General features: G+C 39.3%; 4 protein-coding genes and 3 pseudogenes across 5 annotated transcripts; 1 reads left to right on the plus strand and 6 right to left on the minus strand.

Annotated features, from left to right (window-relative positions):
* Positions 1-7686: 7686 nt before the first annotated feature.
* On the minus strand, positions 7687-9070 carry LOC146476809 (uncharacterized; annotated as a pseudogene).
* A 174-nt stretch (positions 9071-9244) lies between these two features.
* Positions 9245-18444, minus strand: LOC146476810 (ATP-dependent DNA helicase PIF1-like; annotated as a pseudogene).
* A 2128-nt stretch (positions 18445-20572) lies between these two features.
* On the plus strand, positions 20573-26247 carry LOC146476811 (uncharacterized; annotated as a pseudogene). Its single transcript, XR_014865456.1, has 8 exons — positions 20573-20819; positions 21063-21815; positions 21892-21946; positions 23448-23779; positions 24318-24606; positions 24926-25154; positions 25270-25395; positions 25622-26247. The product of XR_014865456.1 is annotated as an uncharacterized LOC146476811 (transcript).
* Positions 26248-38731: 12484 nt separating this feature from the next.
* Positions 38732-39776, minus strand: LOC146476812 (uncharacterized; the record flags this gene model as incomplete). Its single annotated transcript, XM_085113874.1, has 2 exons — positions 38732-39474; positions 39544-39776. Coding segments are annotated over 2 exons (729 nt in total), but the record flags the coding sequence as incomplete, so codon positions are not given.
* Positions 39771-41462, minus strand: LOC146476813 (uncharacterized). The gene is made up of 2 exons (XM_085113833.1): positions 41372-41462; positions 39771-40516 (listed from the first exon to the last, which is right to left on the minus strand). Exon 2 carries the CDS (start codon positions 40315-40317, stop codon positions 39817-39819), a length of 501 nt encoding a protein of 166 aa, XP_084969959.1. The 5' UTR covers positions 40318-40516; positions 41372-41462; the 3' UTR covers positions 39771-39816.
* Positions 41463-56934: 15472 nt separating this feature from the next.
* LOC146476814 (uncharacterized) lies at positions 56935-57555 on the minus strand. The gene has a single exon (XM_085113876.1). It carries the CDS (start codon positions 57553-57555, stop codon positions 56935-56937), a length of 621 nt encoding a protein of 206 aa, XP_084970002.1.
* Positions 57556-60611: 3056 nt separating this feature from the next.
* On the minus strand, positions 60612-62411 carry LOC146476815 (uncharacterized). Its single transcript, XM_085113877.1, has 3 exons — positions 62270-62411; positions 61679-62036; positions 60612-61560 (listed from the first exon to the last, which is right to left on the minus strand). Exons 1-3 carry the CDS (start codon positions 62409-62411, stop codon positions 60612-60614), a joined length of 1449 nt encoding a protein of 482 aa, XP_084970003.1.
* Positions 62412-72089: the final 9678 nt, after the last annotated feature.

The raw sequence follows: 72089 nt of genomic DNA on the forward strand, positions 1-72089 counted from the left end.
ATTATTATTATTATTATTATTGCAATTGGAGCTCTTCTTAGCCACAGCAACCACCTTGTGGTTATAACTAGCACTGGTTGCTTTTGTTATGAACAATTTTTGAACTCACAAACCTTGTAATCTGGAAATGCTACCACTTCCCTTAATTTCAACCTTGCTGGACAGTTTGCTTTCTTGGATGGCTGTGCAAGGAATCTGTTTTTTTGGAAAACAAAATCTCCATCCTGAAAACAAGAAGAAATATATATATTTAGTGGTCATATAACTCTGCCCAGCATTTTGAAAGAAGCGAAAGGAATAAATGTTTATTGCAACATGGAGGTTAAAACAGTGTCTGGGCATCTTTTATGTCAGTAAATTAGGCATTCATTTCCATTGTTTTGACAATAAAAACAGTTTTGGTGGTAAAGTTGAGATGGTTTCTCTGTTCATGAGTTTTACTAATCCAGCAGTGAATAAAATACTGTGTATGTACACTCACCTCTTCTCTTTGCTGTTGCTTCTTCCTTTTGAGAGCAGCATTTCTATCCTTTCTATGCTGGCAGTCCAAGATGTAAAAGGGTACTCCAGTGAATTCTATTTTTTTACCATGGACCTCCTTTGGCTCCTCCCAATAAAGTCTGTGATTTCCTTTCCTGTAAGCTAGGCACAGTGTTATAGTTTGAAAATCAATCGACCACATTGCAAGCATTGATGTCTCTATATTGGTGCCTGTTTTTAGTTAAAAAAATTGTTTGAATTTTGGACATGATACCAAGACCAGAAAGGGCATGCATGTGATCATGAAAGACTACAAACTGCAATTTAATAGGAATTATGTCTCTGGTGTGTACCCAGCAACAAATAGCATCTATGGTGACATTTGCATTTACAACTATGCAATTGTTGTATCCAGACTTCTGAAATAATCCAACCACATTAACAATTTGAGTAAACCTAATCAGAAGTTTTCCTCTTTTTTTTGCAACCATTTGATCCTTTCATCAGCTTCTCCAGGGCATGGCAATGGGAAGGGGGGGAGGGGGCTGGGGTGGATTTGTTGTAAGGGGCATTCTCCTGGGATTGAATTTGTAAAGTCACCAAAGATTCTAATAACAAAAGAGCACTGTCCAGAGTGAAGTTCCTAATTTTCACTAACACTTTATTCATCTAATTGAAGTTTTGTGTATGTGAGGAACTCCATAGTTCAAAAAAAGGATCACAACATGTTAAGTTAAAGGAAGGATTGTGTTGTTATTGTTGTAAGAAGTGTCTCAGTGTCATCCTGTGGATTCTAAATCCATTGATTTTCTTTTTTAATTATTATTATTATTCCAAAGGTTAGATCCCCACATTTGCAGCAATTGACAGGACTCAGCAGAACTGTATTATGGGGGCAAAAGTTAACCAAAAATTAATAAATATTAACTCACCATGATTTCCAAAGTTACCAGTACCCTTGTAACAGGAAAACTTTACAGTATTTTTCGTTTCAAAACTTGAAATTAGCTTTGCGACCTGATCCATAGAAGAAACGTAGCAGGTTCTTTCGGGAATTTGTTCGCAAGGAGCACAGTCATCATAATTTTCTGCCATTATCAAGACGCGAGCTAGGCAAAGGTAAATTACAACTCAAATCTCCCGCCAGATTTTCCCGGGTTCCCGCTAATATAGGCAGTTCAGCGGAAGAAGGGAGTTAAAAATTAACAGCCAAAAGCAAGCCCAAGTAGGGGAAGGGATGGTGTTATTGCTACTCTTCCCAAATATCGGTCAAAGAACACAAAAAAGGCGCACACGTTGTGTTTGACATTATCCCGCTTTATTTGACCTGCAACGAAAAATCACTTGTTGTTTATGATTTATTTCTGCAAATGCCACTACACGTCACCCTCACCCTATTATGTAGTGCAAAAACAGTACAAAGAAGTAGTAAACAATATTTTCGTGAAAGATGTAAACAGTTTCATCAGGTGTTGAAAATTCATATAACAGCATATGTTCATGTATTCATCGAAAGAACTGCTTTTGAGTCAAATAATTAATGAGGAATACTTTTCCAAACGAAGGCTGGATCCAGTTGGGCTCGGGTCCTCCTCACCTTTATGTTATGTAGTGTCCTCTGCAACAGTACAAAGAAGTAACATCGAGTGAAGCGGTGGGCAAAGATAAAATGGTAAAGGCATGTAAACATTCATCCACTCCTCGTAAAAATCTGCTTTGTCAGTCCTTCAGTGTGTAAACTGAGGAATAGTTGTCCCAACAGAGCTGGCCGCCGGCAAATTTATCATACAATGCAAAGGATAATAAAACACTTCAGCGCCATATTTGTTTATTTCGTGAAAGCAGTCGGACGACGACGTCACAAGGACGATCGGAAAATTCCGATCAGTCGGGACCGCTTCACCCTATGTTACCTAATGCCGACCCTGCATTTCAGCAATTAGGGTTAAGTACTTGTGTAGTGATTAGGCCTAAGCACTTATTTTGAACGGTTAGCTTTCCTTTATGGTTGGGGACACTGTATGCATTTCAGCAATTAGGGTTAAGTACTTGTGTAGTGATTAGGCCTAAGCGCTTATTTTGAACGGTTAGCTTTCATTTATGGTTGGGGACACTGTATGCATTTCAGCAATTAGGGTTAAGTACTTGTGTACTGATTAGGCCTAAGCACTTATTTTGAACGGTTAGCTTTCATTTATGGTTTGGGACACTGTATGCATTTCAGCAATTAGGGTTAAGTACTTGTGTAGTGATTAGGCCTAAGCACTTATTTTGAACGGTTAGCTTTCATTCATGGTTGGCGACACTGTATGCATTTCAGCAATTAGGGTTAAGTACTTGTTTAGTGATTAGGCCTAAGCACTTATTTTGAACAGTTAGCTTTCATGTAAGGTTAGGGGCATTGTACTATTTAGGTTAAGCACTCAATTTTAACAGTGATTACTTCGAATGGTTATCGAAAGTTGTAAGGAATACTGAACACCTGAACTACCCCATGCTTTTTCACCCCAATCAAGAAACAACAGATACTCTCCCACACTGAAGCAGAAGTGCTTGCAGCTGTTAAATTGAATTTTTAATTCTGAAGGGAATGACATAATCTAAACAGCTTTTTTGCAAGTTGCAGAAAATGATACAGTGGAACCCTGTTAATACGACCATCTTCGAGCCGTGAAAATGTGGTCATAATAACGTGGTGGTCGGATTAACGAGGCTGTAAAACTAAGGAAATGACTGGACTTTAAATTCGTTCCGGGCACAAAAAAATGGTTGTAATAACAAGGTGGTCGTATTAATGAAGTGGTCGTAAAGCGGGGTTCTACTGTAGTTGTGTATCATAATGAAGTTCAATGTTCTGCAGCTGTTACATGCATTTTATTTTTAATTCTGGAAAGAACAAGATTATCCAAATAGCTTTTTTGCAAGCTGCAGAAAATGATAGTTTTGTATCATAATTAAATTCAATGTTTTTAGAGCTAGCTGTGCATGGATACAAACAGGTGGGCGAAATCAATGTGTTGATTCGACCAAACTTGGTAACAACACGTGCGTAGGTGTTTTCGATCGTTTCAATCTTTGCTAAAAGAAGATTGGAATGCAGTGGTGATGTCTTATCAACACAATCAATTTTCACAGACACTATGTCACCGACTTTGCACTTTTGATTTGGAGCTTCATTTTTTTTCTGTGTTTGCTGTACCATTTGCTTGTTGTACTTTTCCTGATTGTCCTGTACTTTTTGTCGTTTTTTTGGGCCTTTCCTCTTCACATTCTTCAGATTCTTTATCTATATCTGGGTCTGGATCTGGATGGATTACCTCTCTGTGGGCCTTTACGCCATAGACCACTTCATACGGCGTCATCTTTATGGCTCGGTGGTAGCTTATATTCCTTGTATAAGCGGCTTCTTCGGCTTTTTCACACCATTTTTCCAGAATTTTTGAACAGGTTCTCATTATTAGAGCTCTCATGTCGTCCTTCCATGAACGATTTGATCTTTCCACCAAACCTTGGGCCGTTGGGGTGCGTGGAGAACCATGTGCCACTTTAATCCCATTTTCTTTCCAGAATGCTTTCATTTTCTTGTTTGCAAATTCTCCATCATTGTCGGTTAGGATTTTTTTTGGAATGCCAGTACTGGTTGAATACTCTCATGACTTCATCCGCCGTTTTCTCTGTTAGTGGAGAAACATGAACATACCTTGTGTGGTGATCAATTAAGTTTATGGCACATGTGTGTTTCTTCACACACTCGCAAGGGCAGTTGCGGAAGCCCATTAGATCTATCTCTAGAAGAGATAGAAACTTTGGTACTTGAATTGGTTTGTTTACAAGTTTAACACGACTTGTGATAGATTGTTGTTCTGCATGCAGAAGGCAAAGCCAGACAAATGTCGCCACCACCTTCACATTTGACTTCCGAGTAGTTCTCGATGATCCACTCTGCAGTTATTTGATGACCATGATGAGCAGTGCGCCTGTGGGCTAGAGTTAGCACATCGTAAAGTTCTCTCTTGGGTACTACTTTCTTTTTCTTTCTGTTATTATTTATCCATTTGAATATGCCCACTTTTTCCGCATGATTGTCGATGTGTCCCACTTGGACAGCTTCACTTCTAAATCTTCTACTTGAATTCCGAGCTGTTTCTCAGTCTGGTATTTGAGGAAGGCTTTCGCTTTGTTGAAAAATGTGTCCTTGTTAAAAAGCGTTATCTGCAAGTCCTTTTTAACTTGTCTTTCAGGGCATCTAATTTCTCATAGAATATTTCTGTCGTTACACACGCTTCAGCGAGCGATTCAAGTGGGTTAGCCATGTTTCTAACTCGTTAGTCTTCATCTCATTTCAAAGTCATTTCAAAGTCTCCTTTCGGATCAAGTGCGCATGTATGCATAAATTAATAGTAATTCATCCATGCAGTTGGAAGTCTGGGGCCTTTAAGTTACAAGACTAACAAATATGCTGATTGCTTCAACGATTACTCTGATGGCGCAGTGGGTAAGGTGTTGGAACACAGTTGGAGATTGTCAATGGAGGTCGGTGGTTCGAGTCACGGTGAGTACAAAAAATAAAAAATAGTTCATGTTCATTTTCATGTTAGGGGGTGGTAAGAAAGGAAGTCAGATGAGTGGGGAGGGACTGAGATCTGGGGGGATATGAATGTTTTTTTTTTCACATTCTTTTTTTCCCATCTGATTCTTTTTAGAACCCCCCCCCCCCCCCTCAAAAAAAAGAAACACGCCCCTATTTTTTTAACCACACCCCCCGAAAATAAAATCCCTTTTTTAGCCAGTTGATGAAAAACCAAAAACGAAAATTAAACTGGTTTGAAAAAAATAAACTGGACTAATTAAAAATGAACTGGTTTTAAAAAAATTTAAACTACAACATACACGCACCAAACCTTTTGTGTTACAAGAGGAGACAGGCTGGACAGTACTGCAATTGTTGCACTTGATGAGACTTTTGCTTCTTTATGTGATGTCGCTGACCTGTTTTGCGCATTTGACACACGAGAGCCAAGTCTTGTAACTATCTGCTAAAAGAATTTTTGGTACAAGCAGAGAAAGCTTGTTCTGAAGGAGGGTCATAGGCATCTTCAGCAATGGTAAACTTGGTTTGTGGAGTTGACGTAAGGTATTTCCTGGAGTTGAAGACCTTTACATGGAGATTTGTGATGGTATAACACTTCAGGTTAACAACTTCGTCAATGGCATTTCCCCACAGCGTTAGGCGAGTCATTCCTGTGTGGTCAGAAATAGCGCAGCGCTCTAACATGGGAAGTAAGAAACCGTCCTTCATGGGCACGTGCTGGACACAGGTTGGAGAGCTAAAATTCCTTTCACAGTTGTCAGTTCATTTTCTTCTAATGAAGTGATATCTTGGATGTTGGTGAACTTTTGGCTCAGGCTCAGCATACTCGAATGGAATGTCGTTTGCTGCGTTCACCCGGGATCTTTTGTTGACTATAATGTAATCTTCTGCTAGATTATGTACACTTCTTTTCAGCGTCACATTGTGGAGAATGACAGGTTCCCTTGAGTGTTGGAAACTTTTCAGCGTTTTTTGCTTCAAAATATTGTAACAGACACCTTGTCGTTTTAATGATTGGTCTACTTGGAGAGCGAAGACAAAGTACGAAAATGATTTGACTCTACTCTTTAGTGGGGGATACATTGTGGATGTAACCCTTCAGCCGTGTTTGATTCATTTTGAGTGAAGGGCAAAATTGGTATGTGCAGAGATCTTAAAAGAGAAAAAGAAGGATCAAAATGGTCCAATCGACGGGCGTACAATTTATGTGGAGATGAGGTATCCAATAGAACGTCAATATTAATAGCCAAGGAAAAAAGGAGGGCTTGAGATAAACAAAGTCAAGTTGTATGTGTACAAAGTTGATATCAGAACCAGTTTATCAAGTTTTTACTTGTACATGGTTGTGATCAGAATTTGGTATCAAGGTTCTTATCACGTAAAGTTTTGCGTGTGTGGTACATAATATAGCTTTTGACAGGGTGGAACATGTTTTAAAATCTTAAGGCCGGGCCAAACGAGACCCGATAGTAGCCAATAGTTGAACTATCGGCCACTATCGGCAGACTGGTGCCAAATGAGACAAAACTATCGGCGACTATGGACAAAAATTTCACCATGTTCAAACTCTATGAGAGTGGCCGATAGTTAGGTGCCAAACAAGAGCGAGAGTCTCAACTATCGGCCCCTTTCGGCCACAATCATTTACTATCAGCTCTCGTTTGGCCCGGCCTTTACAACAATCGTGTGTAGGCAATGTTGAATGACAAGAGTTGTGTGCTGTTTTTTGCATGATGCAAGCAGGGCACGCTCTAGAAATTGCATGGGACAGTTTTAAGCTTAAGTTGTAACTTCTAAATCAGCCTTTGGAGTGCCCATGACGTCAGCATTTTTTCTTACTTTTTGATCTGAATGTATGGATCGGTCCAAAACGTTTCACGAAAAGAAAGATTGTGATGTCCTGAAAAGGAAAGTTTCAAATGGAATTTGAAAAGGGTATAGTTGGTTTCGTTTTAGTTGGCCACTAAGGTTACTCTTTGATCGGTTCTTCTGGGACATTAATGTGCAGGTGATTTCTATTGTCAGGGTTGCCAGTCATCAGATACCAAAAAATGCCCTGGCTATTTGCAGACTTTTCACTGACCTGTAAACAATTTTCAGTGTTTTGCATGAAACTTTGCTTAAACTTTCGTCTCAACAATGACAGCTGAAATGACTTGGTGTTGTTTCTGTTATTATTCAAGTGTGTTCTTGAAAGTTTTAGCATGTTAAAACACACACTAAGCGTGACATCGAGCACCCTTATTGAAACAAAAGGTTAAGCGTGCTAACTATTTCCAAACAAAAAGTAGTGCGTTCTAAAGTTTTGTGCAAATTAGTATGCGCATATCCGTGAAACTAGGCACATTAAGCGTGCTGTGTTAGCGTGTTTTGAGCGTGCTATCACCTTTGGCCCTGCTTTCCCGTGGATGGTCACATATGTTTTTCGTATTCGAACAGTTGGCAAAGGACATGCACAAACTGTTTGCTTTGGGATTCATGGGCCAGTTCGATGTTAGTAACATTAAACAATTTCAATTACAAACAATTAAATTATAAAGTGTAATAGTGGTACAAGGGTAATGCACTTTTCTCATAAAATGTAGAAATGCGGTTTCTAGACTTATATTTGCCTGCTAATCAGATTTTTCTTTTGGGCATTTGAAGGAAACGACCTTTGTTATCTTTGTTCTTTGGAGATTGTAAACCAAACAAACATCTTTTAGAGACATCAGATAGACTTCGATGTTGTCTGTTTTATCTTTTAAAGACAAGTGAGATCCAGCCAGCAGGGCTTCTAGTTGCTTGGTGAAAGGCAAGATCCAGATATCTTGGTTGGTGTTTCCTTCTGAGTCGGTAACGCAAATTTTTGCTGAAGCCTGAAGTTTGGTATCCTTTGACATCTGTCGTTTACCACAATTCTCACATTTCAGTGTGGTGCATGTGAATGATTCCGCATCGTTTAATCTTTTTTTGCATACTTTGCAGGAACAAAATATCTTCAGCTTTGATACCAAATTAAACTCTGTGGCGGTTATTTCTTTTTCTGGACTTTTAAGCATACCTGTTCCAGTCAGTGTTCCAACCGTTTGTGTTGTAGGAGTTGCTGTCGTGCTTGGTGATGTACTCAGATAGGTAGATCCTTGGAGAGTCGTCACTGTGAGGTTGGTGAAGGAGTATGAGTTACCAGTTGTTAAGGTATGGACAAGTGGTTCCCATATGTGAATCATGGATGAGCCAGTTTTGTCCTCTAACACACAATCTTCTTTTACATGGGTTGTTGCCCCAGTGGATCTGAGAACAACAGCCTTAAGATCTTCTTTTCCCATAGTGAGGGAACCACTAATATTTACTTTCTGGTTTGGGTGTAAATTTTTACTTCTGACACAGTAACTGACGTGGCAGCACTTGATTCTGCCGCGCTTTCAAGCTTTGGTTGGTTGATGTAACTAATTGGCACATCTGATAAGCCTGCCTCATGTAGTGCTGACTGTTGGTTAAAAATGCATTTGTTATTTTCTTTTACAACAATGTTCTTGAGCTGTACTGGGCTCTTTGTATCCTCAATATGTCTCAAGGAGTCGTGGGCATGAAGATTAAAGCCTACAAAACGTTTCACTTTAGTGGGTGAAGTTTGAAGCTGAAACTTGTACCATTGATGCTTTGTTTTAAGGGACTTCTTAATTGGACTGAGGTTGTGAATAAACCCGTGCTCAGTCGCTGCAAATAAATAATAAATATGGGTAGAATATCAGTGAGAGAATTACGTTGAATTGCTTTGATGATGATGATGATGATGATAAATAAGTTTGTGAGTTTGGATATTTTAAGGAAATTATACATTGCAGGTAAGGTTTGAATTATTAGGGAGTTGGCATAAGCACTCATTATTACAGAGGAAAAAAACAACAAAATGGCCTCTACCTTTTACAGATAGAAAAGTCAGGGGCCAAGGGGCTTGGGTTGCCAAATACAGGGACACCAGTTGTCCCTGTGAAGGTGGAGACTAGTTAGGTGCATGAATACAGTGTACTTATTAGATGAAATTGCAACACTTAAAATAATTCCTTTTGCTTGCCACTGTCTGCAACAAAGAATGTTTTATTAACAGAATGCGTAAACTCAAACAAAGAAAAAAAGGGCAACGCAATGAGTTGTATTTGGATGTTTGCTTTAGGTTTTGCAGAACATGTTTTACTGGATAAAGTCAAACTTATTTAAGATGTGCATTTTAGAAGTATTTTTAGATAAAGAATCAAGTTTATTTTCCTCTAACAATCTATATTTCAAAAATGTTGATTTTTTGGTAAGCTTGCAGCCTTTCAAATAGCATTGGCTCGATTATGAGATCTTAGAGTTTTTTACTCTACCAGGAGCAACGTATGTTATACCAGGTGAATTTTCTGAAGGGCCAAGATCTACCCATGCTTTTTTGACAGTTAGACCTTGGCTCTTGTGAATAGTCATCGCCCATGCTAGCTTTAAAGGAAGTTGTTGTCTTTCACATTTCTGACCTAGGTTTTGAGAAATCTGGGTTATTGGACAAATTGGAACGCATCTTGGAACACTTCCAGTCAGAGAAGGTCCAGTATAGTCTTCATCAAACTGAACTAGAACACAAATAGGTAGGACTGGAGGAGTTTGGCCATCAGCATAAACAAAATCTAATACAGTTCCTAGCGCACCACTGCAAAGACCAACTGTCGTCCAAATGTTCATAGTGAGCATGACTCTAGCACCTTTAGCTAAATATATGACAGGTTCTAATCCTCCCATTTCATCAGAGCTTAGCGTTTGAGCACCACCTGAGTGGCGGGCTTTAATTGTTGCTATTGGCTGGTTCAGATTTTTTAATTTAATCAAGTTCATTTCTGCAACTTTTGATTTCAGATAGGATAGCCTTACAATATTTGTTACATTTCCAGGAGTTCTAGATAATGTCTGCCAATCTGCTATAGTGAATTCTCCATTACATGCTCTATTTAGAAGATCTCTAAAGCAGGCTTACATTAGTCAAACAATAATTACGAAAGTGATCTCACACATTTGCCCCTTCATGCAAGTAATGTGTACAAATACTATCACTGCTAGTGTTTTTTTCCCAAGACTTTAGTAGCGTCTGAATTTATTTTCCCATTCACAATGTGTGCTTGTTTGTTTGAAATAGTGAAAGGATTGAAGCTACCATTAGATGGATAAGCTATTTGCCTTGACAAATATCTCCCCCTAAATCTAAGAAAGATGGTGCTGCAATTTCGGCACACATTCCTAATTTTAATAGATCATTGTGGGCAGTAAGATTGCGAAAGAGTAACAACATAAGCAATAGACACTGTGTCACTAGCAGAACTAGTGCAGATAACTTAAAAAAATTGAACCACTAGCAAATGGGGCTGCTAAAATTTCAAACTTCGAGTTTCAATATCTTCATTCCCCCCATCCCCTTCTTATATTAAATGAACTTTCCCTTAGGGTTATTTACTTCAACTCTGTTTTAAGGGTTTTTCATGTTAATTTTAGTGACAGCCACACTTAAACTTGTGGCCAGAAACATGTGAAAAACAGAAATGATGAATGCAATAGCTAAATATTTAAAGACAATGAATTATTTTGGTGACCATTACTGGAAATGTCAACCAAAATCTCTTATAAGCATAATAAGCTGGGTAAAGTTTGGCTCAAAATTATTTCCACCAAAAAGCAACTTAAGACTTTTTATGTCAAAGCCAGTGTTGTAAGCAGCCTAACCACTGCCCTGAAAAAAAGTTGCTTTCTTTCATGTATTATAATTTGTAAGTAACCGGAAAAATGATAACAATGCTAAGGAAAGAAAACCAGGTAAATGATTTTCGTAACTGAAAACACTTACTACATTTCAATGGGGTTACTTTCCGGCTCTGGCAGCCGCGTCAGAAGTGGCACTGCCATCTGCAGTTGCTGCATTTGCTGTGGACAGTACAGCAGCAGCTGAAACTGTCAACAAGCCACTAGGGCCAGCTTCTGTTGATGCAGTTGAGGTCGAAGTGATCGCCCTATTTATTGATCGACCAAATTCATTTCGTCGCCGAATGCGGGTGCATGGAGGGTATACACACTCCCTCCAAGGGCAATTTTGTCTATGGATGTGCGACACTCTGGTCAACACCCAATGATTTTTACAAACGTTACAAAAATGTGGGCCGGACATTGCAGCAAAATGACGGAGAAAAAGTATACAATGTAACAGTACTTCGCAATAATCGGTTGAAACAACGTCCCGCCTCATTGGTGCCGTCGTCGGCTGGCTCGCAAAATGTTTTCGCGCCAAAAATAGAGCCATACGCCGGCTGTCGTCTAGTAACCCCTTCAGCTCTTTTACATTCGAATTCAACATCACCAGGTGAAAGGATCTAATAAAGTTTTTAGTTTCATACCAATTCCCAGGTAACTGTTTGTCAACGAAAACTCCTGCTGCCCAAAAAAACAAAAACGCGGTTTCAGAATTGTGCATTGCGAACACAACCAATAGGAAATGCTGCGTATGGTTGATGACGAAAGCCTGACCAGCTAAATTTCTGGGGGAAATAGCAGAATAGGTTGAACATTGCATCTAAAAGAGAAAGACAATTTAAATTTCATGCTTCTGGGCACACCGAAGACACATTTTAGCTGCTCTCTCAACGATACCTAACGAAACCTCTGTGTTGAAGATGCACACTCGAGAGCTGGAGCGATTTACGGAAAAGTCCAGATACTAAAATAAGTACTTACATTCCCCAAATTTTGCTCCCTGAACAAACGACACGACACAACATCCTCTCTTCTGTAACCGTTTATTCCAATGCCATTTTCAACCAAATACAGTATTCTAACCCATCAAACTTCTCATCCGATTCGGCAGTTTACAGCATAACAGTCACAAATAAACTGCGATCGATTGAAAGCTCTTTTAGACAACGATAAGTCGGCTTTTATGGTTGGTTAACTATCACTCTGACATAGATGGCGAAAAAAAAATTATAATTTGATTGGCCAGTAATTATAGAATTGGTTTTCCTTTTGCTCGTGATTGGCTAGTTAAAGCAACTTTAATCGCTTTGAAATTCTTGTGAATTAGTTCCGTTCATGATTGGCTGAGGTATTTTTACTCGCGCTTGCGATTGGCTGTGTAATTACTTTGGTGTTGGTTTTACGACACTCAAGTTAAAACTGCTCTAATCATAATAGAAACCCAAGTCTGTTTTAATACTAATAGGTTTTAAATTTTTCTCTCTAAATTGTTTGTTGTATAATAGTGGTCAAGTGAATGAAGGAATTATTGGATAGTAAGCACAAGATGAAGAGGAGCAGAGAGAGAGAGAGAGAGACAGACAAAAATGGCAGGAACTAATGTTGATTTTTGTACAGACCATCTGCCATTTGCTCAGTTTGTTAGCTTATTGTTAGACAACTATTGGGTAATTATAGGTTTAATGTGCAAAGACTTCCTGGTGAGCTGTTCTTGAGATATACTTTTTTAAATAAATGTTCTTAATAATATTGTTATAAAGAAAATATACTAATTACCAGTGTTTCTGCCATTGTTTTGAGTTTGAAGCCATTACCGGCTGATAATTTCAGGAGAAATAGAACGAAAGTTAAACCGAATAAGTGCATTTAGACTAATATTTAGGCAATAAATGCAAGGAAACGGTGGTTTGTTTCAGTAATATTTCGATATAATTCTATTCAGTCTGACAATGATATAGAATTATATCGAAATATTACTGAAACAAACCACCGTTTCCTTGCATTTATTGCCTAAATATAAGTCTAAATGCACTTATTCGGTTTAACTTTCTTTCTGTTTTGAGTTTGCACTGCAATATCTGGAAAGGATTATAATAGTAATTGTCATTAAAAGAAAAGCAGTAAAATGTTGATTTTTCTGGACTACATTTGATATTAATTTTTCATATATTAGGTGTGCTTTGCTGTTATTTCTGCGTTTGTAAGGTAATATTTTGATCACCTGTAAGTGTGTTGATTTGTCTCTTGATTATTAAGGATTCTATAGAAGGTAAGCATGTAGATTACATTATAAAAAAGAAAAAGTGTTTTAAGTCAAGATGCTGGTTAATTCACAAAGGTGTTATGACATTAGTGGGGTATATTTCTTATTAAATGAAGAAAGCTGTAATTTTTCAAAATGGGCGTATTTTCTAACTCTCGTATTATAACTTAACTAATTCTAAAATCAAATTTCACAACATCTTGTTTTAATTGAATTTGATGAGCTAAATCGCATTAAACTGAAATGTGAAAAAAGGAAGTGTAACTGTAAATATTAGTCAGAATGCTGGAAATACCACATTTGAAAATACTTTGTTCTCAAGAGAACAAAAGGTAAATTAAATGTGAATAACGTCAATATTGATTGGCTTATTGTTCTGAGTATCATATGACAGTTTAACTTAATCCAATTCCAACAGGTTTTCCAGAATTTCGTCATCTGTTGTAATTGATGGGTTGATTTGGCAGATTTCCATAAGCTTGTCAAAGGGCTTTTTGAATACAGAGGACCTTATCTTGTTGTCTGGTTTGTTTGCTTCTTGCACATACAATTTCAAAGACCATTGGGGCCATTTTCATTGTCACATTGCAGGTACTGCATATTGCCAAGTTGCCATTAGTATTAATTTACTTAATTAGGAAAATGAACGATAAAACGTAACACAACGTTTCGACAAGTTCATGAGTATGTAGTGAGTATGTGTTGAACATCGATGTTTACCTCCGTAAAGAAGAGGGCCAACGAAGAATCCATGGTTTAAGTTATGACGTTGTTTCAAAATGCTTACACCTTTTATGAATAAACATCATCACGTATTTTTTGATAATTTCTTTCGTTCAGTTAAATTACTTAGACATTTGGAAGCCCAGAACACCTACGCTTGGGCAACAGTAAGAACAAATCAGAAAGAATTGCCCCCTTGCGCGCAACAAAAGCTATGCTCAGGCCAGAGAGTTGTTAGCCATAAGCAGAACATCGTTTTTACTAAGTGGCATGACAAGCGAGATGTAAGTTTAATTAGTACAAATGTAAACCCTTTGGATCAGATGTTGTGACCCAGCGCCGGGATAAGCAGATTTGGAAACCTCCTGTAGTGGTGCTGTACAATTCGAACATGGGCGGCATTGATCTTGCTGTTCGAAATGGGTAAGTATTACACCATAGGGCGTTCGTCTTATAAGTGGTATAGGTATTTGTTTTGGTTCTTGATTGATCTTTCTATTTGTAATGCTTTCGTCTTGTGCAATTTTTTCGGCAGGGACAAGGTAAAGGTAAGCTAAAGCAAGCCGCATTTCGCACAAGCCTCACAGCACAGTTTGTTGATGGCTTTTGCTCACGCACGAGCACCGCAAAGCGCCGTAAGATCGAGACGCTTTCACTTTCAGCTGAAAATGCTGGCAAACATTTTATTGAAAAAATCCAGGGTAGGAAGCGACAGTGTGTAAATTGTAAGAGAGCAGGAAAGAAAATGCCCAAAGGTCATCCGGTTGAAAGCTCTTTTAAATGTCTTCAGTGTGATGTCATGCTTAGCAAGGTAAGTTGCTTCCAAGAATATCTCAACGCCGATAGCTGAACGTCTTCCTTCGCACCTGAGTCCTCGAACATTCAAGGAAATCACTATTTCTGCAAAGTTAAAAACTTAGAATACACAATTAGTATGTAAAGCGACTTGATGATATTAATTTAGTTTACCTTTTACTTTGTAGTTGGCTTTGGTTTGGCTGCCAATTTTATGACCTTGAATTTCTATTTTCTAAAATGCCATGCCGTAGCTCGATAATTTCTGATTTGATTAAAATGTTTTGGTTTTTTGTTTTGGCACCGGGAATATAAGAGATAAGTATTCATAACACCGAACAGGTCCTTACGGTGTGTAGCCCCTGCGTACACCACGGGGAACTATTCGGAGAAATGGTCTAAAAGAGGAATTAGTTTAGATATCGGAGAAAATCTACCAAATGGGCACCTGGTGAGCGTGACTCACGTCGTAACGGAAGGGCCGATATGTGGCATCCGGATATACCGCAAAAAGGCGTTCAATTTCCATCTACCAAAAAGCCTGATTTGGGTGTCAGACATGCCTTTTGCTGCGGCCCATGAAGCCGTGCCTATGCGAAAGCTATGTGTTTTGTATCTGGTGAGATCTAAATCACAGAAACGGAGTGCATCCTTTAAGACGCGAGTGAAATAGGCCCTATGCACGGGAGTGTTATCAGGCCGACAGAATAATGGGCCAGCCGCAGTGCCTCGAATAGCTAAAAATTCGAGTAAGTGAAAGACGGGGCAGACAGGTTTATCGCGGTAAACAAGAATATCTGCGGGTCATGAGGGGTCACTGTGTTTGTATTTAACTAGTGATAATTTGATGGCCGTCAAGGTGTCATGGTGGTCCTTCATAAAAGAGATCTGATAAAAATGGATGACATTACGAAGTGCCTGACCCGGACGAATAGTAATTTCTCCAACACGTAAGGTGGCAAAAAAGGCCAATGAACACATAGCTTTGGCTAATTTCTGCTGAAAGTGCGAGGATTGCGTAACATCCAAAGCTTGTAAGGTGCGTTCTAACAGCGGTAATGTGATTGGTAACCGTGAATCGGTGTCTGCTGGTTTAAGGTTGGAGTAACCTCGTAACATTAATTTGACTTGTTCTGATTTTGAAGGGTCTGGCAAGTTGGCCAGACGATGGACGTAACCGATGGCTGACAGATATGTCAGAACCGTGGATGGGGAATAATTAAGCTCATACAGATGAGCGGTAAAAAGAACTAATATGTCGGATTGTATGGGAAGGCTTAACTGGTGATTATTAAATTGAGTTCGCTCAAATTCTTTAAACAGTGTCCATGGATGCCGGTACGTGCGCACTGATGATGGACTCAAGCTAGCCTCGAACAACTTGGTTAGTGTAGGACCCAATTTGCCGGCTGTAGCTCGGGTGGTATCGGTGTGGGAGCCTGATCCACGCCGTGAGAAAGGCGTGTGAATTTGTCCACCTGCAACCGAGAGAGACTATCAGCCAATATATTCTTGCTGCCGGCGAGGTGTCTGGCTTTGAATAAGATATTATATCTAAGGCAAGTTAATACCAGTTGGGGGAGCAATGAGAGCAACTCTTTATCTTGAGCGGTTTGTTTGTTGATGACGTGAACGACGCTTTCGTTATCGGACACAAAGATCACGTGTTGGTTCTTAAGGTGATCACACCACATTCTTAGACCGAACACGATAGGAAACAATTCTAGAAAGGAAATATCTTTAGTTTTCCAATAAGCCGGCCACTTGCCAATGCCCAACTGGTTCCAAAAATTATGCCGTAACCCTGTGACTTTGCGGCATTGAAATAAAAATGAAGAGCGGGTGACATATGCCAGGCTTCCTCGAGAAAAAATAATTGACAATTAAACCCTGCAAGAAACTGATGCCATATACACAAATCTTTCTTAACTTCCTGAGTCAACCGTATGTAATGTGACGATCGTTTAATACCTAAGGTGAGGTTAATTAAGCGACGACGAAATACTCTTCCTGGTACAACGACGGAACACGCAAAGTTCAGTAAACCAATCAGGGATTGAAGTTCACGCAATGTGACTTTTCTTTTCGTCAGAAAGCCCTGAATTGTGGTCACGCATTTTTCCACTTTTTCCCAGGGAAGCCTAGCTTCATGCCTGTTGCAATCTAGTTCTATTCCCGTAAACGCAAGAACTTGTGAGGGGCCTTCTGTTTTTTCTGACGCCATTGGAACCCCTATATCTGCACATGTGTCCAGAGAGCGTTGAAGATGAGTGCCACAAGCGGCCATGGACTTATCAATTATCAGAAAAATCATCTAAAATATGTATTATATGTGGGATGCCCAATTTGTGCTTGGCAATCCATTCAAGCGCAGAACTTAGAAATTCAAAATTCCGGCACAAGGAGGCGGCTTCCATAGGAACAGCCTTGTCGAAATACCACTGCCCATTCCACTGGAGGCCTAATAAGTGATAGTCCGAGGAGTGAATTGGTAGAATGCGAAAGGCGCTTCGGACAACTGTTTTTGCCATGGCACATCCTTTTCCTAACTGTTTAATGATATTGATTGCATCATCCACTGTGGCATATTTGACGGAAGAGAATTCAACCGGGATGAAATTGTTAACCAAGCTAGCGGGAGGAAAGGAGAGGTGGTGGATCATTTGGTTTCCCCCGGGAGTTTTCTTAGGAATAACGCCTAAAGGCGAGACAAAGAACGTGGAGAATGGGGGGTTTGTAAAGGGGCCCATGATGCGACCAAATTCCCTTTCCTTGGCTAGCTTACTGTCCACAATGGTGGGATGTGCATAGGCAGATAACAAATTTCCATGATGTAACTGCAACGCTGTGACCATGATAATGTAATCGGAAGCCAAATGAAGACCCTGTGATCAATCCATGAAGTAATTTCTTGTTGTAGCCTTGGAGATAGAACGCTAATTTAGGGACCTTAACTGGAGTGGGAAATGGCATTGGCGGCTTGAGTGGATTGCTTTGCGGTGACGGGACGTTCCCCGGCTTGTTTGGAACTATCATGTTTTGGGTTTTGCTGGCAGCGGGAGACTGGATGATTGTTGCGGCATTGATAACATTGGTGCTTAAAGGAACATCCTTACATTTTTGCCCGTTGTGGAATCTCCAGCAAAACCCTTTGGGAAAGGGCGGCCTGTTTGTTTTACTGGGCACCCGGGGACCTGAGCCAACCTTACTTTTGTTGAGATGTGCTCATAAATATAGCTCGCTATGAATTTGGTCCCAGGGGAGGCACTCTGTCTCAACTGGCAGAAATTATCATCATAAAACTTCCAATTAGCGGACTGAAAGGCCAATTTCCTAGCGATGAAACAATATTTCATTAGACTGGGCGCTTCGTTCGGATACTTTTGAGTATATCTGGCCACGAAGGTGTTAAATACCATGGTCCATTGCTCAATGTTCTGAATGTTTTGCGCCTGACATTCGGGACCATGGACACGGCCGTATTGCCCTCATTATTCTGAAATTTTAGTAGGTATTGCCCTTCAGTATCTTGGGGAGAACACAGGGTAGAGAAATCCACAAACTCGCCTGCCCATATTTTATTGCATATTTTTTCGGTCACCCTATGGGTTAAGGGTACGCTGGCTGAGATAAATGGGTTCTTACTAGTGACAGGGCGTTCTTCTGTCTGTACTCTGCCATTTGTTAAGGACTGAATGACTTCTGAGGTTGAGGCCTGCACTAACTCCTGGACATCGCTTTGAGCAGATGTGGATGGGTGCCCCGGTGGTGCCGGGGGATCCGGAATGAACTGTACTGGAGAGCTTGAGGAGGCTCGTTTGGTTTTCCATGGTCTGCAGTTCATTGTTCACCGCTGTAGCGACACTTTGGCTTATTGTCTCTATAAGGTCTGGTGTTAGGCGAGCTGTATAAGAAGGTCCGGGAGCGGCTGGGCGATCTTCCCGCCTGCGCTTCGGCACTTAGCCTGTTGGTCCCTGGGTTGGGACAGGTCGTTTACGTGGCGGCATTCTGTATTAGTAAAATTAGGTAGTCTACATGAAGTAATTTATACTTACTGGGTTTTAATGGAGAAGCGCTCGCACCCCAAGATCTTACGCCGTGAGGGAAAATGCGCTTCAGGTTACTGGTTGCATACTAACAAGGTTGTGTGACATATGTCTGCTCCCTGAATGAGATTAATACATGGGTGTGGCAACTAATGTGCAAACAGGCTCAAAACAAAACTACTGCCCCAAATAGAGACAGCAGGTGTACAAAGTACACAGCGGTATTATACATGAATGGCATGGAGATATATCTCTAGCCGCAAGGATCATAATAGTAGTATACCGCGGAGCGTTTAACATAAAAGGTTGTCGAAAGAAACAGGTGAGCCCTGTTCCATACAACTAGTGCCTAATATACAAGGCAAATAACGACTGTAAACATACAGAAGTGCCATCCCAAACGTATAGGGAGTAACAATGGGCAATCGCCTCTCTTGTAGTCGTAAAATCTCTAAGTGACTTTTGTCTTTAAGAAGGGAAGCTAATCCCAAAATGGCCAGTTTGGAGTTGCAGATAAACAAAAACCATAGTGTCCGCAACAATCATTTCTCGGATTAGAAAATTGTATAAAATGAAAGGTATTTCCGGGGTGTGAAATGTGGGCGAGCGCATGTTCCCTCATGATGCGTCAACAACATTCCCATTGATGGGGCAACTGACATAGTACAAAGGACAAAAGCGATAATGAATTACTTTCTCTACATATGTTAGCTAGTAAAGCAAGTCATTGGCCTCGCAAGGCCGCCAGGATTGCCCCCCGGTAACTGCGATAAAGGGCTTTGTTCCCGGAATCATGTAAATGTATCCCATCAGAAAGATAAATGTTGATAGCAGGATGGTAAAGCCCGCGGTGACGCTAAACTCCCGCAAATGGGACGTTGGCGAGAGCCTTCACTAAATAGCGGTTTAAGCTATCCACTTTGTCGTTGTAATAGGGAAAGGGTTGATTTGGTCGCAGAATTACTTTACACACCATGATGTAACGAACACTACATTGGTGGTACGATATTTCCACAAACGCCTCTATTGCTAGTCCCATGGTCTCAGCATCGCTTGTTGTATCACACAAGTCATTCGAACCAAGCTCGAGAATAACTATATCTGGAGCCATATCCGGAATAGTGAGGAGGTCCAGTCAGACCAATTTGACCACCAATACCCAGCATACAAACTGTACACACATCGGACACTTTGAAATCCAGGGCGAAGTCAGTGTTCTGATAAGCCTGTATGGCAATAAACTGCTTATGTCTTCGTACAAATGAATGGCCTAGAATGAGCACCCTTGGTGTAAGCGATGTGACATTAGAGAAGGCCATGTCCTCAAGTGGGGATGTTAAAAACGTCTAAAAATACTTAACTGAAGTGACGAGTTTCCCTTGGATATGCGCCTTAGTTCACTGTTGTATGATCTAGGCCAAAGAGGACAAATGATGGTCTAACCGAGCCTTATGTAGGGTAATTAGGTAGAGTATCTCCTTACTACCACCCGAACAGAAGCCACAGAACAGATGCACTGAGAAGGCGCATAAAATCATTTATTTGTTAAATAAATATCCTTTTTGATTAACAAAGATAATATAGAATGTTAAGAAGTAAGCAGATTTAAAGTTAGCCTGCAGAGCAGGCACTTTTGGGTGTATTCGAACGCGCGTTAGAAGGCCGCCATTTTGGATGCATAGAGAATTGGGACTAGTGGAGGAGGGGCGGGTGAGGGGCGTGGCAGTGAGGGAAAAAAACGCCTGCCAGCAAAGCCTGTAAAATCGGTGAACACCCCCTAATTAGTCGCGCTGGACAGCTTTACCGTAAGTGTATAAACAGCCAATAAAAAGCAAGTTTATTTTTATTGGAAGTGAGAAGTTTTACTTTCGACAAAAACATGTGGATTTGAGAAGCTGTTGTGGCGCTCAAGATGCGAAAAAAGTTATGTCGGGAGGTCGCTGTGAGCGCTACAGGATTTGTAAAAGTTCTTTTAAAGTGAAGTTTGGGAACCTCTCCGGTAAACAGTTTTACTCATCCTCTCAAAATCTGTTTAAACAGTCACAGCGGAAAGATTCCTTTGGAATTGTGCTTGTGGACGTTTGCCGTCAAGTTGGATTGGTTTTCTTGGAGGATCCTGAAGTATATTCGGATTGTGTTTGCAACCACTGTGGCCGCAAAATTCTAAATCTTGGTCATTTGTTCGAGTAGATGAAAGCTGGAACCTGCCCCACACTAAGTAATACATCTATAAAAATTACTAAATGTACGCTATCAACTCCGGAGAAAGCGAGTCCTTCATGGAGAAAAGGGAAGCTTGTGCGGGTTAATTCGCCAGCAGCCAGTAAACCTACGTAAATGAAATCGCCTAACAAATCGCGGAAGTCTCTCTCATTTACCGGAGCAAATTGTACTACGTCAATTCCATCACAAAAAGAAGATGAAGTATTGAGAAGACTAAACGTGAATTACTTACCACCAACAGGACTTCAGGTAAAAGTTGTGTACGTGAACCGTTCGGGAAATGTGACGGTGAGAATCCCGCGAGACGACCAAACCAAAACATTGGTGAAAAACCTTGTATGCAAAAACTGGCGTGAAGTGTCCAATGCTGTCTTGAAGCACGAAGAACTAGCACCTGAAGTAAACAGTAGCATCCGCAAAGTTTTATCCAAAGAATTTAGAGATTATCTGAAGTCGGAAGCAATGCTTTGCGCGAGAAATCCAGATGAATTGGCGGGTTTCTCCAACAAATTGTTTATGGAGGAGGTGAGAATTTACTGCCCTTTGTGGTTTAATTGTGTATTCGGAGCAAGTGGTCTCTTTCAGGAGGAAATATAGGTTGCTGGAAGAAACCTGAATTCACTTGCTCTTGCCACTGCAGCACTGGCCCGTTTTCGAAATCTTCATGCATCAGCAGTCCACTACAGGATTTCGACCATACTATTTCACAGTGGTGTCAAACATGACGACCTCAATCGTCTGAATCGTTTGGGAGTGTGCATGTCTCCAGATTCCATTGTTCGCCTTCAAAGCAAAATGATCGAGCAATTGGAAGGCAAATTGAAGATATGGAAGGCTTCAATTGAAGAGAATTGCAGTGCCATCAAGTTGGTCCAAGAGGTGTTCCGGAAACAAGCGGCCCAGTCACAACTGGATGTAAGTCAGACGTGCCTCGAAACTTACAAATTCTAAGGGACACAAGTATTTAAAAAAGCTCTTGGATGAGGAGAAAGCTAAAGCAAGCCTTGAAGCACACACTGCAGGTTGTATGGAAACTGTCATCAGGAGATTGGAGAGTACTAAACTTCCCTTGTACAAGTGAGTATTTCTTTATACCACATCAACTGATTCAAATTTAGTTTTACTTATTCTCATTATTTTTGCGACTTAATGATTTCCTTTTAGATAGTCAATAAGATATTTTTGTGAATTCATCATTTATTGCTTTTTCTGTTTCCCGTAGTTTCAATGTTTTTAGTAATTATGCTAGCATGACAACTTCACGTCGATTTAAGTGTGTACCCACGTTTTGTGGGTCGTTAAGTATTCATATATTCATGCTATTGTTTAGACTCATTGCCGATTCATCGGTGTTCACGTCGGATGTCACTCGGGAATGTAAGACAACTATAGAAATCGGAAGGCCCTTTGAGGAAATGTGTGACAATTTCCTTTTGTGAGAACGAACAATAGCTCAGTTCGATTCACAAAAAAAAAGTTTTTTAAAGCTGTCGGACTGCAACTTTTCTTTGATAATCTCTAAACTTTTAAAGTTTATTTTATGCTTATGATCAAGCACGCGCTTATCGGAACGATCTCGAATATCAAACGTAAACACGGCTGTTAATATCAAGAACTCAGGATGCTCAGCGCGTGCAGTAATATAAAAAATCCAGGCCTCGTTTATTTAAAGAAGAAAGTGAAATTCACCAAAGAACTTTTTTGCTTTGTAGGGAATAACTTCAATAACTCAAAATCAAAACGAGAAGGAGCAGTCAGCAGCGGAACTGTCAGACGGCGCGTCGTTGAGAAATCTCGACCACAGAAACTCATTCAGACCACATTTTACAGCCGTCAAATTGACCTTCTCGTTAAAAAAAAATACAATAAAAAAGAAACGTTTTCGGGATGAAATTTCGTTCAGGACTCTCTGCAATAATACATGTACCTCCGGGAATTCACACACGCTTCGGACGGAGACGGCTTCGCATAAATTAACTTTGCAGTTTGAACTGCCGATCAACAAACAAACATCGAACTTCGGCCTACATTGACCAAAAAGCCTCGTTCAAGATCTCTTTTTGAAGCTCTCAAAATGCTCTATTTTCATAAATACAAATCGAACTTGGAAATGTTTTGCGAAAAAAACTAAATGCATGTAAAGCCCCAAGTCATTCTATGCAGTTTATTCACACATCAAGAACAAAAGGATACGATAATAAACTCTGCCGCTCGTGGTCGCATAATTGCGCTATTGTTCCATTCCTTTGAAGTCGCTTTAGGTCCTCATCCAAAAGATCTCACCTTTTTCCAAACGAATAAAACCGAACTTATTCAACACGTTTTCGGTGGCTCCGAAGTGAATGCCCAAAGGACTAAAAACGAGCCTTCAAGCTACAAAATCCAGCGGTTTTTCCCATTTCTGAATGACACACTTAAATCGGCGTGAAGTTGTAATGAGGTTTTTTAGGCTATGGGAGCTCTATATGACATCAAATAATTTGGAGAATTCAGGATAATCAAGGACTGTACGAACCCATTTTTTAATTATTAAAATTCTAATTAGGCAATGAATAATTGTGCACTTTCTAAAAAACAGGTTGGTGGGAGACAACATTGATTACGAAATTCATGCCAGAGTCCAGTCCCAAAAGTATCTCAACCGCTCCATTCACTGGGCACATCAGTTTGCAGTGCTAGATCGAGTTCAAGATCCTCAACAGCCATAGTAGCAAGAAAACAGTCAGCGACATTCAGTTTGTAGAACTGCTGCCAGATAAGGATGTCATGGAAAACCTTGCCAGAAATTGGGCTGTTATTGTCAGCCGGGTGGTAACAAAGTATCTGCCTGCATTTCAATCATTTAGAGATGTAGTTGTCATACACATACCACATGAGTACTCTAAGGAGATGTCTCAGAAATCCAACTCGGTACTTGTAGAAACTTTACAACTTTATTTGCATTTCAAATGATTATACACTTAATGTATGGTCCCAAGGGAAACAGTTTTGTTTTCCCGATAGTCCTAATGTTCCCTAGACGAAGTTGAGGGAAACATTAGGACTCGAGGGAAAAAAAAACTAACTAGTTTCCCCTAGACCTTCCCTTCAAGAATCACAGTAAAACAAACAAGCAAACAACTGAGAGGGCAACAACTGAAATTGTGTCCCGATTTGTATTTGATCAGGGGCACGTGACCAAGGATCAACCAATCACAGTGCTCGTTTTGTTGAGTGAAAGTCTAGGTTTATAACAATACTTATTTATTACATCACCCTAATCAAAATTAATTTAGATAACTTTTTAGACACTTTTATTTTAAAAACACTTCCCTGATTGATTGCATAGCTTTTTTGATGTGTTTTGGATTGTGGTGATAGCTAGTATAATTATTTTAATTATCTGTCACTTGGCCAATCCAAGAACAGTATCTTAAACTATTGGTGAATATACATTTCTGTTTTTAAGTGCTTCCTAAGTATGCAATTCCTCAATCCCAATGTTTCTGGGGAGATGGCTCAACTCCTTCAGCACAACCAAGAAAATTATGTGACCTGCTTAAATAAAGGAACAACCAAGACCATTGAGCAAGTATCTCTCCACGGGGACCAGCTTTTTGAAGAACGTGCACAAAATGTCATCTGGACCTACCGAGATGGAGTGAATGATTACGAGAGGCTTCAAGGCATTGACACAGAGTTTGCAGACTGGCATGCTAAATACGCTTTATGCAAGGTAATTAGAGACTGGGCAGTCTGTAACTGAGGCATTATTTACACTCACACAAATCACATTGTTCAGTTACAGACTATCATTAGACCAACATTAGGGGTTGTAGCTTAGTACTTTTTTGGGGCTACAGAAAATATCCACACCCATATGGAAGGTCACTACAATGCCTGGTGGAAATATGGTCAATCAATCTTAGGATTAAGTACTGAGTACTGACTGCCCGGAATAACCTTTTGGACTAGCGGAGATAAAACAAACAAACAAACAGAAGTTAAATTTCACTGCACAGTATATATGTTAAAAGAAATTCAGGAAACTCAAAAAGGTTAATCTTTTCTTTGCAGATAAGCCAGGGATAGCCATGCCTTATGAATGTGTGTCCAAGCAGACAAGAGCCACATGGTTGTTGGAAGTTTGCAAAGAAAATGTCCTGAAATTTGTGTTCAACAAAGATGAGTTGGCATCATTGGTTGAAGAGACCACGGAGCTGGAGGCAGTAAACCAACAATCTCGGTGGAAATGTCGTGCAGTTGACTGTGAAATGAGTTATAAATATCACTCTGGACGAGTAAGGTACATGTTCATGTATACTGTTTTTCACTGGCTCATGAAATGTCCTGTGTCTGGATGTATCAAAACAAGCAATTATCAACATAAACAGATGCAAACTTTGCTTTTAAAATCATAGGCATGAAGTTAAGGCACACAAGTTATCATTGGACAGTGGCCATGACATCAGAGACCCTTATGGTTACTTCTACTGTAGGGTGTATTGTGAACTGGTTTTCAAGACCAAGCCTACGAAAAAACAGGTGTGGTTCTTTTGATAGTTAGCATTGTGCCCCTGTCTTCACTCCTAAAAATAACCTGTTTATCTACCTGGTGGTCAGTATTGATACATGGACATCAGCAATCATTTGCAATTTAGAAATGCTTGTACATGTATTTATCAAGTCCACTGCCACCCCTCTAATGTACCCCTCCCTACCATATAGGCCTAAAAAACACTTAATATCATATAACGTCTTATGCCTCAACAGTCATGAAAAACAAATCCACGGAGAAACACTTCCAGCGGACAGCACCCTGCAAGAAGAAATTCAAGAAGACTACAAATTCAACTATCACAGTGCCAAGCTAACATTTGGACTTGTATTGCTTAAATTCAAGGATGCAGTGAAAGAAGGTGATGGTGGTAGGCTATTTGATATTGTACAAACTAGCTTTACTACTCTACAAGACCCACGGTCACTACAAGTATGCATATGCTGTCCTTTTATATTTTGTCAAGTGCATTATAATCCTTCCACCATCACAGGCACTCAGGTTAAAGTGTAAATCTTGATGAACATAATGCCAAAAGAACTGCTGGAACATTGGAATCAAGGCAACTTGTTTGCCAAGGCAACTTGTTTGCAAGTCTGTTGACCGAGACTACGATCTGAAGGAACAACATTTCTCCAGGGGCAACCCCAGAGAGGAAGAGGCTGTTTTCCAAATCATCACTGACCTACTGAGCAACGAAGTTTTTACTAAGGCGCCAGGCCATGAGGGGTATGCTTCATTCCCGAAGTTTAAAAGGGACCTTCTGCATGGCCTTGACTACAGAGATTTACACAAATGGTTATGAGAGCATGTTGATTTTTGGGGATCCATATACCAATAAGCACGATAGAAATGGTCATTGGTGTGGCATACAAGCTTGCTTACACGGCAAAGTTATTACATTGTAAACAAATCTGTTGTATGTTTAACACTTGAAGTATTTAAAATTTACAAATTCTGAATGTACAAAGTTCTTAAAACATAGAAGTCAGACCATGACTAGAAGAGATGAATGTTTGGGACATTTTAGTCTTTTGTTTTGGTTAATATTGGAGTTAGTAAATTCTATTTCTTAGGCATTTTAAAACTGTGTATACTGTTCCTACATTAACATTAACAAAATTTCACTTTCACAGCAAAATAAGCATTTGAAAGCCATACATTGATATGACTAAAAACCAATGTTCATAAAGGAGATGACAAAATAGTTATGTGACAAATACAGTCAACAGAAAATGACACTTTAAAAGTTCTAAAAGTTCATGATCACTGTCACTGTCATTATCCAACTCAAGATGATTAAAATCAAACCACTCACTGACACTTGATTTCCGATGTAAAGTGAAATGGGAGTTGTACGCAGTTGATGTTTCCTCAATGTTTGGTATGTCCGTGAACACTTCTTGGACAACTTCCAACACTCTCAGTGCGTTTGATATGGAAAAGACAGGAAAATTGGTCATCAAGTATGCGACAGTAAAAATGTTTTGACGATTTTTGACGATATCCTCCATCAGCTCTGTTGAGAATCCATGACTAGAACTTTGATCCAATGATAGCCCTTCACTCTGGATGTCAGCCAGAACCTCATAGAGTCCTTCCTTCAGTGTGTTACTATCATCCCCTGTTACATCTCTTTGTTTCACAAAAGTAAGATCTGAAGCACTGTCATCCTTTCCTTGGCAAAACATCTGCATTGCAATTGGTACCACCACACATGACAATCTTTGTACAATATGAACAACAGTCATGTAAAGGTTCCACAGGTTTAATTGTTGCATCTAACGAGTTGTATGCTGAACACGAAGACAGCCTTTAGCATTAACAAAGTCCTTAACGTCTTGCTGACAATGTCCAGCTTGTTGGCCATGGAATAGCATTATGATATGTGACTTCTCTCCATCTCTCCCAGCCCTTTCGGCCTCCTGGTGTAGGTCAAGAATAGACCTTGCTGGTCCCCAGTTAATAACAAATCTGACATCAGGGAAATTAACTCCCATGGAAAGGGCAGTTCTTGCAATGAGGACTCGTTTTACTCCTTGCGTTGCCTTAAACTCTTTCAACACTCTATCCTTGCTGCTTTGCCAGGAATTCGAATGGTAAATTTCGATTAAGCAACTATGTTGCTTTTCTGAACAATCCGGCAAGAAAACATCCTTTCCTAGCTCACACATTAAATAGTTTACAACAAGAGCTATGTCGTTCATAGTGTTACGAAACACTATTGTCTTTGGACAATTCATCTTTTGCTCTCGAATCACATCTACCAGCCATTTCAGTTCTGTTAGCTAAACATCTTCACCTTTTTGACGCAAAATCTCAAGTTAAATCAGTTTGGTCTCACATATATTTTGGTGGCATCAGACCTCAGGCAGAGCACTTTCTTGATTGTTTCCTGTGTTGTCACATCAGCAGTGCCAGTTAGAGCTCCAACAGGTGTGCCTTGGAGTGAAAATAGAAGTCGTCAATTTATCTTTTTTTTTAGGAACAGTATCAATAAGGGGTGGACCATTAGAAAAAAAAAAGAGGGGTGACAATTTTTCAGTGCATGAATTTTATTGAAGTGTCCGTCTATTAATAATAATCAACTACAAACATCACTAAATCTTCAAAATTTCTTATTTCTCTTAATTTTACCAATCTTTCAGAGAAAAACTACTCCTCCCAAATAAACTTAAAAATCACCCAAAAATTCACAAAATACCCCACAATACAGATTCACAATATGCTAATAGGGTTTTTGGATTGCTTGAAACGTGAACGAGATACTTTCATTAAGGCAAGTGGCAGAAAAATGGCGTTCAGGGTGTAATGCCCCCTTAAAACGCCAGTGCAGCACTCTAACCATGTGAGCTATGAGATACACACTGGGTGATGTCAATTCTGAGTATTTAAAATGGCAATCACGAAACATTCCAACATCCCAAATTTAAGAGAATTTCCCCCCACCCCATCTATGGAATTTTTTTTCGTGGAGTCAAGCTTCTCAGTCTAACTTAGAAAAGCTTCTTCTCCTACAAAAACAGGCTCTACGTTTGATGAACTTTTCTACAACAAGTGAACACGTTATTCCTTACTTTGTTAACCTTAACATCCTACCTGTTCATTTTCTCTATATTGAATCTGTTCCCTGTTTAATGTATGATATCCAAAACAAATTAGCACCTGTTCATATTCAAAATTTATTTAAACATGTCTCAGATATACATTCCTACAACACCAGGTCAGCAACTGCTGACAAATTTTACATCATGTCTTCACGTCTTGATCAACTAAAAAATCCATTTTCTCGATTTGGCGCACGGCTATAAAATTCTTTACCGGATAATACTAGAAAGTCTGACAACAGAAAATGATTCAAAAAACAAATACATGAAATACTAATCAAGATTTTAAAAACAGAAAATGCTTACCTTTCAGTAGAAACAAAATAAATCTGAATGTTGAACAACTTCACCTTCAAAAGGAAGAAGGTCAATATGGTTTTCTTGTGATCTAAAATGGCACAGGCAGTCGACATGTCATTCTTTAGGTGAGTTTACAAATGGGCATTACTGTAAAACGTCAATTAAAACTTACTTCTAGTGTTTCTTTTTTCTTCATTACACTTTGGCTGATCTGCAGTAGAAACAAAATAAATCTGAATGTTAAACATCTTCCATTCAACACCACCTAACTTCACCTTCAAAAGGAAGAAAGCCAATACGGTTTTCTTGTGATCTTAAATGGGCATTACTGTAAAACATCAATTAAGTCTAAACTTACTACTGATGTTTCTTTTTTCTTTATTACACCTTGGCTGATCCGCAGTGAAAACAAAATAAATCTGAATGTTGAACAACTTCACCTTCAATAGGAAGAAGGCCAATATGGTTGTCTTGTGATCTTAAATGGCACAGGCGGTCGACATGTCATTCTTTTGGTGAGTTTACAAATGGGCGTTCCTGTAAAACATCAATTAAAACTGAACTTACTGCTGGTGTTTCATTTTTCTTCATTACACTTAGGCTGATCTGCAGTAGAAACAAAATAAATCTGAATGTTAAACATCTTCGATTCAACACCACTTAACTTCACCTTCAAAAGGAAGACGGCCAATACGGTTTTCTTGTGATCTTAAATGGCACAGGCAGTCGACATGTCATCCTTTAGGTGAGTTCACAAATGGGCATTACTGTAGAACATCAATTAAAACTGAACTTACTGCTGGTGTTTCTTTTTTCTTCATTACACTTTGGCTGATCTGCAGTAGAAACAAAATAAATCTGAATGTTAAACAACTTCGATTCAACACCACCTAACTTCACCTTCAAAAGGAAGAACGCCATTATGGTTTTCTTGTAATCTTAAATGGCACAGGCAGTCGACATGTCATTCTTTAGCTGAGTTCACAAATGGACATTACTGTAAAACATCAATTAAAACTGAACTTACTGCTGGTGTTTCTTTTTCTTCATTACACTTTGGCTGATCTGCAGTAGAAACAAAATAAATCTGAATGTTGAACACTACCTAACTTCACTATCAAAAAGTAAGTTTTGGTTGCTTTGTTTAAATCTTCAAGATCTAGTTATATTTTTTGTTAAATTTCCTTTAGTTTGAATGAAATGAAATCTAGATTTCTTTTTTTTTTTTTAATTAGGGTGGCTTAATTAAAATGAATTAAACCTGGTTTCTTTTCTGGTGGAGTTTAAATATGTATTGTAATGTTTCTGCTATCAGTGAATAGATGAATAAATTAACATTTTACATTAGATGTTTTTTGACACACACACACACCTTGCAACTTAACATGAAAACAAAATCATGTTTTCCCAAGCTGGAATTAGTCTAATAAAATGCCAGTTGGATGTGAAATACTTAATCAGCTGTGACTGGTAAAATAAAGATGTTTGGGTGTTTGTTGGTGAATAACTTAATAATTAGGATAAATGTATTTTTAAGTATGAATGATGACATTTATCTGAATGTACCTGTGAATGAAAAAATACATACCTGTCGGAGATTGTCCAGTTCCATTGTTTGCTTTTGATGTGCTTTTTTGAGAGCCCTAGGAGAAGATTACAAGATAGATAGATAGTTTATTCGGATCAAAATCACAGCTAGAGGCTGAATAAGGTTAATCGTTACAATAACTCTAATAAAAAATCTACTAAAAGGTAAAAAAAATATGAGAAAAATGTACACTACATGTATACATATAACTAGAAAGTTTATCACAATTACTGTATATAACTGTGTTCATAAGTCTCTCCGTCGTAGCCAGAGGGACATTAAAATTCCTCTTTCATCTTAAATTGAATTCACAAATGTTACGAGGTGGCAAGAGCTCATGCAATTTATGCTCTGGGTTACAAGTAATGGAATAAAAAAACTTAGTTGTGATGGACTGTCTGCGTCGAGAGAGCGACTCCAAATTGGGTTGATGTTATGTGTCGCTATATGGAACAAACGGAAAATTAATTTGCAAGGCGCGCTTCTGTAGCTGTTCTAGCTCAATGGATAAATATGTGGGAAGCGCGTTGTGAAACACACTGGGCGTGCATATTCTGTTACTAGGCGGATGCAGGTCAAGTAAAAGATTAGCAGATCTTTAACGGGGATATTCGCTCTCTTCAGTTGTTTAAGAAAATATAACCGGCTCGTTCCTTTTTTTACATATTTCAGCAACATGACAGTTCCACCGGAGGTCAGATGATATATTTAGACCTAACAACTTAACGGTGGACACTACCTCTATTGCTTTCCCGTTGATGACAATGGGAGCAAAGTCCACGGCTGATTTAGCAAACGAAATCCGTAGTTCCTTACACTTCGACTCGTTTAGCTGGAACTTGTTTTGATTAGACATAGCGATCAGTTACTCCACATCAGATTGGATATGGCTATCTTCCTTCTTGTCAACACACTCTGCAATAGTTGTGTTGTCTACATATTTCCACAGTTCCGTGTTACTGGTGTTGATGTCATCAATCATGGCACCCCTGTCGGAACATTCTTCATTTCAGACAAGCAGTCTTCTCCCAACTTTACTCTCTGCGTGTGCTCTGTAAGAAAATCAATGATCCAAAACGATACGCCAACCGACATGTCCAGGGCCAGCAGTGTCCTGGTGAGAAACGCGTGGTCTATGAAATCGAAAGCCTGCTGGTAATCGAATAAGACGACCCTGATGGTGGATCCTGCACCATCTGTATGTTTGGTCCAGGAGTGCACCATACTGATTAGCGCATGCGTTGTTGAGGAAATCTGGGATAGCCCCAAATTGGTTGTCTCAGATTTTCTTGAGAATTGATGGTCGCAAGTGTTCCGCAACAACAAACTCCTCCGCCACCTTGGAGAGGACGGGCATTAACGAGATAAGACGCAGGTGTTTATTTATGTCTTTGATTGGTTTTTGCTTTGGGATCTGCACGGTATCAGCAGATTTCCAAGAAGGTGGTAAGCCTCTTTCTGCAAAAGAGCTGTTAATAATGTCTGTTACCGCGTCAGAGAGGAGATCCGCATTTTCCTTTAACAACCAATATATACCGTCTGGTCTGGAAGCTTTCATAGGGTTGATTGAAGCTAGCTGAAGGTAAACAGCTTGCACAATAATGGCAAATGGCTGCTCGGTGGAAAGGGCTTGCGGCTGCTGGAAGGTTTCTTCAGACAACGGTGTAAACTCTTGCATTGGGGAGAGAAAAGTAGCATTGATCAGATTGGCCAGATCCGAGGCATAGAGAGACTCGTCACTTATGTGCTGTAATGATCTGATTAGCTCGTCTGAGTCCCTGACGGCAGATGACATGCGGCTCAGTTTCTTAACTTCTTTGCACCAAGCAGACGGTTTGCAATCCTTAAGCTGGCTAACTTTGGAGTCGTAGTACCGCTGCCTGCAGATCTTACGCTCACGGTTCACTCGGTTCCGCAGGAATCGAAACATTGGCTGATTGTTTTCCGCGAGTGCTTTTTGCCGCCATCTGATGAGAACTTTCAAGGCTGGATTAACCCAGGGCGGGTCACTAGAGTGGATCGATTTAGATGGCAGTGGTGTACTGCCCAGACCATACCGGATTATGGACTGAAAGATAAGCACTTTCTCCATGCCGCTGTGTGCGTCGCTAACGAGGGTGTGTGCGTCAACCTCTTTGAGGTAGGTGCGCATAGCCAAGCATTGCTTTGTTTCAAGTCCCTTGTTTTGATTGTTAATTGCAAGTTGGAAAGATGAGATCTATCCTTTGCCTGTACCTCTACGGATATGTGATCTGATAGACCGTGAGGAGGACGTTGGATGGGGTCCTTGTAATACTCTTTCAGATCCGTTAAGACAAGGTCTAGGTTCAATCGCCTCGTGTGGGGAAATTAACAATCTCTTTGAGATCAAAACTGGTCTGAAGACGCTTGGTGTTAAGCTGATTGAAGTCTCCAACAATGAGTAAACTGCAGTTGCGAAAAAGCGATTCAATGGACGACAAACTCTGCCACAAATAATCTAAAATTGCAGGGTTGTTGTCGTTTGTTTGATAAGTTTATATGCAAGTCATCTTTCACTGCCTTTTTTATTTGTGAAGCTAAAGTACGCGATAGTTTATAAGCAAGTCCTCTTTTGCTGCAATGTTCAGTTATTAGGCGAAAGTGCACCACTGTTTATATGCAAGTCATCTTTCGGTGTCATTTTTTTTATTAAGCAAAAGTGTGCAACAGTTTATACGCAAGTCATATTTCACTGCAATGTTCGTTTATTAAGCGAAAGTGTGCCATAGTTTATATGCAAGTCATATTTCGCTGCAACGTTCGTTTATTAAGCGAAAGTGTGCGACAGTTTATACGCAAGTCATATTTTGCTGCAATGTTCGTTTATTAAACAAAAGTGCGCAACAGTTTATACGCAAGTCATATTTCGCTGCAATGTTCGTTTATTAAGCGAAAGTGCATGACACATTATACGCAAGTCATCTTTCTCTGCAATATGGCGTTCCATTGCGGACAAAATCATATCTACAGTAAATACATATTAAAAAACATAATGTGTAAGTCGAGAATTTTACATTACATCGAAGGTAACAAAAATATAAGTCGAGATTTGCTAAATATCAGTTGAGAAGAAACACGAGTCGAGATTTGGAAATTCAAGTCGACCAAAAAAAATATATATGAGTCGAGATTTGTAAAAAAATATATGAGTCGAGAACGAGAGAAGGCTGAGCAGTTGTCTTGTGAATCTGTGGCTTCATTTCCATACAGACGAGACTGAATTTTGGAACCAAAATGGCGGCGCTTTGGCGACCCAATATTAAAGATATTTTTTCCCTTGCAAGAGACCCGGCCGATCTAGGCTTGCAATAAGTCGAGACCAATAGAAGACATGAATTGAGGATGCCAGTAGAAGGGAGAGAGTTTTCTTAACTGACAGATACCCAGCTAGATGATTTAACAAGGCAGGCATCACAAGTTACTCCAGCTTCAGGACTGAGGATGGTACAAGGGTATCTAAGACAGCGTGGCCTCGCTGTTCAAAGAATTCGCATTCTTCACTCTCTACAAAGGGTGCATCCAGTAACTTCCACACTAAGAAATGCTCAGAGACTTATTAGAAGAGTTTACAATGTTCCCTCTTGCAATGCATTGTGGTAAGTGTTATGCCCAACTAATTGATTATTATGCCCACAACTGTGGCAGGAGGAGGTCATGCAGGCAGTGCTCAGGATCCTGGGGATGGAGGCAGAAACCTCCTCCCCCGATCGGAGCAGACCAAAAAGCCAGGTCTGAATATTGTTAATATCATCTGACTTTCTATTTGATAGGATCTTCTACCAACAGTGACACAGTGCCACGGTGTTTTGTAAAATTCTACAGGTAGCCCATCATTTCCAGGAACTTTATTTAAAGGAAAGGAGCTTAGCACCTTGGTGCATTCTTCCAGACTAATTATACCTTCACCAAGTTGCCTAGATTTATTTGAAAGCGTTGGTATTTGCAAGATTTTATAGCAAAAGGAAGGTCCGTTTTGTTGTTCACTCTGCTTATGTCTGTGTCTTTTCTGCTTCCAAAATTTCAAATGGATCAGTTATAATAGCACCCTCATACCTTATATGTTTCTTGGTATGATTTCGTTTCTCTAGATTGAAGAAGTACTTGGAATTCTTTTCCCTATGTTCATGCCATTGTGCACGGGATCTTACTATTATACCTTCAACTTTTTTCTAATATAATTTATCTATACGTTCCTTCAATGAGTTTAAATTTACTAAATTTTCTTGAGAAGGATTGTTTTAAAAAATTTAATGTGCGTCGTAAAGCGCTTTGTTTACTAACTCCTCTTCCGCCTTACTTTGTTTGCTTTTATTCATAGCATATTTCCTAGAGTATTTCTTTTTATTATATTTTACCCATTCCCACTGAGCGCAGATCAGTAAGGTCTTCCCTTCCTTCCTGAAGCCATATAGGTATCATGTGATTTATTTCATCAACATATAGTTTGTCACTCAGCAAGGTGCAGTTTAGTCTCCAGATCCTAGGACACTTTACTTCTGCATCAACATCTTGAAGTTCTAATATTATGCATGAGTGATCAGTTTTAATTGATGGTATTCGCAGGAGTTTTTATTTTAGGGTTGCATATCAATGAAATCAGTGGTAAAGGAAATTACAAATTACTACAACTGCAATACTGGAACATTTGCAGTGGCTGATGGATTGTAAGTGTGTCGACCCATGAACAATGCATGGCTCTTGGGACAATTCAAACTATTTTTTTACGTTTTCAATCATTTCTGTTCCATAACTTCTGTAAGATATAATTTCAACTTTTTGTCCTTGTTAAAATTATAGTAAGTTGTATTGTTGTAATATAACTTACAAAATCTGGTTCCCCTTTTCCAGCAGCTTTTAGTCTCAACACACAATGAAATTCACCAAAGACAAATTACTAATTAAGCAGTAACTGGAATTCAAAAATGAGATGAAGGGAATTAAGTTGCTACGTTAGCAACATAGCAGTCGAAGTAAGTAAATTACCTTGTCTGCGATGTTAGGAATTGTGTCTTCTGCCTTCAAATCCTGAAACGTTTGTTACCAAAAATTAGTGTGCTATTACATTCCAACCCGTGATAAACCAATTCCCAATTATTTAATCATGATGCAAGGAGTAAATAAATTTACAAAAAAAGGAGTTCACCTTCTTGGTCCTCACCGGTAATCTGTATACTAAATGAACTTATTTTTTCCCCGTATGTGTCTTTTTAAAATAAATAATGATCCCAAAAAGGTCATATGAAACTTAAAAAATGAGTTCATTTTATGTCAGATATAAGTTCTTGTTTAGCATACATAATTACATTACAATGGCACACTTACTTCTGTCAATCTTTTGGCTTCCTCTTTCAGGAATTTAATTAGTCTCTCATCTTCTCCATGTTGCTGTTTAGGAATAACATAGAGCATGTAATTAAACAAAAGTAACCCAGAGAGAGTTTAAAAAATAAGTTCTGGTCACCTTTTCCAAGAAGTCGCATTTCCTTTTTAAACTTGACATGGTCTGCTGGGCCTCAACTAGTTTCTATGTTTTAGATATGGGATAGAAGTTATTAGTCAATACATTTTGTACATTTTCTATGAGCTTTTCACAAAAATGGAACTTAACCAACCTTATCCAAGAGACTGATCTCTTTAGCCTTTCTTGCAAGTAAATTTTTCTCTTCCTCTAGTTCCTAGGCAAGAATTAATGCATCATTCAGCCCCTTTTTAGCATGCTGCAAGTTTTATTGACATTTGGCAGTTAGCTGACATCATGACTGTCAAATCATTCAATTATGCTATTAGCGCTAAATTCTATTTTTTGCAGATATATAAAAACAATTATTTGCAATAACTCAGGGTCACCCAATAGTATATCTCAATAAAATATGTTTGAAATGTAAGGTCCCCTTGATAGTCAACTTGAGGTCGGTGTATCACATTTGCAGCCTGCAGACTGTAAATTGTTTTCACCAGTTGTAATTTGCGTACAAGGCACCTAGACTCACAACAGCCTCCTAAGCTAAATTGCGTATATGATTAGTACGGGGACCGGAGTTTATCTATAAAACATCAAAACTGGCTAAAAAGTGACGCTTTTTTACATGCCTTTCTGAGGTATGTATATTAAATGGCAGTTTACGTGAATTTTCAACGTTTTATGAATCTTACAATTAATTCCCATAGAAATCCTTATTTTGAGAAGGCTTTTGTGACTGTGGGGACCCTGTGGCACCCTTATTCCCAGGCTTCTAAGAAAGTTAAAGAAAACATTGTGATGGTATGGCTCATTTCTCATTTTTCTCATCGGGAACCCGAGCTATTGTTTTCTAAAGGAAGCATACTAAGCAAGGAAAAGACATTCCTAGTTTTGAGAAAAAAAAAAAGAAGAAGAAGAAGAAGCAGTACTGGAGGAAATGAGTAAAAATCTTCACATTCACGTATTGATTGGTAAGAGCACACAGTACATTTTAGGCTGTAGAAAGCAGCTCAATTGAACGATATAAAGCCTATTGTTAAGACGTTGTATCTTAATGTTTTGCAACATGAAAGGGTAATGGGTTTGTTTACAGACTGGTAAGACAGGTGTAGATTACTTTATGTCATGGCTCGGCAAGCTGCTGCTAGCACTTTTTTTTAGTTGTACAGGTCAAATTGTCCTGCGTATCCAAGTCACAGGAATTTTAAGCTGATTTGATGTTCCAAGGAATGTAAACTTGAAATGTATCAGTTAACATAAACTTTTTATTCATTAAATGACAAGGAATTGAAAGGTTAGATCTTCAATAACAGGAACGTAACCATTATATATCATTCCAAACTTTGGCATGCTGGGGAGGGGTAATCCCATAAATTTCGAATGGGTGTGCGCCGCCCAGGGTCTTAACCTTGACACTATTAAATATGAGACGAGCATAGATTGATAACCTATTAAGGATCAAACCCAAAAAATTAAAAACTAAATAGTAACAATGGGTAAAAATGTAACCCGATTTGAGCATAAACCATTCCCTACCACGGGGCACACGACCTATGTATGGGAGTACCTCCCAGACTAGGTGCAAGCTTATTGGAATCCTTTGAACACAAATTCTTTGCTTACATTCACTTTGTCCAGAGGTGGGAAAAGCTCATGAAGTGAAATCCATCGTCCTCTGTCCTTGTGTTTAAAATATTAAAACTGCACATGTCATTGTCATAAAAAATGTTTGTTAAGTGGTAACACAATGTTAATGTCCTTTCGGTCTAAGATAATGGTCATGTTCAAAGACTGCTTTAAAAAATTCTTGTGGACATCGAGCATCCTTTGGCGATCTTCAGAATTGATGCTTACATGAAGCAATGCTTCGAAATCGCCATTTTTTGCCCGGAGACAAACGGGATTTACGTGGTAGTGGGGGGCCTCTGGTTTGTTCGTAATTTTTGTTCTTCCTGATGACTTGTCATACCAAGAACGATACTCTTTAGTTGACACTACCACGTCAATGGAGGAGGGGGCACACTAGAATCAGAAGGTCGAAGTTTCCCCCCGCAGCCATAGCATACTCTAGCGGTTGTCTTGTCTAGCCATTTAAGGTGGTATCGCTGCTCATTTTCGACACTTGCAGTCTCCACGTAGGGATGCATATCTGTGTAGCTGTCATCATTTCTTGATGATGCGATGGCCCCGGTTCGCCGAATGCGAGACTTTTGCCAGGCTTTTCCCCCGCATTCTTGGGTGCGGCCGTAGACGCTGCTGCAGTGATGTTTGGACCACCGCGAGAATGAAACCAGGAAAGGTACTCGTGCAGTTTGGCAACGTGATCTGCAACAGCAAGTGAATGAGAACAAAGAGAGGCAGTTTTAAAACCTTTACACTGACAAATGCAGACTCTCTTTTTCTTTACCGCCACAAAATACCGAGTTGCCCCGGTATCACTTGCAACAAGAAAACCTTTACGATCTCCCGGAGCTTCCACGATGTTAGTGCTGCCAAGAAGCAAGCACGCAGCTTTGTTGTATGATGGTAAGAAAACTGAGGATGAGCCAGTTTCACAAAAAGGAATGGAGAGTGAATGTGCTGTTGAAGTCTCCTCATGCCTTTCCCTTGTTTTTTCAGGAGGACCTTCCCCACCTTCAGGGTCTTGCTGACCTCCTTCCCCACTATCTTCAAGTCCCAGTTAATTTTGCTGGCCATAAATGCCTCCTCTTGGTACCGTGGTTTTTTTTTCTTTTTTTTTTAATTTTTTTTCTTTGCCTTGCAGACATATATTAAATGTTTACAGTACTAAACACTACTGATACTAAATACTACTAACAATATTCACTATACTTGCACTATTTACAATATTAGCTATACTATCAATACCATCCATTCAATGCTCGTACTACTAATAATTACAATGCTGGTACCGTGGTTACAACTGGAAGGGCGTCATGGAAGTCCCTTAAATGCTTTTGTATTTTCTCTTCTGACCAATCATATGTCCAAGGGTGTTCATCAACCTTAAAATGTTTGAACCCTGGAGCTATTTCAAAGGGTCCGTTACCAATAATGGCATCTCCGACATAACAGAGATTGGCGTTCTTTTCCTTTCAAATGTTTTCAACAACTGTTGGCATTTCAGTGGCCATGTAGTTTTGCTCTGCCTTAATATTGCGATGCACTGATTCGGGGTCATTATTGTAGTAGAAATCGTATCCCAAACCCATATCTCGCCTAATTGGATAGAGAAGCATCTCTTTCATGTCTTTGGCTTGGTAACGTACAAACCATGAATGGAATTCTGGTCTACTGGTTTGTCTGGTGGCCTTTTCAGGCTCGTTCCATACTTGCTCCAATTCTGCCAGGTCTTTTTCAGAGTCAGCCTCGGTGGCTCGGTCAATCAAACCCCTCTCTCGCATCACTTCAGAGCCAAAGATATCAGCAACAATTTCCTTCCTCTCATTACCATTCACACCAAGATCTGTAAGCTTCCGTTGAATATCATCCTCAAAGTGCTTTTTACAAGCCAGGAAAACGGCACAAGGAAAATGGGGTGTCAGTCCGTTTTTGATCGCTTTGTCTCTGTCACAACCGACACCTAAAATTCACGCTAGTGATGGCTTAAGTCTTGTCATGGAACTTGCGAGAAAACTGAAGGCTTCCTGATCTCAATGCTTGTGAATAAGTGTAGGCCCAAGTAATAGTGGGTGCTTGCCTGTTCTCTTCGACAAGAGCAGCTGATGCCGGTATGTGGTTGGTGTTATGTAGAACTCCCCACAGTTGTAAGTAGTGTCGACGCTCAATATTCCAGGCTTGGATGGATTCGTACAAAATTGTTCCAAGTCTAGTAGCTGACGGTCATCGGAAAGAAACAGAAGTGGCTGAGGCGCTCTTGGACAAATCGGAGAAATCTATTTGGATGTGCGCTGTCGTCAATACATTTCAGAATCATGCAATAAAGTTCGTCTTTTTGACCGGGTCTTGCAGTGTAGGTACTGCTTTGGTGGTGAATTGCCGTTCCTTAATTTTTTGAACCTGATTGACCGAACACGGTCTAGCAGAAACCTTACAAGCTGAAAGGCCACCGGCCACCTCTCGAGTTTCCACGTAGACATCTTGTGAGCTTTTACCTGACTTCAACTTCTTCTTGATCGCTTTCAGTGTAGATGGCTGCATGCGGGCTTTCTTGCATGGGGACACTTGGTGCTCTGATTCCTCAAATTGATAACAGAAGAGGATGTACTGGTATGGGGTACCATCTGATTTACAAAGACTGTAGATCCTACGCTTAAAGTCTTTATACTTAGCATGCACAAAGTAGGTACATTGAAGAACATATCTTTTATTCCTCAAGGTGACCTTTGACATTTTCGTGCCGCTATTTCTCCAAGAGAAGTCGTCAGACTTGAGGTCCTCACTTGCAGGTATTTCTCGATCAAAAAGAAACATAGCGTTCTTTTGGCAAACTGCTGGTCTGTCTTTACAAATTGCAAAACTGGGAGGATTTAACAGATACCGTGCAAGCTCCTCAGAAGTAAAGTTGTCTTGAATTGCAAGATATGGTAAGCTTGTTTGCCCTCTAAAATAATTGACGTCTTCTCTCTTGACATCTTCCAATAAGAATGACAGCCCTTCTGACTCGGAAGAGCTTTAGGAATGAAAATAGGCAACTTCAATAGCCTGTACATTCATAACTATGAAACAGTAAAACAATTCGATCTTTAAAAATTGCTTCGACTCTCCTTCTATCTTCCTATGTGTAATCGAAAAATGGAAAATGGTAGGAAACAATAAAATTGTAATTAAGCACGTAATTTACATTCATATGTAGATCGCAAAGAAGTTATGTACTTAAAAGAATCATTACATTTTGGGAACGTTCTACTCAATATCATCAGTGTCAGTTTTCAACAGAAGAAATTTAGGAGGCATGAACATATTTATCGCATGAATGTGCTGTGACAATGGCTGAGATGTACTTATTGATTACTTTTTTCCCTTTTTTTTCTTTTCCATTTTGGTATTTCAACATCAATGCAGTAAGGTGTATTACAGCCAACCTTCTTAAAGCGGCACTGTAAGACAGAGACCTTGGATGACAATTTCTTGTCCGATTTCCTCTGATTGCCGGCAAAGAAGTTCTCTATAAGGGATACAGATACAGCTTGTCCGGAGGGTGTCTGGCATCGACTGAGTTCTCATGTAAAAAAAAAAAAAAAACAACACAACACAACTGGGCAGATGTTGATGTCCTAAATAAGGCACCTATAACCCCCCCCCCCCCCCCCCTCACAGACACACACACATACAAACTCAAAAATCGAAAACATTAAGCAAAAAACATAACATGACGTACAACTGTCTTCACTGGAGCTAGGACCTGATACTTAAATGAATTTACTTTGGTTGAGTTAAAGGACAGACTTACTGTCACTGCAGTGTTAAGTAAACAGCATTAAACCTTCACAAAGCTGATAATTATGAGAGACAGGTGATCTCTTACCTTTCCTGGGAGCTCTCATCCTTGTAACAGGTAATTTTACAATCTGAATAACTAACGAAAAAGAGCAAAATACATAGCTGAGACAGATGACTTATCCACACCCCTCACTCTAATACTAGGGTTTACCATTAAGGTCTACAAATAACAAGCCACGGTTTTGCATTATTTTCAGAAAGCTGATAATTATGAGAGACAGGCGATCTCTTACCTTTCCTGGGATCTCTCATCCTTGTAACATACTTTCTTACAATTTGAATTTCTAACGAAAAAGAGCAAAATAGAGAGTTGTGACAGATGACTTAACCACACCCCTGACCCTAATACAAGGGTTCACCATTTAGGTCTACAAATAAGCAAGCCACGGTTTTGGAACAAGAAAACATTGGCACTGTCTTTAACTTTGATCTTTCCCAAATAGGCTTCCCCTCTCCCCATTCCTCCTGGATATAATGTGACCCACTTCAGTATAACGTGAATAAATTCCCAGGTTATCACACAGATATCCACACAAATACCCGCCCCCATTTATACCCTTAAATCATAAAGGTACAAGGTACCTGCCCCTATCAACTAGATTTGAAGCCTGCTTGACACATATTCTCAATAACAGGTTTATATTTCGAGTGAACATCACTCTCTAGCAATTCAGGACCCACACCCTGTCCTAAACAAAGTTTTATACAGAGAGGCTCCGCAGGGGTCAAACCAACCATCCTTTAATACACCATTTTTTAACAAATGGTACCCCTTTCTTAAACCTCTTATTGACAAATGGTATCACTTCCACGTTCTACTTTGAAACCCTACACCCCTTTTAACTGCTGTCAAAATTGCATTTAAATGTAAATAACTCACTAAGTCAGGACGTTTTTTGGCCTTTTTCAAAGCCATAAAATGCGCCTTTTTGCCCTTTTAGAGCCTTTCACTTACTGCAATGACAGATTTCCCTACGCTTTCATGTACCTCAACTAGTGAAACTCACACTCTTTCATATACATTAAGTCTGAAAAATTTTGGGCAGGGCCCTTATACTGATTACCCCCTCCCCCCGGAAATCCTTAACTTGGTACGACGTAAAGCCTCGAGTTAACAAGAAATTCAAGTCAAGAACTGGTCAATCGCTCACCCAGTTGAAAAGATTTGATTTACCCGTTTGATTTACCGAACAAGCACCAAAAGTATTTTCTTCCTGTAATTTTTTGTCGCTGCTCAGTAACATGCTCTTCATGGTATTCCAGTTATTTGTGGACAAGGTGAATGATATTTCCGCCGGCTTGATTTGCAACACATCAATTCTGGTTGAGTCTAGTGGAGATCAAATTTCTACATTCTGCACCCAAACAAAAAGCCTGTTCACAGGCCATTTAAAATAAATAAGTGCTCTTTTAGGTAACAAACTTACTTGTTACCTGTTAAACATTCTTAACTTTTTGGTTACAACGGGAAAAAAAATTATGAACTGTATTTGTAAGGCAAATAGGAGTTTATCAGGAGCGAACATGACACTATATTTAGAAACATGTTGAGAGAATTTGCGATGTCATGATAAATTGGTCGCATTCCCAGACTACAAAATTGGCCAAGATTCCCCTGAAAAGGGAGCGAAAATGAAACATTTTCTAACCTACCATATCTCAATATACCAGATTTCTCTGTGGTAAGTGTATACATAACACTCTATACTTTCGAAAATTCTCAGACCACCGCAATAATTTAATTAGGGGGGCATATTATAAGCTTAATAAATCTCTAAGATTTTGGTTCTCACACTGAATACGCGCATTACTCATTAAATAAGCAGCATCACCTTAAGAATTATACTAAAACTACCCACAAGAGCCCTTACATGATGTTATTTCCTTCGCGAAAAAACATTGGTTCGGTGCGTATTAACACGAAATGGTTCTGCGAGCGGTGTTCATATTATTAATTAAAGATCGAGCGTATATAGTCTATTACACATGGTTTCTCATTCACATTATTTAGATTCCTACCACATCACAAATACGGCCGACGATTTATTTCCGGTATTCCAGGGTTTAGTTCATTTCTGGTACATTCTAACATTCCACAGACAAATTGCTCAAACAAATTGGATGTTTATGTTTCAATATTCGCTTCCCGAGCGCCGTACAAACAACAGGTTAGACAATGTTCTTGTGCAATATCCCACTGCATTCCAAACTTTCTTTGCTGAAGAATTACTTAATAGACAAGTTTTAATCGGCTACTTGTTATTATCATACAACGATAACCTATCAAGAAAAAAAAGAAAGAATCGTACCTTGAATCCGTCGAAGCCATTTCTTTTGAACCTTTACAGCCAAAGACAACTTGGGAACGAGGCTGTTGTAACTTTACTCGGGAAAAACCAACCTCGTACCCAGGGCCCCAGGCCAAGGCTGATTTCCAATTTTTTTTGGACGTTGCTTTATTGATGATGATGTCACATTTATTCTTATGTTTCAATGTGTATTATTTTACAATTAACAGTCTGTAGTCTGCAAATGTCATACACCGACTTGAGGTGGCCTTTTTAGGTCTTTTAGGTCTTTTTAGGAATCCATTTAAGATACTGATGAGTATTTGTAATAGATTTAGTTGTTGGGTGCACCAGTTAACTTTTAACAACCTAGTAAATGAGAAAGGTAAAAACTTACACTTTTAACTCGCTCCAGTTCTTGTTTGATATTTTTGCTCCCTTTACCCTGTTGAGCCAGAGGCTTTTAAAAATTCACGATTAACTTGAAACCTAACTTTTATTTATTTGCACAGAAATGGCCAGTTCCTGAGAAACTACCCTCAATCCCAAAAGGGTTGCCAGACCCATGTCATTTTCCTATTAAACTTACATCTGAGGCATAAGGAAACAGAGCACCAAAATGTCTCGCACACTAAATAAAAATTCATAAAATTGATTTGGACTTCCTCTTGCTAAATTAAAGCACTCAAAAATATGAAATAAAATAATTTGTAAGTAATGGTAGCAAATTACCTATTAAATGCAGTTGTAATGGTAACCATTCTATTTTGAAAAGGGCTATTTTTAGTAGTGAAATAATATTTTTTTTAAAAGCTACATTATCAAGTCCCTAGATGGGGTACTATAGAGGAGGTCACCAAGCATAAGTACTCGTAAACCACTGAGGAAGCATCAATAAATGCTCAGGTTTGTTGTGTATAATCTAATCTGCAATTTAAATTAAACTCTAAACCGATAGCAAACATTTACTTTGGCAAGACCTCGCTGAATAACAAAATTTCCTCTGGAATTTAACTTCTTTATCAGGCCTTGCCCTATGAATTAACTATAAAAAGTTTCACTGAATTGCACGTTAAGAAACCAAGATTTTACCAAAGTGCCACTATTAACCTTGTCTTTATAGTAGCCCCTACAACAAACAATTGCAGTTTGTTATCCACACTTGTGGACTTAATATCTATTACGTATGTTGGCTTGACAAAGCATACTGTACATCACCATTAGATTGTTGTTGTATGTAAATAAATGCTTCCCAATTTGTAATACCTTTGGATCCGGCCAGCCAGGCCTGACCAAAGAATCTAACCATTGTCTTAGCAACTTCTCTATCTGAGGAAGATCCTCTTTCTTCAGAGGATTCAAACCTCTCAGGAAGTTAAATGAGGACGAGGTCACTTCCCTCCTGAACCGTTGATTGGATTGATCTGCGGGGAGCAACTCTCCATTGTCATACTGCTGTATAAGTTCTACTGCTAAATTGTAGAGTTGAGATGGTAACGTGGCAATTTTAAAGTAATTGGTCAGAACAGACGTTCCTCCATCCTGCAAAAAAAGTATGAACATTCTAATCAAGGCAAACAAATGATCGTATGTATATCAGGAAACGAATCACGGCAAGAAATCATAAGCAAACAAGAAGAAAACGTTAAAAACAAGAAATCAACGCGAACTAGAAAGGAGTACACTGAAAAGGTTGTCGATTATTTTTAACACTATCGGTTTGCAAGGTCCCGAAGTACAGGAAGACTAAAAGTAAGATTTGCATGTGTAAGACTCCATTTTGAAAGTTGAATCTCAGCTCCCTCTCAGAATGCTGGGATGATGACGCATTGCTGTTGGTGGCGTTAACTAAAAAACGACATGTGGCGCAAAATTCAAAATATGAAATACAGGAAATCTCTCGTCAATCAAATGCGATTAAAAAAAATTCACGGGAAACTTGCATGATGTGAGTCATTACATCCCAAAGGGTTAAAAAAAGTTTCATCATCGACGTTTTTCCCCGGCCCGTTAATCTTTAATTTAGATCGGCTTTAACATCGGATATGACACCATCAGTATAGATTTTATTAATCGATTAAACTGCAAGGACTCTCCAAGCACTGTCGTAACAGCAGTGTGAACGGGTGCTCAGACTCTTGGTAAGCGCATGGGCTTAAGTGTAGATAATGAGCTTTGAAGCAATATGTGCACTCGGAATTTCCTTAGAAACCACCATAAAAAAAATGATTGGCTAAGTGTTCACAACAAAGTAATATTAATAACGTGGAGTTGACTATTAAATTGACATAGTCGATGGCTACAACATCCTTTTTTGTAAGTAAGAATTTTGTATCCGAACAGTCAGACCAAAAAAGTTCCACCAAGACCTTACCCATACCCGCAATTGCAATCGACATCATATTACTTGCATTGACTTGACTTTTAAAGCTATTTCCCCACTAGCTACGCATGCACAAGTACAAGCCGGCACAAGGATATGAGCTTAATTTATGTTAAGTGAAAACGAGGAGAGGCGCGAGAACAAGAAATTAGTTAGCAGGTTTTATTTTGTATTTGTAAGTAATGTTTTCAATCAATAAAAAAAAAAAACGCTCGACGAAAAAAAAAAAAAAGAATTTAAAGGAACGATTTTCATCATTACAGTGCTTGTGTTCATGCCCTTCCCAGGGTGAAGTAAGCATTCCTATGCTTGCGCCTGGGCTTGCGTCACTAGTGAAAACCAGGACCCAGTTGTTCAAAGCCCGGATTAACGTGAACTTTGATTCGAGTTTAATAACCAACCAAGAAAGATTCTTGTCCCTCAGTTTTGACTCAGGGTTTTTTTTACCGTTAGCTTAAAATTAGCTCTTAGAAACATATTTAACAGATAAGATAAAACCTCGATTAACTTTTAATCGTGAATTAGCGTTAACGGGACTTCCAAAATATGAAAAACATTTACTGAACAATAGAGAGGCGTTCAATGGGTCATGCAAAAGCCTTGGGAACGCAAAGTTAGTAGCAGGAGAAAAAAAAAATAAACAGAAAAATGTCCTATCCTGAGCGACACAATACACCCTTAACTGCATGGAACACTAGTACTGTAGTAAAAATTAATGAACATGCAAGCCACATAATGACGCAACTGTTATTCAGTTTGATAATCAAATTTCTGGCACCAATGAAGCAAACAACACATGGCACACATGCATAAATGTGAATGAAGATGTCTGTAGGTTAAGACACGTAATCACATGCACAAATTGTTGTGATGGCTGATTAAACACACGGAATAAATTGATTGTACACATAATTTAATAATAGAGCAACAACCCCAAGATGCCTAGCAAAAGTTAATAAGTACATCATGAACACATTACAAAATGTCTCTAACTGAAATAATGAGTAAACACTACACAAATGAGACATTGATTGGTGAATTAGCTGTATGCTCTCAGCCAATGAGAAAGTAGATATGTATGCATGTCAGTCTTCAAGGGGTTCCATTCCATTCCCCATCAGATAAGTACCTAACCCTCCGGGAAAATGTCATTTCTCCTTCACTCCCCCTCCAACTGATACTCACAATACTGGTGCATATGTTGCATGCAAAATGTATAATAATAACAGATATAAATATGTATGTAAAATAAATTAAGTGCAAACGTAATTAAAAAAATGAAACAGTAATCTTACATCATCTTTGCCATTTATTATTTGCTGTGCCCTGACATAAATCGGACTGGTACCAGTAATATGCTTTAGAACTTTTGCATTTAGTTCCTGACCATCTTGAAGTCTTATTGGCAAGATCTGTGAGCCAACACTTCTTACAAAGTCAAAGCTAGAAGAGAGAACATAATGAGCATCAGTTTGTCTCAATATTCCCACTTTACAGAGTTGGGTTTACAAATACATGTAAAACATTTACACAATGTACCCACACTAAATTTAAATGACCCCCAGGGAGGGGGATACAATTGACTAGTGCAATTACAGTTACCCAACATCCAGTCACATACATGTACATGTAAAGTGATAAATATAAACTCTTAGTAAAGGATGCAACTGATCAGATTTTCTTGTAGTAAAAACGAGTAAAATGTCATGTGATACTGCATTATTGGGAGAAGCTTCAGTTTGGCTTAACAAATGGGAAAATTGGCGGGTTGCATATCAATTGCAAGGAACAACAAATAGATTTTTGAAATATGCAGAAGTTGAAGAGTCTATAAACTGTACCTACCCAATTTCTTGACCAGTTTCATCTTTGAGAATGGTTGAGAAAAGCTTGCTTAGTTCCCTTCTAAGGGTCACCTCATCCCATTCCTTTGTTACTGCCCATGAATCAACATACATCTTTTTGTTGATACAGTACACCTTCATTTTGCCACTTGGCACCCGATCCCAAAAAGGGTTTGGAAGAAGGCAAACGTCCTTGAAGTAACATGCCGGTTCAGCATTATGTCGTTCTTCGCGATTGCCAACATTGCCACGTCAGTAAGGCTTAAAACGCCCAGAAGAAGATCTTGGAGCATGTCGTCCTTGACTTCTTGGCTGCCTTTCTGAACTGTAGTTCTGGCTATTGGAGAATCCAACAGCCAAGTCACGACAAAAAGATTGCTGCATCTGACTGGTGACTGTGGAATTAGGATCTGATCGAGCCGCTGGAAGGTGAGGTATTTGAAAACACTGGTTGAGCTCATCTGTAGATGATCTGTTTCCAGACACAGAACTCGACGTTGTAACCGAATTTGAGGGCTGGATATTCCCTACATTTTCCACAACATGCCGAACGATATCCTGCAACTCGTTTGATACCATGTTGTGCAACAGAAAGCACAAGGCCGTATTTCACGCACTTGGCCAGTATATGAGACAACGGCTCAACTGGTCAGCGTTCTCTCGTTCTCGACTCATATATTTTTTTACAAATCTCAACTCGTATTTTTTTTTGGTCGACTTGAATTTCCAAATCTCGACTTGTGTTTCTTGTCAACTGATATTTAGCTAATCTCGACTTATATTTTTGTTACCTTCGATGTATTTTAAAATTCTTGACTTACATATTGTTTTTCAATATGTATTAACTGTAGATGTGTTTTTGTCTGCAACAGAACGCCATACTGCAATGTTTGTTTATTAAGCGGAAGTGCGCCATAGTTTATACGCAAGTCATCTTTCGCTGTCATTTTTTTGTTCATTAAGCGAAAGTGCGCGACAGTTTATATGTAAATCAAATTTTGCCGCAATGTAATTTTATTAAGCAAAAGTGCCAATAGTTTATACGCAAGTCATCTTTCGCTGCAATGTTCGTTTAATAAGCGAAAGTGCACGACAATTTATTCGCAAGTCATCTTTTGCTGCAATGTTCTTTTATTAAGCGAAAGTGCGCCATAGGTTATACGCAAGTCATCTTTTGCTGCAATGTTCGTTATAATAAGCGAAAGTGCACGACAGTTTATAGGCAAGTCATCTTTCGCTGCAATGTTCGTTTATTAACCAAAAATCGGCAACAGTTTATACGCAAGTCATCTTTCACTGCAATGTTCGTTTATTAAGCGAAAGTGCGCGACAGTTTATACACAAGTGATCTTTTGCTGCAATGTTCGTTTATTAAGCAAAAGTGCGCAACAGTTTATACGCAAGTCATCTTTCACTGCAATGTTCCCTTATTAAGCGAAAGTGCGCGACAGTTTATACGCAAGTCATATTTCGCTGCAAAGTTCATTTATTAAGCGAAAGTGCACAACAGTTTATACGCAAGTCATCTTTCACTGCAATGTTCCTTTATTAAGCGAAAGTGCGCGACAGGTTATACGCAAGTCATATTTCGCTGCAATGTTCATTTATTTAGCGAAAGTGCGCCATAGTTTATACGCAAGTCATCTTTTGCTGCAATGTTCGTTTAATAAGCGAAAGTGCACCACAGTTTATATGCAAGTCATCTTTTGCTGCAATGTTCGTTTAATAAGTGAAAGTGCGCCACAGCTTATACGCAAGTCATTTTTTGCTGCAATGTTCGTTTAATAAGCGAAAGTGCGCCACAGTTTATACGCAAGTCATCTTTTGCTGCAATGTTCGTTTATTAAGCGAAAGTGCGCCATAGTTTATACGCAAGTCATCTTTCGCTGTCATATTTGTTTACTAAGCGAAAGAGCGCAACAGTTTATAAGCAAGTAATCTTTCGCTGCAGTGTTCGTTTATTAAGCGAAAGTGCGCCATAGTTTATACGCAAGTCATCTTTCGCTGTCATTTTTGTTTATTAAGCAAAAGTGCACGACAGTTTATACGCAAGTCATTTTTCGCTGTCATTTTTGTTTAAGCATTTATTAGTGGAGTGATTTGTTTAATAAGCAGCGTTGATAGCTAAAAAAGACTAATTGAACAGTAATCTAGTGGTCAATTGGCATGGTTATGATTGAATTGATAATTTAGCTCAGTTGTTCTTTGGTTTTCTTTAGGATTGGAAAAAGACAACGCAAACGAAGAGTATTAGGGGTCTATTTATTCCCCTGCAGTCACTCTTTTTATCTTAAGGTTACTTATAGGGAAGAAAGGTCGAATTTTTCTCAAATAAACTTTTTTAGATAATTGTTGAAACAAGAAAGGGATGTAAAGTTTCCTGAAAACAGCAGTTAGAAATGTTAGAAAGAACGCAAGCTATCTGAAAAACAAAGTTTTGTAGGAAAAGCGGTGAGCGAGTGAAGGTGTCATAATCCAATTTATGCTTGACTGTGTTGACATATTATGCGGCAAAACTCGAATTACCAGCAAATTTGCAAATTTTTGTTTACACCGTGTTCATCACATGTCACGGCGTTGTATGTAAAATTTTACTGTGAAATAGCGTTCCATTTTGGATTTAAGCATTGCTTAAAAGGTTGTTATGAAGAAAGCGAAACAAGAAAAGTCGCCTTGGGTGAAAGTTAAGAAAAAACCGGGGCCAAAGGAAGTCGAAAAATCATTTGACCAAGCCAAACAACTTCAGCTGGCGGAGAGCGACAAGGGTTCTTGGTACAACCAGTCAGATTTTCTTTCAAACCCATCGAGAGATCCTCGTTAAAAGATATCGAGGCAAGTCGGATAAAAATAACTGCCCCGGCAGCAGAGAAATTCGAGGACGAGAAATCGGATAGTGGAGAGTCGAACATCAGTTCGGAGTCCGAAATCGACATGATGCCGGCAACAATCCAGCCACTTTCGCCGTTGTTGACCGGCTGAAAGCAAACCTCAGCGCGCAGCCTGGTGTACTGATAGCGGTGAGAAGTGCGTGTCTCGTGTCAACTCCGCTGGGGCTGCCAGTTTCATGTTCTGCATCTATCTGCCATTTTCATCTTTTGTTTTTGCGCGAATTCCCCATCTTCAAATGAATTAATAGGGTATGAAGATTTGCCAGATTTCAACAAAATTCGGCCAAAATGGTCGTCAGATATTAATGCATCAAAGTGTGGCAGGCTTTCACGAAATTCAAAATATTTTTCCCATGACGTGTTAACATCCGACGTGATTACAAAAATTTTCCATTGTCCATCTTTAGGATGGGTTTTCTCACAAAACCAATAGGAATAAAGAAAAAGCCTGACAGACTTTGTTAGCCTATTATCTCCTGATTGATATTGTGCAGTCTGTTTGGTTGTGCGCCTTTACGTGAGAGTGGGTAATTCAGTTAAGTACACATCGCTAGTATTGAGTTTGATGGCCTCTGAGCGCCTATGTATCCAACAAAATAAAAAAACATCGATATTTTCGCAAACTTCAATTTATCATCTTTACAGTGATCTATAGTTTTCCGTGGTTTTATCGCAAGCAGCGCACGTACGCTAGATTTCCCTGAAGGCACTCGCGAAACATAGCAGTTACCTTAAATTACCTTTTTTTTATTAAATTTCTGTTAATATGCAACTTTTGCATTCAATGTTTTAAAACGCTTTCCCATTATTGTATTTAATATTTAACTCTATATTGATTGCCATTTAGTCACATGTAAGGGAGATTTTTTTTTTGGACAAACTGGAAGAAATGTGATGGAATATTGTAGGCCTGGGGCCAGTTGTTCAAAGCCCGATTAAACTAATCCTGGGTTAACATGAACTTTGATTCGAGTTTAATTGCTAATCAACAATCTAATCGTCCCCTAAAAACGACTGCGTGGGATGCTAAGGGAATAAAGGAAATCAGGGTGCTCCTATCAGGAGTCAAACCTAAGACCTTCCAATTATTAGCTCGGATGCTCTACCACTGAGCTACAGCAGACGCGTGGGAGCTAAGGCCATTAAACTAGGTTCATGGGGCAAACATCCTGCACACTGCTAGGATTTGAGTGTCGATGTGTGGTATAGAGAGAAATGTGATGGAGTATTTTTTTGACATTCTAACCCTTTAAGTTCGCAACTGTTGATTTCACTGCAAAGGCTCGAATGGGCAGAACGTTTGCAAGCATTAAAAAGAATTTCGCTGTTAATTCCCGCTTATGCCTTCTTCTTTTTGAGTTGATGCGCGTAGTACCTGAATCATCAGCTAGATAGTATCTTGTTGAACATATACCTGTATACTTCTGTTACAGGAAAACTATCCAAGAAAAGTGACACTATGGACATACAACGTGATTGGGAGGATTCCTGCTGCAGAGATAACTGCATTTGGCAGCTGCCTATAAACTTCATAGTGAGGCAAAGGGAGTATTACTGGGGAAAAGACCCAAGCGCCAGAAAGAAATTTTTAAAGAACAGCATTTCTGAAGCAAGGTATTGATAAATCAGTCCAATGGAATTCAAAATTTATGCATGAGCGCACTTTGGATATGATAGATTGTTCTGTGAGGTAACAAAGAACGCAAATAAACCAAGTAGTTTTCTATTTTCTTAACACCCAGCAATTTTTACAATGTATAAGTTCCTTCATGCGTTTTGCGGAAAAAAGGGAAATAACACAAACTGTAATTAAAAATGGTTTACAGTGGTGTGAGAAACAAAAAGGTTCAATTAAGGGCCTACAGGTTCTTAATAAAATAGGACTTTCTTCTTCGTGGGGTTTTGCCGTTTTTATTAAAGGTCTTTGATACTGATATTCACGTTAGTAGCTGTGGACCCTGCGAAAAACGCCACAGTATAGAAGGCGTAAACTTATTCATCAATAAATGGTGCAAAGTTTATGGTTTTTCAAGAACTTGGTACGTTCTTCAGATGATGATTGATTTCCTATTGGGCTTGCATTTTCGAGTGAGATTATAATCATGAAAGATTTATAATCGAAATTATCCATTTCTTTAATTAAATATTAATATTAGATATTCCTTTATTGAATTGGATATTTCTTTAAACAAACAGCTATTACAGGGGAGCCAAAGATATCCCAGAGGAGTTGGAAAAAAGTGGAAGATCGAGAAGTGCTGCCTTTGACTTTGTCGTTGGTTGGATGAACAAGTTCGTTATGAACACGGACAGCATGCCAACCAACGGCATGCGTCACCTGCCAGCCTGCCTTACCAAGACCGCAGTGTATGAATTATACAAGGAGGAGATGGGCAACAACAACAGGCCCTTTCTCGCAAAGTGGACGTTCCTTTACAGTATGTGGAAGGAAAAGTTTCCAGACGTCATCATTCCAAAGGTTGGAACAGTTGCTTAGTCTAGTCAGTTTTTTAACAGCATTAATAGCTATTTTATATGGCTAGAAAAATTACCTTATTCGTATTTATTAGACACCTTGAAACTATTAAAAACAATAAGTGAGTTTATTTTTATTTCAAATTTTACACTGAATAAGAAAATCCTTATTAGTGGTCCATGAACCACGTACCACAGCATTTTTATGTTTGGTAAGCCAATACAGAGATAAATCAGGTGATAAATATCCCTTGCTGAACAACCTAGCAGATTGTTCCCGTTGTGGGTTCAAAGATGATGGCGGCCTTCCTAACAGACAAACACAGAAAACAACTGTTGGCTGCCTCGGACGGTCTATATACACCTTCCCATTGATATTTTCCGTTATTAACTATTTCCCACTGTTACTATTAGTGGTGTGCACTTAGTTCCCTAAGTTTAGCAGGTGTATGCATGAGGACTATTTAGTTGGCATTTTGCTATGTTTAATGCATTAACAGCAAAGCCGGTTTACAAAATGTGCCATATGTTTGCACATTAAAGAAGAAATGATGAAGGCCAACCTGCGAGGGGAAGCCAATCCACACGTTTTTGAGATTTTGGGGAAAAAATAGCATTGTTTACATGTACTTTGATACGTTATTGCGTACAAAGAGATATGTCCAAATAATTTTTGTTCTTACAGCATCTTATACAGGTTCTAGAAACACTAGAATGGTTTATAAGAGGGTTATAATGCAGATTGAAGCCAGGTCATGCATGAGGTCACCGAGCAATGTTGACAGATGACAATATGAATAAAGATAAACTATGCAAATGTGCATGAAGACAAAAGAGGGAAGAGGTCAGGAAAGAGGTCAAAAGAAAGCAACCAAAAGACACATTAATACTTTCTTGACATATTTCCGTAAATATTTCAAGGCGATGTTGGAGCAGACATCAGTAAAGGCTGGATAGAGTGTGGATACTAACAGATTATCTCACCTTTTCGGCAGAACCTTCCATTTTGATGAATCGAAATGGCGTGTGTGAAACATTAGGCCAGACTAGATTCTAGGCCGCTCCTGGTTTACTGTCGCTGTGGTTAGTTCTCAGTCCTCCATCAGTGAGTGCGTTTTACATCTAGTAGTTTGGCGTAGTTACGAGCTTTAAGGACGATAAAATCTCCAAAAAAGTGAAAATTTTATTCCCGCAAAAGTCGTGGGGTTAACAAATCACGTGTAAGTTAATGCATATTTCACGGATCGCGAAAAAATAATCCTCATTCACGCTTCACGCAAATCAAAAATGGCCATTACGCGTCACGGAATAAGTATAGGGGACCCGCACTTGAACAATGAAGCAATACGTCTAAGATTTATCAGCTGCCAATCCCAGTTACCTTCAAATTAGATATGCGATGTCATTGCATTCAGTGGGAATTGAAGCCAATTTTTACGCAGGTCAAATTCAAGTTTGCGGTTTATTTTACGACGAAGAGGCAAAACTTCTACGTGGTTGTAAGCTTATTACAACAACACTACTTCCAAGAGATTACCGTTTGGTCTACGGAACTTGGCATAAGATTGTTTGAAGAAAGATGTTTGTCAAAGACATGCACAATGTTCAGGATACCTCTTGTTGTACAGGAAGAATTTCAGTAGCAAGACCATGTAAACAGTTTAAAGACATGCATTTGACGGGAAAATTGCAATTGTGGATTTTGAAAGCGGATAAAAACAGATTAAAGCAACTGCCTCGGAAATTTCGTTTACGGGAGATTTAATATTGGCACCATCCCGGATTTCCACAATCACAAACTGCATACTTACCTCGTACCACTTCCAAAACTGAACTAGCAGCTGATGAAATTGCAAGTAAATTTGCCTTCAGTTGTTGAATGGCATAACCTGCGATGATGCCTCGACTATTCAGAAATCTTTGGAATTTTAGATGGCCATGCTTTCCCAAACGTCTTATCAGAAGGATGTGGATGTTTCCAAAGAGGTAAGATCGAGATCGTCAAGAAAAAAATTTTAACTAATAGTTTTTCCTTGGAACTGATAACTAATAAAGTGTAAACAGTGTTAACACACAGCAGCAACTGAAAGTAGCAAGAGGTGTACAAAACGTTGTTGCTGTTTCATGATCAGTTGACTCATAAAAACTGTAAACGATAAAATTATTATTCTTATTATTGTAATAATTTTTTTATTATTATTTAGTAAAGGTTAACTTACCACCATTAAAGAAAGTTGGTTAACAGGGTACTAAGAGCTTTTTCTGATGTGGTTCACATCAGTTTTCCATTAGTATTTTCTATAGCATTGATTGAGCAGGCCAGGACAGGTGTATGATAAACCGACTTATATGTTATTGGAGAAAAATTATATGTCACTAAAAATATAATATTAAAATAATAATAATAATAATAATAATAATAATAATTATAATTATAATAATAACATTTAATATTTGTAGTGCATGGATTTCATACAGAAATGTTCACCTGCGCAAAACAATAATAAAATACAATAATATAACAAGAATTGAAGCTGTTACAAGCTTAAACTCTGGCCATATTACTATATATTACTATATTACTGTATATATTACATATTACGGGCCATACTAACAACCAGATAGATTTGCATTATTTCCAGTGCAAATGAAATACAGGGGAAAGCAGAACATTATTTTGTTTGGTAGAATACCTTGCGCTTGTTAGTTTCACGTTATACACCAGTTAACTTCACGTGGCAGTGACCAACTTGAAAGCCTAAGCTCCTTTGGTCACTGCGCACATTTTACTTTCCACATTTATGTAATTTAATGCTGTCTTTATGTTACTTTTGTTCTATATTGTAATTTCCTTTTGTTGTAAACCATTGAAATAGTGCATAATAATAAAAACCTTAAAGTGCACCTAAACCCAAATTTTTTTTCGCTTAAATAAATCTTTGCACCTGTTCAAAATGCATTGAGCCTTTTTGCGCCTTTTTTCAATCAAATCTTGACTTTTTATAGGCTGTAAAAGTTACGAAATCTAGCCATCATCTGTCCCATGACCGAGCTAGTTAGGGGCATGGGTCTACTGACCTTACTTGATGTCACAAACTGCTTTGCATGCATTTTCACGAAAACCTAATACAATGCAAATCAGTTTGTGACGTAAAGTAAGGAATAGACCCTTACTTATTCATAGAAGGGCGCGCGGAAACGACGATTACAAAGGCCAAAAGTCTAACATAATCCGTATCGGCTCTGTTTATTTTAAGTCATTAACTGAGATCAGGCGATCACCGAAAGGAAGAAAATCAACAAACACACATACAGCTTGAGGTAGTCCTACTGTTGAACCGCATACAAGACCGTCAAAGACTGTAAGGCTACTAATCTGCACGGGTTGCGTGAGAAATTACTGTCGCTTCGAGCGAACCTCAAACCAAGTCAAGACGTTCAGCGATGTCTCAGCTCCACATGGAGCTTTAACAGTCTCGTATGAAAAGACGTCATGACACGTGATGTGTCTAGTTGCGTAACGCAATGCCTAAACGGTTGAGAGGCTGTTACATGGCTCCCCCAGACATGGTAAAATGTATGAAATTACAGTAAACAAATATGAATAAAACTAAATGTTCTCAGAGTTCACTAAGTAAATGTCTCTATTTCTGAGAATTGTTCTGGCTCCCCGACGGGGTCGTACTCCGGTCATTAAGATCTACTCCAAATCAACCGTTACTTCTATCTTCATCTTGTCGGTAAATTAGGATCAACTTACGGATAGGTCTGTCAAACACCTTTCTGGTACCGGATCGAGTAACAAGCAGACGGACTTTACCAACCAGGCCATCATCGCTGGGCAAAACTTCGGTAACTTTCGCAAGTGGCCACTGGTTTCTGGGGCATGTTTCGTCACGGATCAGGACGACATTACCAACTTGACTGTTAGGGCTGGTTTCGTTCCATTTCTGGCGTTTTTGCTGCAACATGCAATATTCTCGTTGCCAGCGACCCAAAAACTGTTCCGTCAGGTACTGCACTCTGCGCCACCGTTTTTTCGTGTAAAGATCTGGCCGCGAGAAGTTTCCTGGAGGTGGTAACACTACTTTAGCTTTAAAGGTGAGCAGGTGGTTTGGTGTGATTGGTTCAGGCACATCTGGATCTGACAAATTGTCGATCGTAAGTGGGCGACTATTTATGATGTTTTCTGCTTTTGTGAACAGAGTTTGTAGAGCTTCATCATCTAATTGCTGGGCGTGGTCTTGCAAAAGACTTGAGAGAACTGCACGTACGGTGCGAATAAGTCGCTCCCATATGCCGCCCATATGGGATGCAGTTGGCACGTTCATTCTGAACTCGGTCAGATCGCAATCTTGTGTCAGGAGAAAGTTCTTAATTGCATCAGTATTGACTTCTTTCAAAGCAGCACTGAGCTCGTTTTTGCCTCCCACAAAGTTTGTTCATCTGTCGCATCTCAGTTCCCTAACTGTGCCTTGTCGATTGACGAAGCGTCTGAGAGCATTGGTAAATGAATCTGTTTCCATTGTGTTTAATGTTTCCAAATAAATGGCTCGAGATGATAGGCATGTAAAGATTATACCCCAACGCTTTAGTTCTTTTCGACCCTCTTTGATGTACCAAGGGCCGAAAACATCCATGCCTGTATACGTGAAAGGCGGGGCAGGAGTAAGCTGTTCTTCAGGAAGGTTAGCCATCTTTTGGACTTGAGTAGATCTGCGTAACTTGCGGGAAGTAACACATCTCTGAAGCAGATAGGAGATAGAAGAATGACCATTGATTATCCAGTAACCGGCTTGGCGAAGTGCATTGTGAGTCATTCCACGGCCCTGGTGGTGCTAGTCTCTGCTGTGGTAGTATCTGATAAGGAGCTCTGTGATATGACTCTTTTTAGGAACGATAATTGGATGGTTCACTTCAAAGGCTAAGGCAGCTTTCTTGAGTCGACCCCCCACTCTGAGTAACCCTTTTTGGTCAAGAAAGGGATCCAGTCTGAAAAGTGAGCTTGTCTGTTTCAACTTTTCGTTTCTGACGCGGGCGCTGTCGCGGTTCTGGAACATATGGTCACCCTCATTTAGCTTTTGGAGAACCAGGATCTCTTTCTCAAAGTAACGTAACTGCACTGACTTGAGAATAACTTCTTCTGCTAAGTCCTCTTCTTCCACCGTTGGCGGGCCAGCCATTGGTCGTTTATTGTACTGCTTGTTAGGTCGAATCTTTTCAATCATTCTCTGGATAGAGACAATGCTGCTTTTCAGGCGGTCAAGCGCTGAAGAATGGTTGAAGCGTTCTAGTTCTAGAGCTTTGGGGAAGAGTTTCTCTTCTTTCCACTTGGTAACTTCGTGGTTCACAATGAGAGCCGTTGCTTTGGATTTCTTTACCTCTGGGTCTTCAGGATTCAAATCAGGAGCAGGGTCATGGTTCACCACCGACACGATTCTTTCAGAGGAAGTCGGGACCTTTGAACCACAGTTCATTTTCCGAGAGATGTTTGGCAGTTATGCCTCTTGAGGCAATATCAGCGGGGTTGTCAGAGCTGGAGACGTAAAGCCATTGTGTCGAATCTGAGCTGTCACGGATTTGCTGCGCGCGGTTTGAGACATACGTATGGTAGCGTCTTGCTTCGTTGTGTATATAACCCAGGACGACTGAGGAGTCAGTATAAAACACCTTTACTAGATTGAAGTAGTTCAAATCTCTGCTAAGCATTGACGCCACATTGACTGAAATCACGGCTGCAGTGAGTTTACGACGTGGAATTGAAATAGACTTTAGCAGTGCTACTCTGGCTTTACCCATAAGGAGGCTGACATGTACTTGATTCGCATTGTTTACAAGACGCAAATAGGTTACTAGACCCAGGTTTACGTCACTGGCGTCGGAGAAGCTATGCAGTTCTGTTGTGACCGGTTCACCAAAATTGCAGGGTTTGACACATCTTGGGATCTTGATATTCTCTAGAAGGGGTAACTCTGATCTCCACTTTTCCCATCGTGAATGAATGTGGTCTGGTACAGGATCATCCCAATGGATGCCGTCACGGCACAGTTCCTGGAGTAACTGTTTCCCCACTAAAATTACAGGCGCCACAATGCCTAACGGATCGTATACTGAGCTTACAGTTGATAGAATCCCTCGGCAAGTGAGAGGTTTGTCTTTAAGCTGGATACAGAATCCAATCGTGTCGGACTATATGCACCAGTAGGTACCCACTGAGCGTAGGACAGGCAGAATATCATGCCGGAGATCCAGATCCTTAAGGTCTTTCGAGTGATCTTCAACAGGTAGAGCTTCCAACACTGTCTTACTATTACTTGCAAACTTGTGTAAGGGCACATTGACAGTTGCACACATGGCTTGAGTTTTCTTGATAACCTTGATGGCGTTTTCAGGTGTGTCAAAAGACTTTAGTCCATCGTCCACATAGAAATCATCTCGTAGGAAATTCGCTGCTTCCTGACCAAACTCTTGTCGCCCAGCTTCAGCTGTCATTCTTAGACCAAAGTTGGCAACGCCCGGCGAAGAGACAGCCCCAAATAGATGGACATTCATGCGATACTCAATGATTTGGCCATCCAGGTTGTTATCCTTGAACCACAGGAATCTCAGGTAGTCTCTGTGTTCAGGGTTAACGTAGAAACTATGGAACATCTTTTCTATGTCGCATGTCACTGCTATTACTTCTTTCCAAAATCGTGACAGGTCCTTGCAGGAGGAGTTTATTGAGAGACTGATTGTCGAAGACAGCACTGCAATCGAAGACTATCCGAATCTGGTCAGGTTTCTTCGGATGGTAGATGTCAAAATGCGGAAGAAACCAGACTTTGCCTGCTTCGGTCTTAAGTTCCTCTGATGGGACGGCACTGGCGTGATTTCTGTCGAAGAGGTTTTGCATAAATTCGGTGTAGTGGTTCCATAGTTCTCCATTTCTGAGGAACTTTCTCTTGATGCTTAGTAATCTCTTCAAACATTGTTCACCATTATTTGGCAGAGAAACAGTATCTGTTTTAAAAGGCAACGGCATCTCCCAGTTTCCCAAAGCATTTTTGTGTATGCCAGTGGTAAGGATTTCACTGAAGCGCTTGTCTTCTACGCTTTCACCTTTCTCAGTGCCTGGGATGTTTCGGGCATGATAGAGTTCACTATAATCCAACTGCATCATCTCTCTTATTTGCTGAGGCGAGGTAACGTCTTTAAGGTGCTGTGTTGTGGCGAAGGACACTATGAACTCTTCATTGAAACGGTTGCTTGTTGGCACAGTGAAAACATTCTGAGGGTATTCGCTTTGTACTGTGATGCGGTTTACTGAGGCACAGTTCAATGTTTCTTCTTCTTTGTCGACGCAAACTGGACCAATGATCGTCCAACCGAACTTGTATTCTTCAGCTCAAGGTTCATTATCGCTGCCATAAATAATGCGCAGTGGCTGGAATGCTGAAGGAATGTTACGGCCAATTAATAAGCCTATCTCCCCATCGGGACGGTAATGAATGTGACAGGCGATTTCTTCCAAATGCTTCCAAGATCTGGCTATTTCTGGTGTCGCAATGTCTCTTTGACTAGCTGGAATATTCTCTTGTGAATAAGCAAATGGAATCTTGATGGACTTGTGACGATTTTCGGTGTCTTGGATTCGTAGACCGTTGACTTTCTTGGTGCGGACACTGTTCAAGCCTATGATCGTATTGATTTCAAGGTTCACTTCTTGGCCTTCAACCTTAAGCTTCACGAGAAGGGGTTCAGTAATAAAGGCATCTGTTGACTGATCGTCCAGCACTGCATAGGTGGGTACCTTTGCTGAGGGATTGTCGTGGTGGAAGACTTTGATTAGGACTATTCGAGCACAGGATCGCGCTGGCCATCCTTGCCCGCAAACTTGACAACAGGCGGCGTTAGTTTGACTGGTGTCCTTTTTCTTATGTCTGGTCGGGTCATGCAGTATAGTGGCATGCATCTGCTTGCAAATCTTACATTCCAACTTGTCTCTTTTGCAGTCCTTCGAGACATGTTCGTTAGAGCTGACACATTTTAGGCAGATCCTGTTTTTCAACAAGAAATGTATGCGCTCCTCATAGCTCAGTTTCTGAAACTGTTGACAGTCATTCATAGCATGAGATTTCATCTTGTGATAGAAGCAATAAGTGTTAAGTTCCGCAGGGGTGCTAGGGTCTGGTTTCTGAGCTTCAGTTGCAAAAACATTCGATGTTTGGCTTAACTCGACTGGAGAAGTTACTTCACTACCAAGTTCTGTGCCACGGGTGCTGGTTAAAGCACTGCCGGCAGATCGTTTACGAGGTGTACGGTTGAGCGGTCTGGCTGTGTTGAGCTGCTCGCTCCTGAAGTGAGAGTGATCTGAGGAATGTTTGTCGGTTCAGCATGATAACGTACTTCCTGCACAAAGTCTTTAAAGGAGCTGAAAGCATCTTTGCCATTGCTTTTCTGAAGCTTTATCACCTTGTCTGACCACTTGTTCTTGAACCAAGCAGGAAGTTTTCAACGAGGCTTTGGATCTGTGACGGGTAATTGAGAACTCCTAGGCCGCTCATGTGCTGACTTGCAATATGAACTTGGTACAGAAAGTCACTAAATTCCTCTAAAGCAGCAGCGTCATATGGAGGAATCTTTGGCCAGTTGGCCAATCTTTTCTCAAAACTGGTACTAATAATCGCAGGATGACCAAAACGTTCCTTGAGAATTGTACGTGCTTGCTTGTATGCGCTGTCTGGGTCTTGAACAAGGTACTGCAGTTGTTCGATAACCCTTTTGGTTTTACCATCCAGATATTGGTATAATAAGTGAAGTTTCTGCTGGGCTGTGATAGGTATTGAATCGATTAAGCTGTCTACTCAGTCTTGCGTGTAATTCGCGATCTTTGGATAACACGGCGGTTTTCTTCAAGCCGCTTTGATACTCCCGGCCTTTAGCCGTGAGAGTCCTGGACCTAGCGTTTTCTTCCGTAATATCAGTAATTTTACTCGACGAAATTTCAATTATTTTTGGAGGCGGCGACGCATCTTCCAACAAATTCAAAGGCACATCACTAACCTCTGTTCCTGTTAAGGCGACATTTCCTTTCAATGTTGTATTTGCCGTCTCTAAGGTTGCTTGGTTTGATGAGGAATTCATCTGGTGTTAGGCCAATTCCAGTGTCACTTTGTTGATCTTGGTAATGTTTTTGTGAATCCATGTTTTTTATCCATGAGGAATTTCCAGTCTTTGACTGTGGCGACCGCTTTTCTTTCGAAGAAGGGCGCGCGGAAACGACGATTACAAAGGCCAAAAGTCTAACATAATCCGTATCGGCTCTGTTTATTTTAAGTCACTAACTGAGATCAGGCGATCACCGAAAGGCAGAAAATCAACAAACATACATACAGCTTGAGGTAGTCCTACTGTTGAATTGCATACAAGACCGTCAAAGACTGTAAGGCTACTAATCTGCACGGGTTGCGTGAGAAATTACTGTCGCTTCGAGCGAAGCTCAAACCAAGTCAAGACATTCAGCGATGTCTCAGCTCCACGTGGAGCTTTAACAGTCCCGTATGAAAAGACGTCATGACACGTGATGTGTCTAGTTGCGTAACGCAATGCCTAAACGGTTGAGAGGCCGTTACACATAGGATTTATATTTACTGATTTGTTTTGCATACCCCATCTTGTATGGGACACGTCATTTAACTTGGCACCTAACGGGCCAAGTAATTAATGTGGAGCCGCTGTTGTATGATTCTCGTGTGATTTCATATCCTAAATAATTTGATCAAAATGTAAATTGATACTGGACAAAACCTGATGTGGGACAATGATACAGACTACAGACTTGCATAGCCAACACGCTTGCACAATTTACTCATGTAAAATGTTTTGAAAACTACTATATTCAAACTCTGCATTTAATAATAATGTCATCATGTTTCTAGTCAAAACAATAGGTAGTTTATTCTCAATGTTTCTTACTTTGCATCCTACACCAAAATGGCATGGCTGTGAAAAAAGCAACATATATAATGTTTGCCCTTTACTAAATATGAAAATAACCATTCAGTTGTGAGGTCTCTAGAAAAAGGTTTATGTACTTAGGGAATGTATTGGGTTTGGCACAGTGGAAGTTCCATATTTAATTAAAGTGCGTTGCAAAGTCAAAATTCCAGAAGTATACTGTGGTGTAAAAAAAAAGGAAGAAGAAGAACAAAAAGCAGACTTTGGCTAACTGTAAAAAGAAGCTTATATTTATTAAATAAAAAATGAAAGGTAAATTGTGTAGTTCCAGAAAATATCCATACACCCTCTCTGGAAGGTTTTTTTTTGTTCTGCACCCAAACCACCCTCTGACCAGGAAATTCCGTTTTCAACCTTTTTACTTTTAACACTCCACCTCATCTTAAATTTTCTGTTGACCTTCCATGGGGTTGTTATGGTTATTTTTCTGGAACTACACTTTACCAATACTTTTAAGTTTACATTTATTTTCACATAAGTTTGAAGTTCCAGAAAATTGCCAGACTCTTCCCATGGAAGGTTTTATTGTTTTACATCACACATCCTCCCCACAAAATTTCAGTTCAATCAACTCCTACATCACCACAACAATTTCCGATTACCGTCCATTGGGTGGTTATGGATATTTTCTGGAACTGCACATGACCGGTACTATTAAGTTGACATTTATTTTCACATAAGTTCAGTGAAGTTCCAGAAAATATCCATATTCTCCCCATGGAAGGTTTTATTGTTTTGCATCACACATCCTCCCCACGACATTTCATTTTAGCTCACTCACCCTAAGAATTTCCGATCACCTTCCATGGGGTGGTTATGGATTTTTTCTGGAACTGGGCATTACTGGTACTTTGAAGTTGATATTTATTTTCACATTAATTAGTTCAATGAAGTTCCAGAAAATATCTATACTCTCCCCATGTAAGGTTTTATTGCTTTGCATTACACATCCTTCCCACAAAATGTCATTTTAGCTCCTACCTCACCCTAAGAAGTTCTGTTGACCATCCATGGGGTGCTTATGGATTTTTTCTGGAACTACACATTACCGATACTTTTAAGTTGACATTTATTTTCACATAAGTTTGAAGTTCCAGAAAATATCCATACTAATTCCAGGGAAAGTTTTATTGTTTTGCATCAGACATCCTCCCCACAATATTTCATTTTAGCTCCTACCTCACCTTAAGAATTTCTGTTGACCTTCCATGGGGTGGTCCTGGATATTTTCTGGAGCTGCACATTACTTTTAAGTTAACATTGTTATTTTTTTTTTTGTTTTTAAGATGTACTTTTACATCTATAATCAGTAATATCATAGTGATTTTACTGATTATAGATGTAAAAGAGTTCTTGCCATTTGCTTCCTTTTTTTCTTTTCTGTTGAAAGAAATGAAATGTGCAGGTATTAGTATCTTAAACAAGGGCAACAAAATTCTGTAAATAATTTAAATTGGGAAAATGGAAGTGCCTAAGTATTGAATTTCATATTAATGTTACAGAATGGGAAATCATGGTTGTCTTATGAATTTTGGACTTATAAACAAAACAACTTCAGAGAAGTAATCTTTAAGCACCACTCAAAGTCAAAATTCAAGAATACTTTGAAGTTTAATTTTGTAAAATGCAAAATAACAAATGTTTAACATAATAATGTTTGCTAAAAAGGTGTTATTTTAAATGGTCACACCAAAGGTTATCATTTCTGCACACAGAATTAACACTTAAAAGTACATAACTACTGAACAATTATTAGAACCCATGGACTCTGTAAAGAATTGTAAAAAAGTACTTTTAGCCAATGAAACCTGTTAATGAAGTCTATTCACAGTAAATGTCTACCTTGATACATTATTGTTGTTAATAATTGCCTTTGTCTTGATGCACTGGTTTTTTTGTGGGGGTGCCATTTGTTTGGTGCCCCTCTGCCCCTGGGGGTGGCACACATAGCTTTTTTGTGTCCCAGCCCCCCACAAGAGTAACATGTGATGTTGTCATCTATCAAAAAGTACAAAAGGTGCATAAAAATAAATTAACATACTTTTCTGTAGTAAAGACAGTTATAGAGGTGACTTAATTGCAGTTTTCAGGGGCGTAGCCAGGATTTTTCCAGAGGTACGCACAATTTTTCCAAATCCCCCTGCACTCCCCCCCCCTCATTTTTTTTTCACGTGCCATGATGACATGAATAAATTTTCTCTATCGCCAGGATGGTGAGGTTATGCTGTAAGTTTAAGTTTGATATGAAATGCCAACCACAACGTTAAATTCTTTGCTGCTTTCTTGGGTTCATTGAAGTGCTTCGATCCCTTCATTCATTCATTCATTAAGCCAACAAGCTAGCGGTATCTCAGGGTTTTATTCACAAATGCCGGAGCACTTTTTACCACTGTGGGCCACATCATTGCTTTTTTTTTAGCAGTATTAAGTACGCGCTTACTCAGTACAAATCTGCAAATAGACTATCAAAGTGTACATGTCTAGATCTACATCGCCCAGAGCAAAAAAACTGAGGCATAGCTTTCCTAAAGGCATAATGGATATAATGGTTTACTGTTACAAACACAAAGCTAATCGTCTGTCTTTCCTTCCAGAAAATGACCTCATTTAGGTCTATTTCCTAGTGCTTGTGAATATGTATCACCGATAGCGAGGACAACCTCCCATCTGACATAGCACTCCGAAGTGGCGTCTTAAGCCTTTTCATGCCACTACATATATACATACATACATACAACGTTTATTTTTACCCGATAAAAATGTCAAAGCTAACAAGCTTGTGGGGTTGTGTACTAGTAAGATACATAACAAAACTACAATTATTAGATAAAGATAATTCTTACAAAATAAAAATTTTGATAAAAACGAATGAAGTCAATAGTTAAAAATAAATAAAATTCTCCGATCTTTTGTTGATCATTTGTGGGGCTAAAACATTGAAATTAAAATTTTTAAAAGTGTAACAATTAATAACATTTTTCAAAAAGGATTTCAGGTCTGTGCGCTCGAGTATCGATCTATCAGATCGCCCTTTTGCGTTCCAGAGGACAGCCCCTCTATAGGAAATGGAGTTTTGAACGTATTTGGATGTAAAACTCGGTGCTTTCAGCCCATGCTTCAGTTGCGAAGAAGGTCTGTCGCCGTGGACAATCAACTCTTCAGCTAAAGTGTTAGGGAGCATGCCATGATAACCCTTAAAAAAGTTTAATTAAAAGACTTTTATTCATATATGTTAAGGTATTGCACTTAACGGTAGCTAAAACATGTTGGCATGTCCGGTGGAAAGCCAAAAATGATCCTTGCGGCACGGCAATGTTGTCTAAAGCTCTGCTCTGCAGCACATGGAGACGCAGGGTATGTGAGAAACGTCTTGACTGCTACAGGGTAAAATTCTAGGATAGAAAAGTCCTGCGTCTCCACCAAGGCCTGGGGAGTGCCATGTTCAACCAACAGCCACTAATGACACCACTCAATCACTTCTCGTTTTATTCATGTTATTTTATTTTATGTTATGTTATCTTATCTTATCTTATCTTATCTTATCTTATCTTATCTTATCTCATTTCATTTTATTTTATTTTATTTTCGACTTTTTCAGGTACGCACGTGCGTATGTGCGTACAGGTAACTATGCCCCTGGTTTTACCTTCATCTGTTGATGTGCAGAATTTGGCCTTATCGCCATAGCCATGACACGTATAGCACCCTGTAAAGAGGTGGAATAGGAAGTTAAACGGTCTAAAGAGTGTCTGGTTATGAGTACGGTTAATCGATATGCAGTGAAATTTAACATTGTAATAAATTTGCTGTCTTTTAGTAACGATGGTTCTCCAACACATAAACATATTGCTGTGTATTATCTCTTGGAAAAACAGGACTTTGAAACAAACAGTAAAAGCATACCAACAGCTGGTATTGAGTATGCCTCTCTTTAACATTTTCACTTAGTCAGCAGTGACCTTTTTAATTCATGTGGAGAAAATCTATTGCCAGTTTCTCTTGTGAACCTTATCTCTGATTGTGATCACTACCTCACTAGACAACAACCGCACATTTGTTTCACTGAGGGTTTCAAGGTCCTCACATTTCGAACAATATTTGTCTTTCCCTATGGAATTGACCTATATCCATCCAAAAAAACGACGGAATATTAAAATGTGCAAATAACTGCATACACCACTGTCACGTTTGTTATGGGTGTTTTCTTCCTCTTGCCCACCCCTGCAAAGATAGTAAACGTAGGAAATCATGGATAGTATATAATCCAATGAGTTGCACTTACTTCTGACTTCTTTTGTTCTTTTTTCTGCAATATAATGGAAGTAATAATGAGATGTTAAGATGGGATAACGATACGAAAGTCAATTTTTTGTCCAAGTGGTCTGAAAATTTAGATTGTGAGGGAAAGCAAGCACGCTTTTAAATTTTGCCAGAATTGTAAGTGCACCTAGTTAATCCAACATCTAAAAAAACGAAGGAAGAGTTATCCATAAAATGAACGATTTTACTTCCTTTGAACACCAGTCAAATGATACTTATCACCCCTCCGCTCCTGACTCTCATCCAAAGAAAATTAAAACGAGCAAAGGTTTCATAATTAAAGAATCACAGCATGTGCATTGTAATAGTTACTCCGTGGGCGGTATGGTGGAATTTCTTCATTGTCTGATTCTGTTACAACGTAGAAAAAGAAAGCTCATTATCAAAAATTGTGCGTAAAGGCAGATCCTGTGTAGTGTACGCTCAAAGCAGAACTACACCATGGTAAGAAGTCAATGTCAAGCAAACAGAAACAGGTAAAAGCAGAGTGTCTTTCTTACCGGTAACAGTGTCTTCATCTTGGTTCATCTAACGATCAGAAGAAATATTTTTTTAACATTTTACGAACTAGTTGTAACATGCATTATGACGTTGAAAATATTTAAAAGAGAGCAATGTAGGCAGCTTGAGGTGCGTAAACTAAACGGAACACTTCCTATGAGGGAATAGGTGGGATACAGTGCCTTCACGCCGTTTCATAGAAAAGGAACGTTTGACTGTTTTAATCACGTAAAGTTTCTAAATTATGAAAATCCATACGAAAAGGATTAAAACAATAAAAAGAAATCGCAAAATGTAGAAAGCGAGTTAGAGTGGAACACCTTTGAAGTTACACCGTAAAATCATTTTGCTGCCTCGCTTTCTTTGCCTTTTTTTACTGTTTTATTTATTCTGCCTTTCATTTTTATGTATCCCTGATGTAGAGAGAGTGGTTTAGACTCATGCATCCTTGCGAGAAAGCGAGATTGTAATTTTTAAGGGGATCGACATGTAGGGTAAAAATAATTGTGCGTAATTCCAAACATGACATAATGACTATAAACTTCCAAACCGTGTTTCTGCATAAACTCACGCATAAAGAACTTGAACAGTTATAATTTACAGGTCATTTTGTCTTGTTTTCTTCATTGCGGCTAATTTTCGTAACCAATGCTGTCAATATCCAACACAAAGCTTCACATCGCCATCAAAAAAAAGGAGGGCTGTTCCCGGGGCTGCCAAAATATGTTTGAGGACTTTAAATTGGTAGTTTAAACATGAAGTTATGAACCCTTTATATAAGATTATTTTCAGTTTTGTACGAAGTAACTGGATAAGTGCAAAATCATTTTAAAAAAATAAGCAAAACTGCGAAAGTGTATGACTTTCCCTTACTTGTTCTTGGCCTGAGCCATCTGTGTTTGGTCTACTAGTGCTTGCCATTTGCCTGTAAAATTGACGACAAATGGTCAATACCCATAAAGGGCGTATGGTTAAAAGAAGCAATATTTCTAACAATAGACTGGTGAAGATAAAGCATTTTCCGTAAAGAAAATAAAAGAGAAAACTGTAACTTCTTTTTTTTAACGCCGAAAAAATATGGTAACTAGCAGCGCGTCGCCCTCCCTCCCATACGAATTTTCGCGCCATTTCCGCTTGCTGCAATTGCAATGGTGTGAATTTTGTGATGCATGCAAGAACTGCTACCTTGCGCCAATCTCCACCCTGTGTGGAGTTTTCTGGGGGGGGGGGATAAGGTGTTTCCCGTACATTTTTGAATGTTCTGATAGTTGCTGTAACTAACTTCTAAACACGATGTTTTGAAGGAATTGAAATGACTTTTGGTCCAGATCGAAGCAATATCATGAATTTTTACAGCCTTTATCTCACCCTTTCATGTTTACTTGGTGAATATTATGTTAGATAATTATATTGTTAGCCTATTGAACAAAGAGGGTTATGAAGGGGTAAAATGGGAACTGGTATATATTGACCTGCCTTCACCTTGAGAAAATGCGATTTCAGTAACCTGAAGTGGGGAATTGGAAAACAAGTAGAAATGGGAATGGGTCAATTACTGTGAAGAATGTTTTGTCAATTCTTAACTAATTCACTTAGCCAGTCATCATAGTACGGTAAACAATATTTTTGTGGACCATGTACAACGATGCAACAAAGTCAAAATCTCTGAGCATGCGTTTTGACATGTGTGTTAACAACATTAGTACGAGAGCAGATAATATCCCTGTAGCCTTCCACGCAGTCGTTTTCAGGGCTCCCTAACAACTAGCATAATGAAGAAAGTGAGAACATGAGATTAGTTGTTAAATTCCAGCAGAACAGAAGACATTTCGCTAGCTTTCAGGTCAATGGATAGGAAATCAAATATGAATTACTAGTTACCAATCAATGGTTACAACGGAGTGGACTTTAGGAGCGAAGTGGTTTGTGCTATGACGCGGCAATGAGCATGTTCACCCCATCCATGGTAGTCATTCGCTGTGATATGTAAGACTTAAGAGTGAACATGTTGCTATCTTACGTATTTTGTAAATCAGATATTGCCAACCCCGCGTGTACAACGATGCCTTTAAAAGATAACACAAGGAGCTGAAGACAAAAGAACCCTATAATCTTCTATATATGGGTAACATTTTGTTTTCCGTGAAGTTCTTTTCTACAAAATCAATTGAAAAAAGTTGCCCTATCGGATCACTGAAGAACTTTTCTGAAGTGGGTCACATCACTTTTCATACTATTTTCTATTACATTGGCTCAAAGGGCCGAGACGGGTCAGGCACCAAGGGACATATATGTCATTATATGTTATTTGAAACATAATAAATGTGGAGCTCCGCTTTTAGGCTTGCCTAAATATATATATTATTCTAACTGAGTACCTTTTTTGTCTTTTTGTATACAGTTGGGACAACTCCCACCCACACTTTATTTACAGATGGACAACTGCTGGCACGAAAACAAGAATCGTTACGTGTTGTGTTTCTTGGCCCTTCTCATTGAGCTGGGTATTTTTAAGAAGGTGAGAATCAATTTCTTCTGCTTCTTCTTCCAATACCACTCCCCCCTCCTAATAAAATGACAAGTGATGTTGACAATTACGAAAGTTGGACGATTATGAAGCATTATTATATAACTAAGGCTAGTGGCCTATATAACGCGTGCTCTGATTGGCTAAGAGCAAGATCAGAGCAGGGCATCAAGCACCCGTAATGCCGACAGGCCGATTACGGATTATACAAATTAGGGTTAGACTTGAATTGGATACTTTTTTTTTTCTTATAATGAAAGCCATATAATAATAAAACAACATGATAACCTAGACCCTTCAGTCGTTACGGTAAAATCTCAAACCTCAGCCTAGCCGTATTGACCGAGCAATACGGCAAGGCCTCAGTTCGAGACTTTACCATAACAACCTCACTCGGTTATTAAGTAGTTAATAAACACGTACAGTGCGTGGTTGATCGTAAAATACTACGTTTTTTGCAGATAAAGGCGTGTTATCTCATGGTGGGCCACACGCACGAGGACATTGACCAGATGTTCTCATGCATATCAAGACGTCTATTAAAGAACAACGCCCGGACCCTACTTGAGCTCATCAGAGAGATTGGCATTAGCTACTCTCCTGCCATTCTTTCTACACTTCTCTCATTCATAAATGATGTGAAAGAATGGATGGATGGATGGATGAATGTGCCTTGCCAAATCTCTCTGGTCATGTACATCAACACCAGTTCAAGCTTGTTCATGGCCCGGGCGGAAAAGCGCTTTTGTCTTACAAAAGCGGAGGAGGGCACCAGAGGAGGGCATTGAGCTCTTACACAAGCAACCATCGGGAAGCCCTTGCCTTGTCGACCCTGACACCGAGAAAATGAACCTTAAAAAGATGGCTCAAGACCTGGGCAGGTACCAACTTCATTTCAATGATCCCACCACTAAGTGGTGGGAGACGTTTATCTGAAATGAAGGCCGGGTGGAACAACAAGCACCGAAGTGGATGTTACCCCTACTGAAGCCACAACCCGATGTTCGTCCCCACGATGAGTCGTGCAACCTGGAAATCTAGGAAAAGTTAATTCATTTAGTGGAAGAGGAGGAACGGAATGGAGGCAATAACTCTTTGTGTATGCCAATTTTTATTTTTTTAACACGTTTATTCACCAATTATTGTCTTGCTAATGATAAAATAGTTCTTTCTCTTTTGTGATATGTACTTTTGGTCACTTAATTTTTGTTACACAATTTTCATTTGAGGGCCACTAGTTATTCAGTTGAGGTACTGTCCTGTGTTACCCTCTTTAAATCAGTTAAGTGGATTGATTGATTGATTGATTGATTGACCCACTTTTGGTTAATTGCAATGTTGCTCTCTACACTTCGCTTCATATTCAACTGTTTATTTTTCGGACAATCTATGAACTAACTAAAGATTATTGCAAACCACTTAAAGAAAGGTGCTATTGAGAATGTTATACCTGACAGAAGTATTCTTGAGGAACGTGATACCTTTCATCTCTCGGATAATAAAACAATCTTACTGACT

Source organism: Pavona decussata, unplaced genomic scaffold (genome assembly GCF_977016875.1).
Source record: "Pavona decussata unplaced genomic scaffold, jaPavDecu1.1 SCAFFOLD_72, whole genome shotgun sequence".
Taxonomy (NCBI): Eukaryota; Metazoa; Cnidaria; class Anthozoa; order Scleractinia; family Agariciidae; genus Pavona; species Pavona decussata.

What these genes read in the sequence shown, in the direction of transcription:
- LOC146476813 (XM_085113833.1), bottom strand. Translation starts at nt 40,317, where the DNA reads ATGTTTCTTTTTGATCGAGAAATACCTGCAAGTGAGGACCTCAAGTCT.
- LOC146476814 (XM_085113876.1), bottom strand. Translation starts at nt 57,555, where the DNA reads ATGAACGTGCCAACTGCATCCCATATGGGCGGCATATGGGAGCGACTT.
- LOC146476815 (XM_085113877.1), bottom strand. Translation starts at nt 62,411, where the DNA reads ATGGATTCACAAAAACATTACCAAGATCAACAAAGTGACACTGGAATT. An exon ending in TCGCCTTAACAGGAACAGAG is followed by an intron (nt 62,037 to 62,269) that starts GTTAGTGATGTG and finishes TACCTATCACAG; the next exon opens with CCCAGCAGAAACTTCACTTA. An exon ending in AGAACAAGTGGTCAGACAAG is followed by an intron (nt 61,561 to 61,678) that starts GTGATAAAGCTT and finishes CTCTCACTTCAG; the next exon opens with GAGCGAGCAGCTCAACACAG.